The following is a 70,602-nucleotide window of genomic DNA, read 5'->3' as shown; positions in this document are numbered from 1 at the left end:
TTGTGTGAGGTTGAACGTATTCGCATTATTAAACAACTTATTCTCTTAGTAATTCTCATAGAATAACACTGTCCACACGTCCATACAATAGTTGTCCATATATATATATATATATATATATATATATATATATATATATATATATATATATATATATATATAACCAATTCGTTTTTTGGTCATAACTTTTTTTTCTTTGAAAAATAACTCTGAAAAAACCAAAGCTCTTAAATGTTAGTTATCTACAAAATAAGCATAATCACAAAAATTTGAAAAAAAATATATATTTTTATTTTTTTATTTTTATAAAATACTCAGAAAAAAAATTCTCCAAACATCATAAAAATTTAAAGGACACTTCTACTCAATATACTAGTGACTTTGTAAAAAGAATTTTTCAAAAATAAGTTTTTGAAGTATTTATTTTTAATTTTAAGAAATATTAATTTAAAAAATATATATTGAACATAATATGATCCAAAATGTGATGATTCAAAATATTTATAATTCAAAAAAAACTTTTGATTCAACTTTTTTATGATTTTTAATTTGTTATAATCTAAAAATATTTAGACTCAAATATTTTATAATCCTTAATTATATCTTTTATGATTCAAAATTAAATGATTCAAAATATATAATGATCTATAATTTTTTTTGAACAAAAACTATATCTAATTGAGTATGTTATTGATTCAATATCATATGATTCAAAAATAATTTGATTCAAAATACTACGATTCAAAATAAGTTGATTCAAAATTTTATGAAAAAAAATATGATTTAAAAAAGTATGAACGGAAAATATTATAGATAGCACAAAAGAAAGTCAAACGAAAAAAACGAAAAAAATACTAGTACCTTCAAGTATGTAATAAAGATACTAAAAAACGAAAAAAAAATAACTTTTAAAAAAAACAAAAAAAATTAAAGAAAAACAAAAAAAAAATTAAAAACATCAAAACCAAGCATATATCTATTTATTTATTATTAATATTTTTTGAATTTTTTAGCAAAAAATAAAAATTTAAATAATAAACGAAAATAAATAATAAAACTCACTTAAATGACGTTTCATAAACGTTCGTCACGCGTGACTATGTCGTCGAGTATGTATTAGTTACCACGGATGTGGATCGAATGCGAACGCACCACGGCAAAGTATTTGGGTTTGACGTTTATGCCTTGACGAAATGGATGGTTGAAAATTGTCATCACAGTCCTCCCCATTTTTTGAGTTCTCACCGGAACCGGATATATATATATATATATATATATATATATATATATATATATATATATATATATATATATATATATATATCACGGAAAAGATTTGGTATTTATATTATTTTTTACAAAAGGGAGTTCATCATTCACAACATTTTCTTTTCATACAAAACAATTCATGTTTTATAGAGGCGTACACAACAATTCATGTTTTGTAGAGGTGTACAATACAAATTTCTAAAACATAATTGTTGTGTACGGGAAAAAATTATTGTGTATAAATTATTTTCCTTTACAAAAATATTATAAATTTGATGTAAAATAAATTATGTAAAAGGTATTGTTAAGAGTTGAAAATAGTTTTGCTTTTTAGTACGTTAGATTGATTCCACATATGTTATTATGTGTATAGGATTGAACATGGTAACAAAACTATAATCATTATTGTCTTGGATCATACACTCTCCTAGTCTGCTACACGTTTAATAAAAAGTATACTTTGTAAATTGTTTAACATTGTTACTTTTTTTTTCTTATTTTTGTTATTTAACTGATATACATTATAATTGGTTTAATATTGTTGTATTAAACAAAAATATTATAAAAGTCAAACTCCATTTTTTAACCAAAATGCCTCATAGCCCTGCTGCTTACTTTCATACCGAAGCATCCTTGAAGTAAATTTTCAGCAGCCACCCCATGTTCATGTAGGAATACCTAAACTAAAAGTCACACAAACTCGTTGACCAGATGTAAAATTTTCCTTTGACCACTATTCAAGCAAAACTGCTTAAGTAACATTTAAGTTAGGCTCAAACTCACTACCTCACCTTTTTCCAATTACCAAAAACACCCTACCCAAACCCAGCAAACTTTCTCCTCCTTTACATACCCCAAGGGCAAAATAGTCAATTCACATCTCCACCTTCCTTCAAGGACGCAAAAAGTCCATCTAGTTGACTCATTATCACGAAACCCACTTCAAAAGAGTCTTTATATCTCATCAACTTTTTAACAAGTTTTATTATCATGAATCGAGTTTTTTCAAAATGGCAAAATCAGGAAAGGGTCGGAGATTCATTGTTTCATCTATCATCTTCATTGCGTTTCTTTGCACTATTGCTTCCATAAATGAACTCAGATTTGACCATTTATTACGGTTTAGCCGATGTGCTCTACAATTGGAGGACACTCTACCCACAAACGCTTCATCAGAAGAAATCCGTGTCCTTCTCGGAATCCTAACCCTACCGGACAACTACCACCGCCGCCACTTCCTCCGCCTCATCTACGCCACCCAACGGGTGGTCGTCGGAGCAAAAGTCGACGTCAAATTCGTCTTTTGCAACCTCACAAAAGAAGACCAAAAGGTTCTAATAGCCCTTGAAATAATGCAATACAACGACATCATAATCTTGAATTGCAAAGAGAATATGAACAATGGGAAGAGTTATACTTACTTCTCGAGTCTGCCCGATATGCTTAAAGAAGATCCGGGTAGTTCGGGCAGCTCGGGAAGCTCTGGCAGTTCGGGTGGGACCTACCCGCCGTATCATTATGTGATGAAGGGTGATGACGATGCTTATTTCCGCCTCGGGCAGCTTGTGGAGTCGTTGAGAGTGTTACCAAGGGAGGATTTGTATTATGGATATACGATCCCATGTAATCAAATGAATCCGTATGGACATTATATGTCTGGAATGGGATATCTGATATCCTGGGACATAGTGGAGTGGCTCAGGGTATCAGATATCCCAAAGATGCATCTAGAAGGGCCGGAAGATAAAGTTTTTGGAGATTGGATGGAAAAAGGTAAAAAGGGAAAGAATCGACATAATGCAAAGTGGTCAATGTATAATTATCCCGAGCCACCCACACAATGTACGCATGAATTATGGCCCGACACGGTTGCGGTGCACCTTTTGAAGACACAAGAGAAGTGGATTCGGACATTGAAGTACTTCAATGCTACCCAAGATCTTAAACCTTCTAAATTGTACCATATGGATTAGGTCATGATCATTTCTAATTGATACCTTAACCATTTTTGTTTCATTTTTTTAATCGGATTTGTAAACAATAAAGAGTTGATTCTTGGTTAATTGATAACTATTAAGAAGAAAATGTGGATTTAGTCATTTAGATAGTTTTTAACGATTTTATCCATTATATATAGTTAGTATAGATAGTTGATATAATAGATGTGATCATGTTCTTTTTTTTCCTTCTAACAGATTCATCCCTTCCAATGATATATTTAATGTGACAATTACTTCAGTTCCAAAACATTTATCTGAATACTTAAAACAGAGTTCAAATCCAATTTAAACTAACCAACTTAAAATTCGTTTTGGATCAATTTTTACAATTCTGCTTTTTAGAGCCGAAACGTTTTAAAAAATATGACTTAAATGTTAATCAACTATCAAAAAATATATAGAATTCGTGTTTCTTGAGCCCGATTGTAAAAACTATTTTCAATTTTCCTGAAAAAAAAATCATAAAAAATGAGTGGTGTTTTCATTTTCGGTTGAAAATTTTAAAAAAACATGTTTGAATGTGTATTTTCTATCATTTTTTATTTTCCAATTTTCATATATCAAATAACACAATATTTAAATATCACCTGCTAATTCAATAATTCGATGATAGTTGTGGGGTGGGTGTAGGTGTGTAGGATTTATATTTTTAGAAAATAAAAATTAGAAATGAAAAAAATATGAGAAACAACAATTATCACTTTTCAAGTTAAGATTAGAAAACGCTCTTTCCTTACAAACTTTTTGGAAAAAATATTAAACCAAACATGTTATTTAACTTTTCAATTTTCATTAAAAAAATTCTCTAAATTAATTGCATTACATTTTTCAATTAGCAAAAAACAGAAGTAAACATCAGTAAACAAGATGCAATCACAACAAAGAAACACCAATTATAGTTCACATTCAAAAAACATTATTCAATTCTTGAAAACTCTCCTCACAAGAATATCTCAATATCAAAATTTAACTCATCTATCACCAAAAGTGATCGAAATTCATCTTCTTCTATGCAGTATGCACAGTTAAATCTCAGTACAAAGACCTAACAGATCAGATATTCAAAAACCTAGTTTCTACACAGTTGTCACCAAAAATCTCACCACATGCTAAAGCATTTTCATGAGAAAATGGATTGAATTCAAGAGATATTACCTGAAAACTATTTGGTAGATTCTTCATTAGATGATGTTATCTTTTTGGTCGATGCAGCAGAGCTTGTTGTTGGCTCTCTTTCTTGACGAAGGATACGAAGTTTTTCTTGAAGAGCTTTGACTCTGTCTTCAGTATTACGAAGCTTTCTGTATCTATATGCTACCCAGAGACCAAATCCACCATAGACGATAAGATAGGAACTCCATACATAAGGATAAGCTTCAGCGTTCTCTTTAGCTTTACGATACTGTTCATATACCATCCCTGTAAAGCCGCTTGAAACGCCGGTGTTTGCTACCAGATTGTCATTTCCCTTTTCCGGTTGATTTTCATCGACTTTTTGCTCACTTGCCATTTGTTTCGTGTTCGAACTGAAAGTAAAATTAGAAATCGAACTGATTATCAAGTTTTCTGGAATGAGTTTGGATCAGATTTGACAATTAACATCTTAGAAGATCAAAGAACAACAGATAAACGGATCCAGAACGAATATGCGTGTAAACTTGTGATTATAATCGATTACTAAGACAAATCAGATCCAAAGCTATCGAAAAGATCTTATTCAATGAAGTATCTGTTTGAGTCATGAAAGGAGAAATTAAGGAAATTACATTTGGGGATCTGCATAAACCCTAAAACCCTAGAAGAAATAATTGGCACAAAAAGAGATTTTCGTAGATTGAAGAAAAGCTATGTGGGAAACCTTACCTGTGATTCAGTGCGACTCGAAGAGCGAAAACTAATGGCAGAAGTGAAGAATAGAAATGGAGGTGAGATTGGTGGCTATTGAAGCATGGAGGTGGTGGCGAGTGGCGACCGGGAATATGGTTCAACGCCGTTAATGAGATTCGATGCGTTTAGCTACCGAACTTTAGGATTATTTCTAACTGAGCCACATTTGTATTCGCTTTCATATTTTGGCCACTGACTTTGTTTTGATCGATTATTGTGAAAAAGAACAAGTTGGTGAGTCTACAAGACTATACGGTATGGGCTCGTTGAGAGGCGTTAGAGCCGACATGGCTCACCCTCAACAGCGTGGTAACAGGCAAAAATACCACTCTCATCCATTATTTTCTCATTCGTTGCCATCTAAACGAGTCATAACACACATCTTTTTTTCAATTGGAAACCGTTGAACGGTCAAATTTTGAATAAAAAAAATTTCATATTAATTTTTGCCTATATATACTATATTTAAATATCATTTTTACTACATCATTCTTCTATTTATCTCAATATATTCAAAAATCAGTTCATTTTCCAACTACGGAGCAAAACTCAAACACCTCTCCACCAAACACAACCACATTTGTTCCTATGCGTTTCGCGCAATATGAGAGCTATATGAACCTCTTCAACATTCAAAACTCACAATAAATACCATTTCAAAAAAATTTATTTTAACCCCACCTCTCCTCAATGCAATTTCCTACATCGCCCTACATGCAACACAACTCAAACCTACAATAAAACATTTTCAATACTTTTGCTTTCATGCCACAAACAACCACCCAACCACCACCCACACAATCATCGCAAGATATGGTTTTCGAAACGCAACCAAAAGGTAATCATAGAGGTAGAGGGAAAGGGACAAAGAAATGGAAAACTATCGTGGAAAGTGAAGAACCTACACTATGGTGGACACCGAAAGAAGAGTACAATTTGGTGATCGCGTGGTGCGGGAGCTCCAAAAATGAATGCCAAGGAAATGACACGAGGAAAGTTGGTTTTTAGGAAGTCATGCTCGGAAAATTTCACACATTTATGAAGAAACCTCTGTATCGCAATATCGATATGCGTAGTAGCAAGTGGACTCCAATCAGTCTAGGTGCACCAGGTTTAATGGGATCTACAACAAGTTTGTTTCGCAAAAGCAAAGTGGTGCGAAAAATTTTTTTTTGAACGGCAGCTAACAAATATATTAAAACAAAACTAGCAAGACGCTAGAAGTACAAATCATTAAGACTGGGAAGGATTTTGAAGCCACAAACTCCAATTAATTCTAGCCTTAGAGTCACGAGACGAGAACCAACGAAACGAAATATCAACAATGGAATAAAAAATCCTATCTTTTGTAGGCTTATTACTACTAAACAAAATACCATTACGGAACGTCCAAAGCACCCAAATGACCACAGAAAATACCGAGTCAACAATCGCCCGTTGTTATCTAACATTAGGCCTCGCATCAATCCAATCCATCATTATCTAACAATAGGCCTTGCTTCTTCCTGCTTCCCTCCGATCTACTTCAATCCCTCTGCGGATGAACCAGAATAGAAAAAGAAGTTAACGAAATAAGTAGATGAAGAACGAAACCAAAAACAACCTGAAAATTTAAGATGGCAAAGATACAAATCCGAACACTTTGTCTAGATTGCGATTATGAAGACGATCAATGAAATCGATGGTGATTAGGTAGAGAAGCTGTGAAAGTAAGATAATGACGGTGAGAAGCATTAAGAAGAAAGAAATAGAAGGGATATCAACAACTAAGAAGCTAAGCAGAATCCGATTATCAGCTAAAACAAGGGGCCAACGGATGAAGAGTACGCAATTGGCTCGGGTACAGTTCATAAGCCACTCCTATATTGTAATGCCCGTGTTTCTAGCCTAGGCTTAATATTGATGTGATAGTCTAGGTTAACCTTTGTAACTCATTTTGAAGAAATGAAAAGGAATTATGTGAATATTATGTGAATTATGTGTTTTATGCTTAATTATTAGGGTTTAATTAATTAAGAATAAAAATGAGCGTCGAAAATAAATATTAGATAAAGTCGATATCTATTAAGAAACTTGTAGTGGACATGACAAGGATTACGGATATATAAAGAATACCGAAATCCGAGTTATAACGAAGAAGTTATGACCTGTCGAAGTTTCACGACAAAACCGGCACGGTGCCGAATGTCGTAAAAAGTGAGTTTTTGATAAACTACTTTTTAGCCTTAGTGATCTAAACGAAACTCGTAGTGTTCGTTAAACCGAGAGTAGGTATAAAAAGAACACCCAAATCTAACTTCGTATGAGGAAGTTATGATTTTTCGAAGTTTCAGCTTAGCAGTAGACAGCTAAAAACTCGAATTTTAGATCGAGTGATTTTTAGCCAACACGACCTAAACAAGAATCGAAGGTCTCGTCAATAGTAGCACAATGGTAAAAAGACAGACGAAAACGGACGTCGGATGAAGAAGTTATGAATTTTTAACGGATTTCCTGTCCCGGTCTATTAAAAATAATAATATAAAAATTAAATTCAAAATTAGCCGACGAAGTCTAAATGAAAGTTGTAGAGCGTAATTTTACCTACGCGTGCATATAAAGAACGTCAAAAACGGAGCTCATATGCGAAAGTTATGGATTTTAGAAGTTTTGGCACGAAAATCGAGAAAATTTGTCAAAACCGAGGAATCTCGCATACGTGGACTTCGGCCATGTATCCTTGCCTCGCATCCGACGGGTGTCCAAAATTCTGTTGAGTCATCCGAAGCGGTCCAGTGAGAATCTGACACGTGTCCTCTTCCTCGTGTCTGAGCCTTCGCATGATGCCACGAACCCACCCTACCTCGGACTAGACCTCGGTCCAATCAGGAGGCGACACCGAGGCCCTCGCATGCGCAACCATGTGCGAGCCACCTGCGAGCCTTCAGATCTGCTGACGCGTGGAGGCTTCTCAGCCATTGGATCAGCAGCTTCGGACCCCTATAAATAGAGGGCTTGCGAGCCTTCTCGGATACATTTGGGAATTTGCCACTTTTAGCCCCTTTCTTCATATTTTCTTCATATTAACATCCCCCAAAGCCCCGGTATCGATTATAACCCCCGGAATACGCCACGAAGAGCCCGAGAAGCCCGAAAAATTTATCTTTTCGGTTTCGAAGCCGACCCTCGCAGAGCCCGGTTTCTGAATAAAACTCTCGGTTTTATTAGAAACGAACGTTTTAGGAAACGAATTGCTGCCCGATTATCATCAAAACATGTGAGTGTATAGTCACCTTCATCTTACACATAGATATGAAGTATTTACCTTAAAATACGTGCTATGTGTAAATATATTAATTGTTTATTTGAGGTGACTGTTGAGTTGATGTTTTATACAAGTTTTAAACTGTATATGTATTTTTATCTACAAACATGTTGGGTAAAACATGGGTAGATAGTTGGTGTGTAATGAAATAAAGTGATGAGAGGCCTCGATGTGATTTGTGATCCACTCATCTAGCGGAGTTTGGATGACGACCACGGACTTTCTAGACAGTCCAGTGGAAACGCTAGCAGGCCCGCAACCTGTAGGTGTTAATGAACTTGGGCGTTCATTCGTTGTACTCCAATCCCCCTCATGGTCGCTTTTAGGACATGTATGGCTGAGGAAACCCCTTAGCAGTAGTGTCCATCCCGATGATATTATTTAGGCTAGGTCCCTTGGGATAAGTGTTTAGGGACCTAATTAAATTTTGGGTTTTTTAATACTCACTGATATATTATTATTCTAGTTATACACATATGATTTGACGAGTCAGTTGTTGCTTTTTTATATTAGATATTATTTTGTTAGAAACTAGTCGTTTTAATCCTTTCACTAAAGTAATGTGTAATATTTTGATAGTATTTGACATACTGTAAGGTAATGTGAAATATTATAAAATTATGTGTCATATTATTATTTTAGACATTCTGGTTTTATTGGAAACAACTTGCTTCTAACGTTTTTGTTATATAATATGTAATATATGATTTTAGATAGTCTGTTTTTTGTTGAAAACAATTTAGTTTGAATATCTTTTGTGAAGTATTGTGATAGTACTTGATTAACAATTAAGTAATGTGAAATATTCTGAAATTATTTTTCATATTCTTAAAGTATGTGTCATATTTTAAAATTACGTTCATATTCTGATTTTAGAATATGTAATATTCTAAAATTAAAAATTAATGTTACAAGAATATTGTTAGTTTAATGATTAATGTGTTGTTTATTAAGGTATAATTTCCATATTATAGTTGAATTCTAAATATATTACATTAATTTTGTTTATTCAAATGAATTGAATAAAATAACAAGATCAAAAGACAACGGAGTGGATGAAACTAAAACAAAGAATCTCAATGATTAGAAAAACACCGATAATTTGAAAACCATAAAACTCGATCGCTTGGTTATCTTGTTAGATAAAGGGATGGATATGAATCTCAAAAGGGTCTTACAAAGTTATAGTCAGATAACACTGCACCAAAAACCATAAAAATATAAATTACATGTTTGTGACATATAAAATCTATTACATATTCATTAATTTCGACACTTATAGTTGAAAACTTATAGCTTTAAATATTAAAGTTCCTGTCAAGTTGAGCTTCATCAGCTTCAACTATCTGCAACCATAAATGAAATAATTGTTAGAATCGAGTATATATACAATCAAATATTTGAAAATGAAAGCTATAAGTGACCATACATCAAAATAATGTATTATGTAATGTAATTGATCATACAAGATACAATGTAAACATTGACAAAAAATACTCTAAATCTAATAATCTTTCTTAGTACATACCGTTATTGCACATTAATAAGAATAATCAACATTGCTAACCAGGGCCGGCTCAACCAATTTGGGGGCTCAAAGTGACCCAAAAATTTGGGGCCCTTTGATATTTAGTATAGTTAATATTATTAATATTTAGTATAGTTAATGTTATAATCCTTCTCCTTTATCCGGGCTTGAGACCGACAATAATAAATTAAAAAGTTTATAAATGACGGAACATGAACACTATAACCAAAGGGGCCGGAATCAAAATTATATTTAAAGCTATATAAACAGGTTTAATAACATTTAAATCAAATTTAAAACGCCTCAATTAACCATTCCTATGAACAAGTTTAATAATTAGATTATATCTTTACACAATTTTCCAGGTGTATCATATAACATCGTTTTTACAATTTCATTATACAACTTGTTAAATTAATACAGTTTCTAGGATATATTTTGAATAGATTGAACATAGTTAATTAGAATAAAAAGGAAAACATACTAAACATGCTAAATTTTTAAATATTAAACACATAAAGGATAAAAGTAAAAAGTGACGACAAGCATATATTATTGTGCAGTGTGCACCATCAATCCATCAAGGAAATAATATCATATCTTTTCTTAAAATTTCTGATTTCTTTACACAAACACTATCCGACTGTAATAAAAAAGATACAAAATGGAAAAAAAGAAGTCTAGTGTAAACTTACAACTAATCAAGACTACAGAGGTGTAATGGAGAGGCCATAGTCCAACTGTGACGGAAGCAGGAGCCGTTTTTCTGTTTCTTTTATATCTTGATGGACGAAAGGTATTTAATTTTGGTAGAATATCTTATCTCCTTTGAATTAGGTTATTTAGGTATTTTGAAATTCTTGTTTTTATTTTGGTGGAGTCCCGTTCTTTTAAGTTTTTGTGATAGATGTCTTTCTCTTTGGGATTAACTCAATGTATAAACATGGTGGAGATTTTCAAGATAGTGAAAAAACAACACATGTTAACATATATTACCGTTTATGGAGAAGGCTTCAATGGAGAAGGAAGAAGACGAACAACAGATGGAACTTGGAAGGAGCCTTGTGCCGTGAATCAAAAGAAGAAGAAGAAGTATTTCAACAGTAGTTCACACTTCACAAAATCCGTATGCAGAATTGAAGAATGGAGAGGAAGAAGATCTAGCGTCGGTTTTTTTTGGTGTTGCGATTAGTTTAGGCACCTTAGCCGATTAGGGAATAGGGATATACATGGACCCCTTGGTTTGTGGGCCCTCTAGATGTGGGGGCCCTAAGCCCTAACTTTGTTTCAATCAACATAAGGCCGGCCCTGTTGCTAACAGAGACATCCAACCTTTTGTGTTTGATGGAAAAAAGATTTAAAAAAACTATAATAATGATCATATTCTAAAAACATATGATGTATACCATACACCTGAATTTACATATGGTAAATTTAAGAGCATCTAGTCTTTTCTTTAGCACAATCTTTTTTTGCAACTTAACAAGAGCATATTCAAACAAAACTATACTAAAAAGACATCTCCAATATTTTTATTTTCAACAAAAAAAACATGTTTTAACAAAACTTTGGTAAATATAATAAGAGTAGTAGTTAACATTACATTGTTTTACACCAATTGTGACTCATATTTTAAGAACTATACTCCTATTCTTAAAGAAGACTTTAGTCGTGGGAAAGAGAAATGATACATCAGACACTTTGTTCATTCAGGATTTTCATCAAACACATAGAATGCATGTATAGTTTAAGAGAATTTGCTCAAGAACAGTAACTGCTTTGTACATATATTAGTAGTTTTACAGAAAAATCGTTAAATGATCTCAATTGATGATCGATTTTTGATGAAGTTTATGAAAAATATCAAAGATTGTAACAGCTGAAATTGATGTCAATTAAAAGAAAACATCAAACCTTGAAACTCTGTAGAAAACGATATCAAATTGTTGATGAAGACAAGAATTTCTGAACATAAAGTGAAGTAATGATGAATTTTTTAAATCTTTGTCAAATCCATGTTGATTCGTGAATCTTAAAGTTGCAGAAGAAGATATGAAGTTATCATCGATTTTGAAATCTTCATGTAAAAGAGCTGAATTTATGATCAATTTGCTAAAATCTTCATGTAAAAGAGTTGAATTTATGATCGATTTGCTAGAAATTTCATCTTGATTGATTCCAAACTTATCATTAGATAAAATTGAGATTCTGTTTCATCAGATTGTTACAAATTGATGCTTGATTGTTGAAATCAATATCTATTTTTTATATGAAATGTGAATGAATCTAAATCTTGTTCTGTGAAAGATGTAATTCTCAATCTAGGGCTTCTATAAAACGAACAAGAATCTTATATGCTTATACATCTTGTCAGCATAATAAAAAAAATTGAACAGTGACTAAACAACCCCTGATACTCTAATTAAGCCCCTTAATCAAAACTAATCAACACTAATCACGTTTTATTGAGAACCATTAGATCAGTTTTAATCAAGAGCTGAAAATTGGTCCCATTGTCTCATAAAATAATCATGGACTCAAATGAACCTCTATATATATATATATATATATATATATATATATATATATATATATATATATATATATATACTAGGCGAACGTCCGCACATTGCGCAGAAACACCTATATAGTTGAAGTTTTTACAAATATATGTTTTTTTAAATATAGCAATAACGTTGTTGTGAAATTTGATATAATAATTCGTATACTAATTGATATAATATATTGATTATTTTGAATTATATGATAATATATAGATCTATTATAACTGCATAATCTCAATCGTTTAAACGACTTCTATCCGCGAGTTACACATGAATAAAATTAAATATAATATATGGTTTAATGTTATTTATAGTTGCTGTTATTGTTAATTAATTTTTTAAAATTTATTTGCTTAATGTTTTACTTTCTATCATTATAATTATTTACAACATCAAACATTGTTTTTTGATTTTAAAGATAACAATTTAATCATTTATATAGAGTTGTTCTTAACTATTTTTATTGTAAGTTATTTTAAGCTACTTATTTGAAAACTTTTAACGATTATAAAAATATATTTAGGAAATAGTTTAGTTAAATTGAGATTACAGTTTAGTTTTTTGCATTTATCACTACAATTTATCACTTTTAACTATTTATAAAATATTCTTCGGTTTTTTAAGTGGAACTGAAATTTATATTTAAGTTGACATTATAATGTTATATTTAAATTAACAATTTAAGTATTTTGTCCATACTGTTCAAAAGTTGTAGCTTTAAACTGATAATGGTTTACATATAACAACATATTAAATCTAATAAATTAAGTATAATTTGTTAAAAGTTAAAGCCATAACTTTATAAGTAGAATTAAAGATATTATTTTAAAACTGAAATTTAGTATATATATGATTACACTTTAGGTTTGATATTTATTTAACCTTATTAACCAACTTATAATCATTATTAGAAAGACATTACAATTAATCACTTTTAACTATTTATAAAATATTCTTTGGGTTGTTTAAGTTCAACTTAAATTTATATTCAAGTTGACGCTGTAATGTTATATTCAAATTAATAATTTAAATATTTTATGCAAATTGTTCCAAAATTGTATCTTTAAAATGATAATGATTTACATCCAACAATATATTAAACTAATAAATTAAATATAATATGTTAAAAGTTAAAAAAACATAACTTTATAAGTAGAAGTAAAGATATTATTTTAATATTGAAATTTAGTTTATATATGATTACACTTTAGGTTTGATATTTATTTAACCTTATTAACCAACTTATAATTATTATTAGAAAGAAATTGAAAAGTAATGAGAGTTTCAAATGAATGTAGCTGAGAATTTCATGTATAAAATCAAATCATGTGATATATGTGTTTGTAAAGATAACAAGAGTATCATCAAAAGGGAGTTTAAATGAAAAACCGCACAAGTGGCATTCAGAATTATTTAAGATAATTGTAGCTTAGACCTTGTTCCAATACGGAATCAACATGTTATAGAGATAATTCGAATAATTGGAGGGTATTTCTGTCATTTTCTTTAATTTATCAAGTCAAATCCATGTTGGTTGTAGGTTGCATGATTTAGGATCATTTGTTACTTTTCCCCTCTTCCTTCTATTTTTAGAAACTAGGTTTAGGTGTCGTTTTAAGATATGTAATTTTCGTTTTAGACAGAGAATAAGATGTGAAGATTCCCCCTTTTTTCTTTCTCTTGTTGTAGTGGGTTTGTTGACAGAGGGCTGGTTCTAGCACTTTATATTAAAGAAACCATGTTCGCAGGTTGGTCCGTTGATAGAAAACTAAAAAGTAATTTAATTAATAGAAATAAGATAAATGCAAATTTATGAAAGTTAACGAAGTTGTAAGAGATGATAGATTGCAAATCATGAAGCATAAATAAAGGGATAAAAGGATAACTTGGAGTATAACACATTATTTATGAATGATGCAAGTTTCTAAAAACCGAGGGGCTAAATATGTAATTTCTAAAAACTAATTTAATAAAAGAAATTGAAAGTTTAGGTAGATTATAAAGCATGAATCATAAATGAGGGTATAAAAGTTTAAGTTGGAGTATAATCTATATTAATGCATACAACGTTATTTATGAAGGGTAGTAAAAAGTTTGCCAAACGTTGGAATCGAACCCGTGTTTAATTAAAAAGGATGAAACATTTCACCCAACCACCCCAAATGGCTTTTATAAATAACGTTGTATGCATTAAGGCGAAAATATCGACCAAGATTTGCTGAGATATACGCTTCGAAAACAAAAAAGATGGTCATACTACGCTTCACTATCCACTGTTATGCAAAAGCAAGTACACAACATTGGCCATAAAGACGAGAGCCTTTATGCAAGCTCAAGGTGTGTGAGATGTTGACCCTAAAAATTCTTGAGAAGTTGTTGAAGTCTGGAAAGATAAGATAACACTCATTGCTATCTACCACGGATTACCGAAAGATATGTTGTTGTCAATTGCATAGAAGAAAACGACAAATGATGCAAACATTGAAGGACGTATGTTGATCAGGACTACAAAGGTGCAGACATTGAAGGACGAATTTGAAGTGTTAAACATGAAGGACAGAAGGAGACAAAAACGATAAAATTATATGATGAGCAACATACGAGCCTTATGTGACAAGGTTGAAGAGACGTAAGTCGTCAAGAAAATACTTAGAGCTGTCCCAACCAAATTTCTACAAATTGCTTCAACGATCGACAATTTGGAGATCTGGAAATTATGATTGTAGAAGAAATCGTTTGGATATTAAAGACTCGTAAAGAAAGATTCAAGCAACACAACAATAATATGGAGCAACAGTTCATGCTCACGCATGAAGAATGTCTTGAAAGGTCAAAGCAAAGAGTTGAAGACTCGTGAGAGCTTGCAAGAGTCTAACTTGGTTCAAGCACATGAAGACAAAAAACCTACATTGCTATAAGGAAATCAATCGGTGTGTATTGGTGTGAAGAATTTGGTATCATTCAGATTAAGGGGAAGAATGTCAAGATAATTTGAATAGTTAAAGGGTATTTTCATCATTTTTATTGATCAGGTCAAAGTCATGTTGGTTGTACGTTGCACGAGTTTAGGAACATTTGTTACTTTCCGCTGTTTTCTTGGCTAGGTCTCTTTTATAAACTAGGTTTAGGTATCTTTTTGGAAATATTTAATTTCCATTTTAAGCAGAGAATAAGATGTGAAGATTTTCCCGTCTTCTTGCCCCCTTTTTTGTTTTCCTTCATCACACAACGAAGTGCTACTTTACTTTTTGCTATACTCTTCATGCTGCCTGTGTGTTTATTCAAAGAGGGTTGGTTCCAACACATGCTATACTAGCTATTGGGCAGCAAACGCATTCCTATTTTTATTTTTTAATTTTTAATTATTATTATTATTTTTTAAACAAAATCTAAAAAAATTATATATATATGACACGGACGGAAATTTTAACTCATTTTATTTATTTTTTTGAGTAATTTAGATTTCGGTCCCATGGTATACCACTTTTGCTTGGATATAGTACAAAGGTTTTGTAATTTGTTTCGTCATGCATTTTATCGCTAATCTTTTTCAAAATAATAAAAGTTCACACTACAACGTCAAAATAAACTATTTTAAATATTGCAAATGTTAAAGTGAGGGTGACTATTAGCTCCTTTAGTAAGAGACGTTAGGGTTTGCTTGTTGCTATATTTTGGTATCAACATTCAAATATAACAAAATAATACTGCTAAATGCAAGACATAGTAATGAGTTTTCATTTAGTTGTTTACAATAGCATCCTACTTTCATTCTTTATTACAATATTGTATTTTAATTTTTATCTCACTAGGACATTGTACTTTAAAAATCTATCAAGTATTATATTTTTAATTTTTTTCTTCATAGGACACTGTAGTTTGAAAATTTACTTTGTAATTGGATGATTAGATAATGTATGTATCCGATGTTGATTTTGATTCCATTTTGTTTAAATTCTAAAGTGGTTTTAAGGTACAAGTTCATATTCTAGAATCAATTTCACAATAAATCAAAAAAATAGCAACTTACAAACTCAAAAAGATTCCTAATGGCTAATTTTTATTCTATTCTAATCTCATCAATGAAATGTATAAGATAATTAATTAAGATCAAGGTTTAACTATCATTGACAATGACATGTTTAAATTACTCTCCGACAAAAAAAGAAAATAAAGAAAAGAGGGATAAACCATTAAATTAGCAACATGCTTTCATTTATTATCTATTCTAGCATCTATTTTTCTTTTGATAAAAATGAAAAAAATTCAAACCTTTTATTCTTATCGGTTTTATTATGGTAGGATTTCTGCAGAGCCACTGCCGCCTATTATTTCCATCAACATTCTTTATTTCTTTGTGTAAAATTGGGATCAAGTTCATCATTTGGAAGGTTCAAATTTCTTGGCTAATTTTTTGGGATGTGATCGATGGTTACATAAAATTAAGATTGATTAAGATAATCAGAACCTAAAACATAGAAGTGTTAATGATCAGGAAAACAAATAAACAGATGAATATAAGGGTGCTACATGTCTAAAAAAGTACTACTATTTTATTAGAGAGGATAGATATAGATTCGTGCTTCTATTTTTCTTATTAAGAGTACATTAATGACATCAAGAAATAAACCCAATTATAATACAACTATAACAAGATTTAATGCCAAAGAAAAATGAAAATTTCCAAACCTTTCATGCTTATAGGTTTCATTTCGATAAGGATTTCTTCAACTTTGCTAAAAACTGGGAAATTAAAAAAAAAATTAATTTTTACCGGAGATCAAGTCAATATGACATCAAGAAATAAACCCAATCATAGTAGAATTAACATGACTAAATGTCAAGTAAAAAAATCCAAACCTTTTATTTTTATAGATTTCGTTATCGTTGGATTTCTCCTGATTTCTCCTCTTTTCCAAAACCGTTGTTGCCATTATTCTCATCCACATTCTTTATTTGTGGTGTAAATTGGAATCAAATTCATCATTTGAAAATTCAAGCCATCTTTATTGCTAAATCTCCAACATAAATGCATAATGTGACATGTGGATGTTGTCATTAAAGAATGTGGAAAACCAAATTATAATATAAAAGTAAGAAAGAGTGTCTATCATTTAGGTGCTGTTTGTTTTTTTATAAAAACCTCTTCAAACCACTTATTGCTGCGCGGCGCAGCACACGCGCATCACTTTCCCTCTCGCAGCAGTTTGTTTTTTGGAAGACTTCAGACTACAAAACCTCTGCGCGTGTGCTGCGTGGCGCAGCACTTGACTTGCCTCTTCTAACCTCTTCAGCTTTCATTTTTTCCAAGTGTTTTTTTAAGAATTTTTGTATAACTTTTTTTTTAAACTTTTTTTTAAGCTTTGATTTTCTTAAATTTTTATTTACGGGTGTGATACAATTTATTTTTATAGTTTCCACGATTTTTTTTAACTTGATTTTTTTAATTTTTTTACCGTTTTATTAATAATATTTTCAATTTCAGTTGCATCTTTTTTAACGTGCGTAATTTTTTACGAACTTTGTAGATATCGTTTGCAATACTTTCTTAGTTTTTTTATTATTTCCTTTTTTAATGTTTTTTAAAATTAGTTTTTTTTCTAGAATAAAACTATTAGCTTCTTTTACATTTTTTTAAGTTTTTTTTTTAAAAAAAGTTTTATATTTTTGCTTTTTTACATGTTCTTTTTATTATTATTTCAATGTTTTAAGACTAGAATTATTAAATTTCGGTGTTGAGAACTATTTTCAGTTTACAAAATTAGTTTATTTAAATTTCAGTTTACTGCAGCAGTCTGCAGATGTTAAAAAACAAACATGCTTCTTATTATAGGCTGCAGCCGTTTGTTCCACCTCTTCTGCTACAGAGGATTGCAGAGGTGGTCCGCAGACTTCATGAATTTTCGCTTCGAAAAAACAAACAGCACCTTAGTTACTAACCTCCAAAAATAACTTCTTTATTGTTGCCATCAAATGAAAATAGTGAAGAAACCGATAAATTAAGGTGAAACTGATAATTTTTCTGGTGTGTTAACTACAACTATGCTCTTCCTGTAACTTTTTTGTTAAATCATCTCATGATTAAACATTATAACATTCAATATTACTAGTAAAAATGTATATATTTTCTGCATACCAAATAATATGTCATCAAATGACCCAACGGATTTGTTGCCTATAAAGCTATACTACCTAAATAAATTGGTAAATTACTAATATTTTCTGTGCCACCTCATTTCCTTTCGCTATTTAAAACCTAAAAAGGATCAGATTTCACTTCTTTTAATTTTTTTAAAGTTAAATTAAAATACTATAATGTAATAAATAAACGAAATTAATAGTAAAAGAAATCTTAACAAACACAAAGTTAATAAAAATAAAACTAATACATGAGAATAATTAAAACCACGTTATACTATTTTTTCCCATTAATGATCCTTTTAACACGCTCTCACTTTCACCGACAAATTCTTTCTATGGGGTATTTCACTCCACCAACACCACCTTTCACTTTCACTGCCACGTCATGCCTAGAGCATCACAATTCCATTCAACTCATGGAGAGTTGAATAAAATGCCAAATAGGAAAGAAAATCAGTTCAAAAAAAAAATAGGAGAGAAAATCGGTTAAAAAAAAAAATAGGAGAGAGAATGTATTTTTCAACTCAAATTTTAAAAAGTCAACAAAATTGCACTAGAAATTCATTGAACCCTTCAATGAAGATTGAACCTTATACTCTCTCTTCAATATTATAATCAAATTTAATCTATTCAACCCTTATTGCACTCTCATTGTAGATGCCTTAAGTATTTAGAGTTCCCTATTTTCTGTATGGATTAACAATGCATACGTTAATCATATACTACATAATGTGGATTTACTTTAGCTAAAATTTCCTTCACGGTCTCGGGAAGCACAAATGTGACAAATCCAAACAGTTATTTTGATGATACAAAATCCTCGCATCTTGAACCCGTCCAACATGCTTCAAAACATTAAAATTTTTATTCTTGAAAATATGATAATCAAAATCACACATTCACATCAATTTACGAATTACGATTTAACTATAAAGTAATTTGAAACATCTTCTTAAAAAGTACTATCATCTAGAAATGTCAATTATATTTTCAGTGAGCTTGAATTTGTATTCTTGAACCCGGTACAATCAATCACTCGACAAAGACCAAATTTGTGAAATTGTCTCGCATCATCAATGTGGTGTTTTTAAATATATAAGTCATGGGGCGTGTTTGACACGGAGCTTTTGGAAGCGTTTGGGAGCTTCTAGCTTTTAGCTTTTGACAAAACGCTCTAGTTTAAACAAAAAGCTTCGTTTGTCAGTACGATCGTTTAACTTTTAGTTTAAACAAAACGCTCCAAATCTAAAAGCTATTTCATGTAGCGTTTAACAAAACGCTACTGAGCTTTTGAAATCAATTTCCATAATTACCCTTAAAAATATATTTATATATTTATTTATTTTTAATCAATTGTCCTTTTATGTAATTTTATATATTTCAAAAGCTACCAGCTACTTTTACCAAACACTCATATAACAAATAAAAGCTACAGCTTCCCGCTACCAGCTACCAGCTACCCGCTACCAGCTAACCGCTACCCGCTTCCAGCTAACAGCTATTTTTGCCAAACACGCCCATGGTGTTTTTAAATAGAAAAAGTCTTATATATGTAGCATATAAACCCAAACATAACCCAACTTCATCCACAAACACAAACAGGTATACATTTTTTTCCTTACCCTTTCTCTTCTATATATATGCATTTCAACGAAAAATCCAACATGAAAACCCAGAAAACATTAAAGGAACAAATAATAGCTTACAGTTACAGCATATTCATATTTATGTTGTTGCTTTTTTCCAGATACAAAGGAAATCCAACATACAAAACTATAACTCTATAAGGTGAAGAATAATAAAAAAAGTGTAGTTTTTGCATAATAACGAGCAGCTTTTTGAGAATGGATAATGTATTTATGTAAAAACAAATATATTTACACCACTACAACTATGCACCATAGCCTTCAATTCCTATGTCATCTTCAATCAATAAAAAAGTAAAAAAAAAAACTAAAATCAATAAAACGAACATTCTTCTATCTTCCGGCTCAAGAAACCATCAACGTCTTCATCTACATGATAAAACTGAGGTGGTGTGTAATCGAAGAACTTCACGCTTGCCACCTTACTGCAGAAGTAATCATCAACAACTTCAGTTATCGGCGGTGGTAGAGGGTCGAGAATAGCTCTGATCTTCATGTCTTTACCAACCCAATCATATTCTTCCATAACGTAATTAAGATCTTCATCGGATGCAACTTGCACTAATAAGTAAAAATCGTCCATAGGCAACTTACACCTCAGGTTCATAGAAGGTCCACATACGTCCCACATCTTCACGATCAATTCTGTGTAAGTGATACTCTGATCCACAGTCATGATCTTGTTTGTGCCACCAATGTATTTGAGTTTGCCATCATTTGGACACACCTTGAACGTGCCACCATAACTATAATGGAATTTTATCTTCTTGCTGGAATCGGAAGGCACAGCCATGGCTAATTAAAGGTATTAACAATCAGGAAATGTTAATTAAGCAATCTGATGAACAAGAAGCAGAACGTACCACTACTAGAAAAAGGTTAATAGAGTACGGTTGAAATTATGAATATAGTACGTACATAGCAGACGTATTAGTAGAGGGGTGTATTAGATTACATGCATAATAAAGTACGGCTATTTAATCGTATTACATGTATCCTATACCATCCCATACAATCATCTAGTACGTCATATATACACATCTAATACACCAATAAATAACCGTACTTGATGTCTCAAGTATCATCTAATACGCCTTATATACACATCTAATACACCAATATACAACCGTACTTGATGTCTCACATCCCCATTCCTTCCAGCCCATTCTGGCTTTGCATTCCAGCCTTATTCTAGCCTTTCCAGCCCATTCTGGCTTTGCATTCCAGCCTTATTAATCAGCCAATTCCACTCCATGGATGCTGCGGAACACATGGATCACCATTCCAACTGAAACAAACTCAACTGTTAAATTTGATAGATATTCTTTGGAATGGTCTCTAATCAATGTCACACTTCTTTTTTTCTTTTCTGGACGATCCATTGTATGCCTACAAAAGCATAAACACTCATATAATTAATTCTAAGAGTCTCAAACACACAAAAAAAAAACAAAACAAAAAAAACAAAATTTTATATAAAATCGAAGATACCCAAGGTAAGTTTATGTTCTTTTCAAAGCAAATTCAATGCTTTATGTACTCTTGATTCATATATTAACTCAAATAATGTTTGTTAATATGTATATCAAATGCTAGTTAATATGTATACCTTGCTTCAAGATGTTTCGTTTTGGGTTTACCAACACTTCTTTTTCTGGTTTTTCTTTCTACCATACGGATCCTCCTACTCTTGGTTGTTTGCACTAGTACCTCATCCATATGTAATGGTAAATTTCTGATGTATAACCTCAGACCTGTTGATAAGAAAATAAGCATAAAAATGATCACAGAAAATGACGAGGGTAATGATATGTTAAAGATTATGACTTAATCCAACTAATGAGAAGATTATGACACTTTTTTTTATATATGAAATGAGAAGCAACTCTGATGTTCTGTATAATGTTTGTATAGAATGTTTTGGTAATTCAAGAATCCATGAAAGAATCTTGAAAAAGATGCATCACCTAATCTTTCCATATACAACATCCAAAACATAAAAAAATCATACCAAAAAAGTGTGATATAGTCATTTCATTTAGGATAGAGACCTTGATGGTTATATAACATAAAAATAAGGACCAAAATTATATTTGATGCAATTTATAATCAAATACAGCAATAAACAATTACATTTGATGGAAAAAAAAGAAATATGATGCAATTTATATTCAGCCCTTATTGATGGGTACTGCAAGAACGGTCAAATAAAGGAGGCGTTTTCACTTCATAATGAGATGGTTCAAATGTGTTTAACTCCAAATGTTGTAACTTATACTTCATTGGTTGATGGTTTATGCAAACAAGTGAAATCTACAAGGGTATGTTGGGAAAAGGAGTTTCCCCAAATACCAACACATATGATGTTCTAATAAGAGGACACCGCAAAGCAAGGAATATGAAGGAGGCATGGTTTTTGTATAAAGAAATGGTGGAGAAGGGATATGATCTCACAGTAAATGGTTATAATGCTCTCATCAAGGGGTTCATTAAAAGGAAAAGATATTTGGACGCAAAAAGTATGTTTGATGAAATGGAAAAAAAATTCCAAAAATACCCTTTGGACTTTTCTACAGTCAAAATCAAAAGCATGATATCGATATGATACAAGTTAAGCTTTCAACATGCATCCTCGTATAATGTAGAATTCCATTCAGGTGAAAAAGCACTTGTTTTCAAGAATATAAATAGTTCACTTGCAGCATGGAGAGGCATAAGCACGTTTGTAACAGAACTAGCAGTGATAACAGATTGATTATACCCATCCGTGGACCCCACTGACCTCCCACCTTCTGAGAAAAGATCACCAAACAAAGGTGTTCTAAAACACAATGCTGTTGCAGAAAATTGTGTGAACTAAGTGGAGAAACGCCTCCAGTAGCAACAATACAAGGCTTTCGATACTGAACTCAGTAGAAACATTGTTTGTGGCAAACTCGTATCTACTTGCAAACAAACTAGACAACACGTTGATAAATGATGCAAAAGATCCCAACAGCTTAGCATAATATTCAACATATCAAGGAGACAAGGAATATGAAGGAAACAAAATAGAGTCAATGATGTTTACAAACTATATGAATGGATGCTAATGCCACTCCAAAGATGTACAAAATAGAGTTGATGATGCTTTCTAGGGTTATCAACCATCAATATGAAGTAATATGTCGTACACAAAGAAGACATTGTCATAAACAAAACATTAATCAACTACACCGAAAGGCCGATCGTACCTGTAAACAATGTGAAAGAAGGAGGAGGCGGAAGCAGCTGTAGGCCGGAGTAGGAGACTTCGTATGTGTCGTCGACCGGAGACCGGCGGTGGAGGCGTCGTCGGCCGAAGGCGGAGGCGTCGTTGGCCAGAGGCGGAGGCGTCGTTGGCAGAAGGCTTCATCGTTCTCGTGATAAGCAAACAAGTATAAGCAAAAGTGAAGAATTGCAATTTTGACTTTTGGGTCAATTTTGTTAAGTTTGCAAATTCTTTTTACCCTTTTTTTCTTTTGTATTAGTATATCTTTTTTTTTCTTCAAGGAGCTCAAATGGTCTCCTTATTTTTACGGAAATTCTATTCCAGACAATAAAAACCCATAACTTTTATTTCGAGTGTATAATTATTTTGTTTTTTCATGTTTATTGTGATTTTTTTTCTATAATAGTTTAGTAATTAATTTAAACTTAAGAAACCCCCAACAAAATATTCTTAGTTTTCTATATAACTTTAAACATAACCATGTTTATAATTTCTCATTATTATTATTCGCAAGAAAACATGTCTAATTCTCAAGTATCTTCATGAACCATGACATGGACTCAAAATTTAATGGGCTTGATTATTGCAAGAAAAGATGTCCAATTCTGATGTAGCATAAGCAAGCAAATTGATTACCAAAAAGGCAAAAAAAGCTACCGATTCATTGGCTGATAATGTTGTCATGTTGTGACATAATTTTATGATATTTGCATACGTGATATGTATTTGTATCATTTACTCGAAGCAATTTTGTGTGTTTTGTTGGCGTAATTCAGGAAAAAGCCCACAGGGGCATTTTAGGAAAATTGCTTTTATTATGTTTGTTTCCCGGTTTTAGAGTATGACTTAAACTCTTTTTTCTTTTATTATAAATATGCTACATTATCACCAGTAAAATCAAAGTTTTTTCAGCAATAAAAGTTTTCTTTTCCACCAAGCAAAATCAAAAAATCTCATTTTTCTCTTCCCCTGTTATCACCAGTTGCTTGCTGTGTAGTTTTCTTTCCTTCTTTCCTTCCTGTTCTGTTTTGTTTTCTGTTCTTAGGCAACAAGGTTGCAGCAAGGTATCAGGTAGATACCTTACATGTCTAGTCTTTTGATTTACAAGTAGCTGGTTGACAGAATGACACACCAATCTAAGCAATTTAAGAAGCTTGGCTTGTAAAGTTTCTTTATAGTGGGGCCAACATATGAATATATCTTGTAATCAATTCATGCCCTATTATATTTAGCCATGTGTGACTTACTAACATTGTTAACTTAGCTACATAATTACAGATCCAAGAAAATGATGCATAAAGTATTGATAATAATATATTTAGTTTCTGCAATAGTCACTGAAGAATTAATGCATTGGTATGGACATACTGCATGAAACTATGAATGCCAAAAGATAATGCCTCATAATTTTTTCTTTTTCAATGGTCTACATATTTGTTCTTGAATTTCATATTGAAGACCATTTATGATTCTTGCTATCAATTCTCAGATGATAATGGTATGTCCTCATACATGACACTGCTCAATGGATCCTGAAAGCAAGAATTTTGGAAGAGGTAATCTTGAAGATCAAATACTTTCTTTTTTTCCACTTCCTATTCAGTTAAAACAATGTCAATAAAGGCCAAGAAGACATTGATACTATAATCACTACAACAAAAAATTCACAATAATGGAACAATTGTGAAACTTTGTTACTAATTAATAAAATTGTTTGTTACTTTATTACACAGGTAACTATCTGCATTGTGATGTGTTGGTAATCTAGGACCAAGGGAGCTCACTAACATCACAATCTGAAATTTCAGCTCATGTCAAGATTTATTTTTTTGGAGGATGGAATGGAAAAGGTAATGGAATGAGTTATTCCATTCCATTTCTTCCCTGATTCCATCATTACCAAAGACTGATTCCATCGAATTGCTATCACTATTTCGTTCTTTTTTATCATTCTCTTGTAATCTGTGTGTTTTCGTTCATTAATCCCAGAAGAATTGTTATCCCAGCAGTTTGTGGTGTTATTTTTATCTTGAGGGAATTTGAGTTCACAACAGTGTCACATAATTCACATTAATCTTGATGCAAAATACAACATGCAAAAGTTGTAATAAATGTTGATCTGTATCCAAATTCCACCATCAGTAGTAACCAACATGACCAAAAGTAAAATGACTATATCCAAACAACATTTATTTGTATGAACGATCTGGTATGTAATGACATATTTACCCCTGATTAAGTAACAAATGGTGATGTTGAACTACTCCATGACTCAAAATTCTATCAAAATTACTATAGACTGTTGATCCGGAATCCTCAAAGGAAGATATGCCAAAATGACCATATTGTCCTTTTTAATTCTCTAATCCTTCTTTGATGTACCTGAAAGAAAGTGAGCAAACCAAACCATGAATGAAAGGGCATTTTGGTCATTTGATCAACACTCAACTCAAGACATTTTTAATGAATCCATTAGTGGCATTACACTAGGAAAGTTTGATATTGGATAAACTGGCCAACAATGAGCTGACTTCTACAAGTTTTCACATGTCAATGGGGGCAAGAATTAAAAAAGGGAATGTGGTCTCTGTGAGTAAGAAGTTGATATATTGAAATTGATTAGTATGAACTTAGTACTCAAGGACTGTCAAGTAGTATTTGTCATTCCAATGTTCATGTTAATTACAATTGATTTTAACAAGAGGGTGTTTGAATTTTAAGATTCCAAGGTCATCTGGTTAAAATTAAACAATAAGTTTTCAAAATAGAGATCCTACCATTTGATTTTGCATCTCGATCACAGACGCTCCCTTATCCATCGTGAAACAGTTGTAGTTCCTTTGTATTTCTGCCTGTGTTTGTCTGTTGCAAAAACAGAAATCAAAGCTCTTGCCGTATGATGATGATGGTCCGGTGGTGGGTTGGTTGAATTATTGGAGGTGCGAGGCCAGGCTGGCCGGTGATGATGGTGTTGCGACAGGGGAGATAGAGATGAAGTACCGATTAGTGGTGTAGAGATGGAGGAAGGGTGGTGTTAAGGTGTTCGGTTGGGAGGAGAAGTGTGGGAGGAGGAAGCTGAGTACTTGTTCAGCGTATTCAATTTAGGTATTGAGCCGTACTTTATTTCAAAATGGGGCGTATTTTATTTAGGTATTTGATCTTGTTTCTAGTACAACTCATTAACCGTATTAGATGTTGTAATTGGGCGTATTATATTTATTTAGTCCTTTCTAATACGGTTTTTATTTACAACCGTATTACATGTGGGTATACTGTATAGCCTGTTTTCCAGTAGTGTACGTATATATATTTGTTGTACAAGTTTCCTTATTCTGATAGGAAAACTTTTCTTAAATCCTGATAGGTATCAACTATCGAGTGCTCCTCAAAATATGATTATAGACCGTTTGAAAATTAATGGGAGACATAGCCTTAGATTTCTCCAGAATTTGGCTTTTATCTTATACTTTGTATATAGTTATTTGTATAAAATTCAGTCTGTTATTATCTTAATTTTTAATCTTTATCGTTTATACTTATAATCTATAATAATTTCTAAAGAATATATTATTAAGTATCCGTAAATGTGTACGAAACTTTATGAACAAGAAATAATCTATTAGTAATTACAATGTATTTTACTATTTTATTTATTTAGTTTTTCAAAATTCTAAGTGACTTAATTTTAAACTTTTTTTAAATAAGTAATAATGTCTTTTTTCAAAAAAAGTTGAGAGACTTATTTGATAATTAATAAACATGTATTGTGTGGTTACATGTTTTTTTCTTAGTTCTTAATTATTCTAATATATTAAGTATTTTTAGTTTGGTTAATTAATTATCATTAAAATGCTTTGTTAGTGTTTAAGTATAAAATATAAGAGTATATATTGGCAAATTGTTTTAATTATGAAAAACACAAGAATTGAGATACTATTATATGAAATTATTTTTTAATAAATAACAGACGTGAATCATAAAGATTGTCCATTATTTAGATTGGAAAAAATATAATTACATATATTATAGGGTTGATGATGAATATGTAACTTTTGGCTATTTAGATACTAGCTAGGATCCAAATTCGATGACATATACATGTAACCGGGTAAAAATCTCTATAATATATAACCTAGCTTCCTAAGATATTTGACCATAACACTCTCGATGAGTATTGTCTAATAAGTTTGTGTTTTTTTTTTTTTTTTTTTTTTTCTGGAAACCATCTATAAAATGTTTACAAAAAGATCGAGGAAGGTTATTAAATTTTGTTGCCAGCCCCATGTAACATCTATTTTTTGAAGCTAGAAGTTTTGGACATTTTGATAAAAATAAAAAGTTTTTATTTTAAAATAAAATAAATTGAACCGAAATAAATAAATACATGGAAGTAAGTGATTTTGATTAATAACCCTCATAAACATTATTGCTAAGTCAAAAATAAATTACGATAGAGTTTGAGCGTCAAAAGAAAACTATTAGGCACTACAAGAACTTGAGTTTCAGCTACGGATTTAGAGAGAGATTTATTCTCTAGCAAATTTTAGGATTATAGGGAGAAAATTACGACGGATCTACGATGGTTTAAACAATTATTTTATTTATTCAACATATAGCATATTAGAGAGGGTTTAGTGAGGGATCAGCTACGGATCTCGCAAGTATTTATCGACACACCCTTATTCCTCGGCAATCGGTCGAAAACGAAAGCATTTGGCGAGGGTTAACGAGGGATAAAAAAATTGTCGACTTTTTCCCATTCGGTACGTCTTTAGGTAGAGAACGCCGACGGAGGGTACGCGCGTTAAGTTTTTTTTATCGACGATCTCTCGTTGAAATTGGTGCAATCCAATTCCAATTTCACGAAGTTTGTGTAAGTTTCATTCCCTCCCAAATCTGTTTTATCACTCCAACTGAACACACATGACTCTGGAGTTGCAGCATAACCTAATCTCTCCCTCCTTGTTCAAATAGATGATGACACCACTCACCATTGCAGCTTCCAATTCCGGCAACCTCCACATTTTTAAAGTCTAAAATTATTCTTTGTTAACTTCCGATTAATGTAAATCTCTTGATTTTGTTTGCTTTAGTCGCGTATTAGGTTAGATTTGGTTCAGTTTCACAATATATTACATTTGGGTTTAATGTCTCCATTTTTCCTTTTTTCAATCATCATTCTTCTTATATCTCAACATTATATGCACGAATCACCTTGAAGCTTTCTGGTTATTGTCTATCATAGCCATATGAAATGCCTTCTTTATTAACAAGTTAATTTCTGGTCTGCCATCGATTGCATCATGTAATTAATTGTAACGTCCGTGTTTCGGGGCTAAGCATTAGTAGATGATGTAATAGTCTAGGTCAACTATTGTAACTCTTTTGAAGCAATAAAGATGAATTATTTGAGTATTACGTGAATTATGTGAATTTATGTGCTTTATACTTAATTATAAAGATATAATAAAAATAAGCGTCAAAATTAAAGTGAGAGATAAACCCGATATCTTTACATAAAGTTTTAGTGGTCGAAACAAGGATTCCGGATATATAAAGAACGCCGAAATCCGAGTTATAACGAAGAAGTTATGACCCGTCGAAGTTTCGCGACGGAACCGGCACGACACCGGGAAGCGTAAATAGTGAATTTACGATACAAGACTTTTGGGCCTTAGTAATCTAAATGAAAGTTGTAGTATACGTTAAACCGAGAACATACAAAAAAGAACGCCCAAATCTGACTTCGTATGAGGAAGTTATGATTTTTCTAAGATTCGGCTTAGCAGTGCACGGCTCGAAACTCGAATTTTAGTTCGAGCGGTTTTGGCCTACACGACCTAAATGAGAGTTGAAGATCTCATTAATAGGAACTCAACAGTAAAAAGACAGACTAAAACGGAGTCTGTATGTAGAAGTTATGAATTTTACGTAGTCATTTAACAGTATAATCTTCTCATACAGTTAAATTTAAAATCGGTAGAGAATTAGCCGACGGAGTCAAAAGGAAAGTTGTAGATCTTATTTTTACCTACGCGTGGATATAAAGAACGTCGAAAACGGAGCTCGTATGCGAAAGTTATGAATTTTTGAAAATCGGCTGATTTCCACCCTGTGTGCGATGCCACATGTCAGCGCCAGGCTGTAGCCAGCTGGCTCACGACGTGAGCACCCTTTCTCACAATGTGAATCGGCCCAGACAGCCTATAAATAGAGGCGTAAATCACCCCAAAACACACACCTTTCATCCCCTTTCTCTCCCATTACCCCCAAAACCTCTCTTCCATTCCCTAGTACTTCCTAAGTGCTAGAAGCGAGTCCTGGAGAGCCCGAAGGCTCCAAGAAAAAGAGTTTTTCGGTTTGAAACTCTGCCCGCGCGGAGCCCGGTTTTCAAGCAAACTTCCTGGTTTCGTCAAAGAAGATTATTTTTAGAAGCGAGGTGCTGTCCAAATCACTCTGTATCACGTGAGTGTATAGTCACTTTCATCTTACACATAGATATGAAGTATTGTATATAAATTATGTGCTATGTGGATATATATGTTATCTGTTTACCTGAGATGTTTGCTGGATGAAAGATCTATACTTCTTTCTTTCAGATCTGAAACTTTTTCCTTCAGATCTACACTTTTTCATCTCAGATCTAAACTTTTTCTTCATATCTAAACTGTATGCTTTGAGATCTATGTTGGATGAAAGATCTGAACTTATTTCTTTCAGATCTACACTTTATCTTTCAGATCTAACACTTTTCTTTCAGATCTGAGACTTTTTCTTTCAGATCTACACTTTCTCACCTTAGATCTAAGCTTTTTCTTTAGATCTAAACTGTGTACTTTGAGATCTATGAATGAACTGAACTTCTTTCCTTCGGATCTGAACTTTTTCTTCAGATCTAGACCGTATATATATTTTATGCTTTGAAAGTCATGTTGGATGAAAGATGTAAACATTATTTTTCATATCTAGACCGTATAAATATTTTATGCTTTGAAAGTATGTTGGATGAAAGATGTAAGCTTTGTTTTACAGATCTGGACCATGTATGTATTTTGTATCTACAAATATGTTGGGTAGAACAATGGGTAGATGAAATAGATGATGTGTGTTAAAATGATGAGAGGCCTCGATGTTTACGATGTTTAAGATGATCCAGTCGTCTAGCGGAGTATAGATGACGACCACAGACTTTTCTAGACAGTCCAGTGGAACGCTAGCAGGCTCGCAACCTGTAGGTGTTTTTGAAGATGTACTCCATCCCCCCATGGTTGCCTTACGGACACATATGGCAGAGGAATCCCCTTAGCAGTAGTGTCCATCCCGATGAAACTCCTTAGGATAGGTCCCTTATAATAGATGTTTTAGGGACGTAAAGTGAGGATAACGGGAACGAGTAATCGGGTTAGCAATTTGATGAAAATAAATAATGAACTTATTACTGTGGGTTGAAAACCCTATATGCTCACCAGGCTCCCCAGCCCGACCCACTCAGTTTCTTGTATTACAGGTAGTGGAAAAAGCATAGTTGGATGATTTGACGAGAGATTACGGATTTGAGGCCAGATAGTGTTTTGTGGCCTAAGGTGTTTATTTCTTTTTAGTTTATGCTTATGGTCTGTGTCGATGATTGACATCCCGAGTTTTTGCAATGTAATGGAAATACATTTCTTTAAGAAATGCTTTGATAAAATTTATATCATATTTTGTTTTTGGAACAAATTCCGCAATACTTTTCTTAAGAAGTTACTCTGATTTTTATTTAAAAAGCATAAACAAAATCGGTCTTTTCTGACCGTAAAAATGGGGATGTCACATTAATGCCTGTAAATAGTATGCATTCTCCCAAATGTATATGCCAACATCACTTTAATAAAGTAAAAAGTTTTAGTATGTTTGCAACTATGTATGATTAGACACTTAGAATTAGAACTTGATTTAGGGTTTGATTGGTTGTTTGGAATGGAATGATAGAGGAATGAGATGGATTTCCTTACCTCAGACTTTATCTCATTTGCTCCTAGGGCAACCTCATTCAATATTGAGCTACTTTGATTCCTCATGCTCTTCTGTAGTTGACTTCAAAGCTTGACTATTTGCACCAAGATCCTCTTGAATCCTTGCTATTGAATCATAACTATTAGAAGTTGAAATTGGCAACTTACCCTCTTGTCTAGAAATAACATCTTGAGGTTCCAAAATGGATCAGTTTCAATTCCCTTCTCACCATTGTCAACGGGTGGACTTAAAATCTCAGAATCTTTAACATTTTGAACTACAACTTGTTCTATCGTTTCACCACCATATATATATAACACTAACTTTTCAGGTTCTTAATGGACAATTGGGAGTGGATTTGTGTTAAGATCATTATTATGTTCCTTGGTAACAGTTTATCAAAGTAGCCAGTCTAGTAAGCCGTTATACCAGTAACACCTAAAGTTATACTTCCTATAAACACTGTGGACAAATTGCCCCCAGAGTTTGGTGGATTTTCTATTGAACCTTATTCCAAATAACATCACTTTGACCTTATTCATTGGTTAGTATCCAAATCAGCTACAAGAGTCAAGAGCACTGTATTCTTACCTTAGTCATTTGGCAATTAGCATAGAGTAATATTGGAAATCTAGTACCTAGAGAATCATGTATGAGTTGGTCTGTCTTGTTAAGTACAATAAGATCCGTATGTATTTTGTGAAATAAATGATGTGGTTTTATAACTTTTGTTAGCATTTCTTGTGCATGTGACAAATTATGCTTTTATGTTTCTCTTACTTCTATAGTTTAGCTTACTTTACACCTTGAACATCAGATTCCTTATCATACCTAGATGTTCACTGGACACAATTGTTTGATCTTAGTCTATTACTTGTTTATGTGCCTCTATGTAGTTTTTTTTGTTCATGAGACTCATACTATAAAGAACTCCATGCAAATGGAGCATACAAATAGAAAGATGATGTTGTATAGCACCGAATGCATTTATTGGCAAAAAAAAGGTTTTGGTCATAACTTTGTGCCTTCCGAATCAAACCCCTCAAGAAAAATTAGTATATTGTTTTCTACAAATCGTTAGGATCAGGAGATATACAGTCAATGCGTTTTTATATGATATATAGTTATACCCATCAATCTCCGAGTCGGTATTTATAGAACCGACACTTATCATCATTGTTGATCACATGTTTCTGTCACAACAACCGGTGCTTTAAGTAAAAATAATACAACCCGTTTTCTTTAAAAAAATCGAGCCTTAAAAGGGTAATACACGAATAACAGGAGGATCATTGAATCTGTTTTTCAACAACCGGGTTCTTTTGTAGCTTAATGAATCTTGGCATCTTTTGAACCTATTCCTTATCTGCAACACCAAAGAAATTAATTAGGAGATTTAAAGGTTAAACCTTATCAAACAGTAAAAACCAGATAAAACTATCGATCAAGCTAACTTTTAAGATTATCACTAAATAGCAAATAAGATTATCAGATGAAAACCTCTTTCTGAAAAAAAAAAATAACAATAATAACAAACAAGATTATCCCGTTAGACAAATCATGAAACAAAATCTATATTTTTTAACTTCATCAAATAATGTTAACATATTTAGAGGATAATTTCCATTACTTTAGGGGATTGGTTAGTTTATTGCTATATATTATAGTTATTCCACCATGAACCCGTACAGAAGATCAGAGGACGAGAAGAAACTAGAATCTGTTTGGTATGTATCTGTTACTTTTAATAGTATTACACTTCATCTGCAATTCCACTACATTAAAGATGACATATGTTGACATAGATTTAATTGTTAATTTATAACAGGTAGAAAATCAAGACAAACCACATAAACGAGAAGGGGATTGTAAGCTACAACACAAGTATTCTTATTCCTTAGTTATTGGTATATATCTCTAATTGTAGTGTTTATCAACGGACATCTAGAAGCTGGGGCGTTTGATTTTTCAGTGACATATGAAGATTATTATCGTTTGTTGAAAAAACAAACAACTGATTTGTCCATCATAACAACTTGGCAGATGTAAGTGCATTCAAATTTTACTATTATTTGTTTCCATGATATTTTCTTTGTAGGCTTCTTATAAGATACTTGATTGTAATTTTTTTGTAATATTGTTTGTAGCCTTCTACACTTAATGGTTCGGAAACGTATGGAAAAGTGTGCTTTCCTAAACCCGTATAAGATTCTTGGGAAAGCCTGTTAGGAAACTCTGATTGATGTCGTCAATTATCTCGTTGATGCGATGCAACTTCATCATGGAAAATCGTTTCTTATCGCACCATACCTGCAAAAGTATCATACGTTGCTATCTATATTATTAGTTATTTGTTTTTTTTTTTGTTTTTTTATACTAAAATTTTAAAACATTACTAGTACGCATTGGGTCCTCTTGGTGATTTGCCCTTCAAATCATATTGTATACATTTTGGATTCTCTGATGAAGTCTATGAAAAATCATGTGATGATGATTCCTTCAAATCATATTGTATACATTACTAGTACGCATTGGGTAGCCTTCTACATATTGTATATCGACCAAGATTTGCGGAGATATATGCTTCGAAAACGAAAAAGATGGTCATACTACACTTCACTATGCACTGTTAACCAAAAGCAATTCCACAACGTTGGCCATAAAGACGAGAGCCTTTATGCAAGCCCAAGGTGTGTGTGATGTTGTTGACCCTAAGAATTCTCGAGAAGTTGTTGATGTCTGGAAAGATAAGATAACACTCACCGCTATCTACCACGGATTACCGAAAGATATAATGTTGTCAATTGCATAAAAGAAAACGAAAAATGATGCTAGGGAGCCTCCCAAGACGAGGGAACCCAGGAAACGTATGTTGATCAGGACTACAATGGTGCAAACATTGAAGGACGAATTTGAAGTGTTAAGCATGAAGGACACATAAACAATAAACCATTGTATGATGAGCAACATACGAGCTTTAGGTGACAAGGTTGAAGAGGCGTAAGTCGTCAAGAAAATACTTAGAGCTGTCCCAACCAAATTTCTACAAATTGCTTCAACGATCGACAATTTGGAGATCTGGAAACTATGATTGTAGAAGAAGTCGTTGGAATATTAAACACTCATAAGTAAAAATTCAAGCAACACAACGATAATATGAGCAACAGTTCATGCTCGCGCATGAAGAATGGCTTGAAAGGTCAAAGCAAAGAGTTGAAGACTCGAGATAGCTTGCAAGTGTCTAACATCGTTCACGCATATGAAGACAAAGAACCTACATGGTGTGAAAAATTCGGTGTGTATTGGTGTGAAAAATTGGGTATCATTGAGATTAAGGGGAAGAATGTAGAGATAATCATAATAGTTAAAAGGCATTATCATCATATTTGTTGATCAGGTCAAAGTCATGTTGGTTGTAGGTTGCACGAGTTTAGGACCATTTGTTACTTTCCCTGATTTCTTGGCTCGTTCTCTTTTATAAACTAGGTTTAGGTGGCGTTTTGCAAATATGTAATTTCCATTTTAAGTAGAGAATAAGATTGTGTAGATTTCCCCATCTTCTTGTCCCCTATTTTTGTTCTCCTTCTCGCAGATCATGCAACAAAGTGCCACATTACTTTGTTGTTATAGTCTTCATGCTGCATTCGGTTTATTCAAAGAGGCTGGTTCCAACACATGCTACACTAGCTATTGAGCAGCAAAAGCATTCCTATGTTTTTTTAACAAAATCTAAAAAATATTGATAGTATATCACAAGACAAGGACGAAAAATTGAAATCTTTTTATTTATATTTTTGAATAATTTAGATTTCCGTCCCCATGGTATACAACTTTTGTTTGGATATGGTACAAAGGTTTTGTAATTTGTTTCGTCATGCATTTTATCCCTAATCGGTCTTAAAATAATAGAAATTCACACTACAACTTCAAAATATACTATTTAAATATTGCAAATATTAAAGTGACGGTGACTATTAATTCCTTTAGTAGGACTGTAGGAGACGTTAGGGTTTGCTTGTTGCTATATTTTGGTATCAAATTTCAAATATAACTAAAAAATACGGCTAATGCAATAAATAGTAATGAGTTTTCATTTATTTGTTAACCATAGTATCATACTTTCATTCGTTATTACAATATTGTATTTTCATTTTTATCTCGTTAAGACATTGTAGTTTAAAAATCGGGAAATCTCTAATAAAGTCCAAATATTTTAGGTCAATTTACGGTTTAATCCCAAATTAAATTTTGTTTAAAAAAAAGACCGAATACCAACTAAAACGTCGGATTAGCCCTCTGTGGTCGGTTTCGCAGATTTAGCCAGTATTCCGGTTTTTTTCGTTAATTCGTCAAAATATTGGGACTTTTTTGTTAATTCAGCTAAAACTTCGTAATAACCTTTTTATCAATATATTAAAATGGTTTGTTTTTCAATGAATGTATTTTTTTCATCTCTTTTTATATGATGTTATATATTCAGTTTTAAAGTCATGAAATTTAGAAAAAGTATCTATACAATGCAAAAAACTATCCAACTATATTAATTTGTCTAAAAAAACTTTACTGGAAGATAGAGTGCTCAATGATTGCAAAATGAAATTCATACAAAATTATTGTATATTTTTTTATTTTAAGATTAGTCTAACTATTGGGATAACCACAAAACATATGTAATAATATTAATCAGGTATACTTAAATCTATGGCGTAACATTTCTTGTTAATACTCATTTTTTATTGAATCATGCACTTCAACATGCTCATGTTAAACTTGTACCTCAATTTGCCAAAGACAGTAGCAACATCTTGGTAGCAGCTAGTCTTGCCTTGGTTAGACCACAAAACACAGATTCACTTGAACTTTGATACCCTCATTTCACACATGCACACACATGTTCTAGATCAGAAACTTTTATGCGTGTGTGCGCACATAAAAAGGAAAGATAGTGATCTATCTGAGGGGTGTGTATATATATCCCTTATCGCATCCTTCTCAATTCTGCAATAGATAGAAAGAAACAAAGGGAGAAAGAGGGCATATGGATTAAGGTTTTAAACAAGCAATAGAATGAAGAAGAAAATGAGTATACCTAATTAGTATTATTACGTATGTTTTGTGGTTATCCCAGTACTTAGACCAATGTTGAAATCAAAAGAAAATATACAATAATTTTGTATGAATTTCAGCTTGCAATCATAGAGCACTCTATCTTCGGTAAAACTTTTCAGACAAATTTATGAAGTTTGTTAGTTTTTTGGATTATATAGATACTTTTTTTCTAAATTTCGTGACTTTAAAACTAAATATATAACGTTGTATAAAAAGAAATGAAAAAAATACATTCATTGAAAAAACAAATCATTTTTAATATATTGATGAAAGGGTTATTCCGAAGTTTTAGTCAAATTAACGAAAAAGTCCTAATATTTTGACGAATAAACAAAAAAAGCCGGAATAGCGACTAAATCCGCGAAACCGGTATTTTGTTCTTTTATGTAAATAAAATTTAATTTGGGATTAAACCATAAATTGCCTAAAATATTATGACTTTATTGAAGATTTCCCTTAAAAATCTATAATATTATAGTATTATATTTTTAGTTTTTTATTTATTTATTTTTGGTACGAAGCGTTGTAGTTTGAAAACTTACTTTATAATTGGATGATTAGATAATGTATGTATCCCATGTTGATTTTGATTCGATTTGTTTAAATTCTAAAGTGGTTTTAAGGTACAAGTTCATATTCTAGAATCAATTTCACAATAAATAAATAAAATAGCAACTTACAAATTCAAAAGGATTCCTAATGGCTAGTTTTTTTTCCTATTCTAATCTAATCAATGAAATGTATAAGATAACTAAGATCAAGGCTTAACTATCATTCAGATGTTTAAATTACTCTCTGACCAAAAAAGTAAATAAAGAAAACAGGGATAAAGCCATAAATTGGCAACATACTTTCATTTATCGTCTATTATAGCATCTATTTTTCTTTTGAAATATTGTGCAGAGCCTGAGTCAAAATGACTTTAAGAAATAATCGCAATTATAGTGCAATTATAACCGGATTTAAAACTAAAGTAAAATGAATAAGTCCAACTTTTCATACTTATATGTTTCATTTTTATAAGGATTTCTTCAACTTTTCAACAAACTTGGAATTTATATATACTATGATAAATAGTGACCGGATTTAATATGACATCAAGAAATAAACTCAGTTATTGTATAATTATAACATGATTTAATCTTAAATAAAAATGAAAAAAAAAATTCAAAGCTTTTATTCTTATCGGTTTTTCATTATGGTAGGATTTCTCCTGTTTACCAGAGCCACTGCCGCCCATTATTTCCATCAACATTCTTTATATCTGTGTGTAAAATTGGGATCAAGTTCATTATTTGGAAGATTCAAATTTCTTGGCTGATTTTTTGGGATGTGATCGATGCTTACATAAAAGATTGATTAAGATAATCAGAACCTAAAACATAGAAGGGCGCCACATGTCTAAAAAAATACTCTTTTTTATTAGAGAGTATAGATTCGTGCATCTATTTTTCTTATTAAGAGTACATTAATGACATCAAGAAATAAACCCAGTTATACACTACAAGAAATACAACCATTAATGGCGACATGAACCTTTATATGTCGCCGCTAAAGGTCCATGTCGCCGCTAAAGGGCCATGACACGGATCCGCACTTTCACGTTCTAGTAAACTAGAACCGTTCGATCGTGTTTCTAATCCAACGGCTGGGGTACTTGTGGAATGCACAAAAGCAATACCGGCGATAAAAGTCGCCGCTAAAGACCTAAACACTGTCGCAGCTAAATGTCGAATAAATGACGTGGCAATAATTGCCTCCGAAGTGTCGCCACTATTGATAGAAGTCGCCGCTAAAGCCCCAATCGTTGCCGGTAAAGGTGTCGCCGCTAAAGGTCGACGCAGTTAACCCAAAAAAATCGACGTCTTTTCCTTTTCTCTTTTGTTCGCTTCCATCGCTGCTGCTGCATTTTTTTCTTTGTATCTTCTTCGTCGATTCGTCGATTCGCAAGCATCGTTGTTAGGTAAAACCGAGATTAAGGGTTTTTGGCCACATAGAAGAAGATACCGGCCGACAAGTAGAGATAGACCAGTGAGGACGAATTTCCGATGACTGAGAAAAAATTTCCGCCGACAATAGATATTTCCAACTTAGTTTCCTTTCCCTTTTCTCTTGTAACATCGATTGTTAGCTTATTTTAGTGATTAATTGCAAAAAAATTGTCAATTTCAGTTTTTGATTGAGTTTCCCGACCACCACCGGCGACTACCACCGCCACTATAATGTTTCTTTGATTTCCGCCACCATAAGTTCTAGTTACTTCTATTTATTGTGAAATTTGAGTTTAATTGCAAAATATGTGTAGTTGTATAAATTATGTGAAAATTGGCATATGTGTGTATATTTGATATATGTATGTGAATCTATGTAAGTTTGGTGTATATATGTCAATGTATGTGTGTTTGGTGTATATGTGGTATATGAATGTGAAATATGTGCATTTGCTATAAGAAAGTATGTGTATTTGGTACAAGTAAGATGTTATTATGTATGTATGTGAATGTATGTGTGTTTGGTGTATATGTGGTATATGAATGTGAAATTTGTGTATTTGGTATAAGTAGGATGTTATTATCTATATATGTGAAAGTATTTGTATTTGGTATAAGTATGATGTTATTATGTGTGTATGTGAATGTATGTGTATTTGGTGTATATTTAATTTGGTAATTTTTGTTTGTGGTGATTATTTTCTAAAAGCTTTGGTAATTAGTTTTTTGTCCCAAGTACAACAAATAGCAATGTACTTTGGTTTTTTGTCTTAGTTTAAAAATAACAATGTACTTTGGCATCAATAAATGCATGTTGATTTGGTAATTTTGGCTTGTGGTGATTATTTGCTAAAAGCTTCGTAATTGGGGTTTTGTCCCAAGTGCAAGAAATAACAATGTACTTTGGTTTTTTGCCTTAGTTTAAAAATAGCAATGTACTTTGGCATTGATAAATGCATGTTGATTTGGTAATTGTGTTTTTGCCCCAAGTGCAAGAAATAGCAATGTACTTTTGATATATCTTGTATTTAAGTGCAAGAAATAGGAATGTAGTTTGGTAGTTTTTGTTTATGTCTGATAATTTAACTTATAAGTTTATATATGTTGTTATTTATTATGTAGTTGGAAAATCTTCGGGCACTGCTCAACGACCCGGCATATAGGGAGGAGCTTTACGCATTTTTTCAATCGGAGAATAATCAAGGAGGAAACGATGGGAACGGAGATGGTGGTTTGTCGGATAATTAATTTGTGTGTTGTATGTTACACATGTCGTCACACTTTGCTACTTGTTAGAATTGTAAAACATTGGTTGTTTATTTTGGTATGAAATTAATTATAACAGTATTTGGTATCTAATCGGATGTTGTTATGTAATTTTTTTTCTGTATTTAATGTCGTTATGTATCGGTTTTTTATACTCAAAATCGTTGATTAAAAAAATGAAAAAAAGTTATCACCGGCGACTCTATTACCGGCAACATCATCATTAGCGGCGACACAAAGTATTACCGGCGACATGAGTATTAACGGAGACAATTATCATTAGCGGCGACGTTTTGATCAATAGCGATAGAGCAGTAGCGGCGACTTATTACCGGCAACGTGTCACCGCTATTACAATTACCAGCGACATTGTTACTCTTTACCAGCGACTTGTGTCGCCACTGATTGCCTTTTTTTCTTGTAGTGATAATACAACTATAACAAGATTTAATGCCAAAGTAAAATGAAAATGTCCAAATCCTTCATGCTTATAGGTTTCATTTCGATAAGGATTTCTTCAACTTTGCTACAAACTGGGAAATTAAAGAAAAATTTACAGGAGATCAAGTCAACATGACATCAAGAAATAAATATATGACTTAATGTCAAGTAAAAAAAAGTATAAAAAAAATCCAAACCTTTTATTTTTATAGATTTCGTTGTCGTAGGATTTCTCCTGATTTCTCCTTTTTCCAGAGCCATTTTTGCCATTATTCTCATCCACATTCTTTATTTGTGGTGTAAATTGGGATCAAATCATCATTTGAAAATTCAAGCCATTAATTTATTGCTAAATCTCCAACATGATGTGGCATCAATGTTGTCATTAATAAGAATGTGGAAAACCAAATTATAGTCATATAAAAGTAAGAAAGAGTGTCTATGATTTAATTATGGGAAAATGACGCATATAACCATTGAAATTTTTAGGGTTTACCTTTTAGTCACTAAACTTATTTAGTGGCTTTATAAGGGAATCAATTGTGTTGCAACCTAGCAATTTAGTCCCCTTCACTTGTTATACCAGGTCACCTTGCCACATCGTCCGAATTTGACACATCATCGATGACATGGCGCCATTGTATTTAAGTCTTGTAGCCAAACGACGTCGTTTAGGAATGTGAAACTTAAGTTGCACGTTCACACTGTTCACCCGCCTCCGTATAAATTGTTAAGCTTGTGCCCTAAAATGGCACAATTCATAACCTGGTTACCCCGACTGCACCATAGACTTCGATACCAAACGCAGAAACAATGCCTTCACGATCATCTCAAGATCACAGTTGGTCACCCAACTACAATCAGCACATGGCTAAAAATGTGTCGAATGGAGTCACAAATGAAGACTTGGCGATCAATGTACTGCAGACACAGTTAGAAGTGTCGCTTGTGAGGAAGAGATTGCAAACGACCTTCGTGAACTACGACGCAACCTCACTAGAGAGATGGACTCCCTAAATCATGAAGTCGATGATGTTAGGGAATGTCAACTCGATCTATCTAACATGGTTGCTGATTTGAAGAATAATTTCTGTTCATTTCAAGCGTCATATGTCAACTCTGTTTTCAGAAAAAAGAAGTCGAAGAAAGTGAAATGGGTCTTTGGGGTTTTTGTGGTTACTGTTGTTGGGGTTTTAACCTACAGGTTTTATAAGTGACAGAAGCATAGTAGGTTAAACATTTCAATCCTGGGTTTCTATTTTGTTTAGATGTGCATCTTGTATTTTGTGCTTATTAGTAATAGGTTTTTGTGGTTGTCTTTTGGTTTCTGGTTGTAGTATTTGGTGGTTTTGTGATCATGATGTGTAGATGATCAATATTTTGATGTAAGGCAGGTGATGGTTCTCGTATGTAGTTACGTAGTGGTGGAAATCCTGTTATAAGTTGTTCAATATATGTAAAGATGCAGAAACCCATGAATGAAATATTGATTATGTTAACTTGTTCCTGTTATAAAAGGATTACTCTTATAAATGTACATTTGCATGTGTAGTGAAGAAGTAGTCATTTTTTATGCTGATTTTGTTCTTGGGACCACATGAAAAAGTCAAACGTTTAATACCAGATTTGTTTGTGGGGACATGGGACAAAAGAGAAGATGCAGACACCCAGATTTGTCGTTGCCTATACCCAGACATGTAAAACAATGAAAAGTGTTTTTTTGTTGTATTTGTGATTGATGGGAAGAAATGAAATTGCCCTAATTGGTTAAGTCCAATAATAAATGTATGACTAAAATACCCCCTACTGGGTTTGGTGACATAATAAACATTGACTGAAATACCCCTACTGGGTTAATTCACATAATATAAATTGCCTCTAATACCCCTGATCGGTTTATTAAAATAAAAAAAAGACATAAATACCCCTAGTTCCTTAACAAATTAAAATGACAGAAAGACCCCTAAACTAACTTCTTCAAATGACCAAAATACTCCCACTATAATAAATACATGAAATACCATACACATATTGATTTAACTTATTGAAATGACCAAAATACCCCTACCTGAATTCTAGCATGAAATACCCATACGCCTACTGCTTAAACTGTTTGAAATGACCAAAATACCCCTACCTGAATACTAGCATGAAATACCCATACGCCTACTGCTTAAACTGTTTGAAATGACCAAAATACCCCTACCTGAATACTAGCATGAAATACCCATACGCCTACTGCTTAAACTGTTTGAAATGACCAATATACCCCTACTTTGATAGTAACATGAAGCACCCAAACACATTGTATTAACTGAGTCAAATAACCAAAATACCCCTACTTTAATAAAAACGTGCCATACCATAAATTTTATAATTAAACAAAGCATCCAAATATCAATTGTGAAGATACTTATAATATACATCCAAATGGCAAACAAAAATTTGGTTGTTCAATCCACATAACAAAAACACAATTACAAGTGTAATTAATCTAACTCCATTGGCGATCCAACACTACTACCTTCACCTGCAACTCTTTTAGCAAGCTTCAGTTTAAGAATTCTCTCTGACTTCTTCCTCCTCTTTAGTTGACACGTAGTTTTCACTTGCCTAACAACTTTATTAACCCTCACCTCTTGCTCAGATTCGTTTACCCTCATTACTTCATCATTTTGTGGCTCAACTGCATCACCCATCACAACATCTTCTCCACCCTCTTGCATATTCACTAATTCTTGTGTTTGCCTGATTTTTTGTTTCTTTGTCAGATTAGTATTAGGTGGCCTTTGCATTTGTGTGCAAGTGGCATCCCGGTTAGATGTATATGTCATCGAATTTGGATCCTTTCAAACAGTGTGTCTTCCGGACCTTTCAGAAGCATCCCTTATTCTTTTGACTGTTGGCCCTGACATTCTTCTTTTTAAAGGAGGCAATGAAGGTGTAAAGGTTGTTGAAGGCCACATGTTCATCCCATTCATACGACTAATAGACTTTTTGTAAGTGTTTTGGTAAAAGGCTGCCAGGTACAAAGGGTCTACATATGGCCCATCAGGTGTTACGTTTAAAAACGCTAATGTAGCTATTGAATGAACACAACCATACCCATTTAGTTGCCATAACCTACAACTGCATTCCTTTTTTGTGACATCGACAATCTACGACTCATCCAGTTTCCTTGTTTCAAACTTCATACTCTCACAAGACACAACCTGCCAATGCCTACATAGAGTAATGCAAAATTTAGAGTTGACAGTGGTAAGTAATGTATGAAAAAAGTGTACATACCTTTGCTCATTTTGTAGAATATTCAATCTTGTTCTGATGTTTGGACAAACAGAATAACGATTCCATCCTTGACCTATGAGTTTCATACTTACCATCCTTTGCATTACATATATACGAATGTCCTCCAACATGCTGATAATAGGTTTCTTCCTAGCATCCAAAATCACTTCTTTATTGTTGCCATCAAATGAAAATAGTGAAGAAACCGATAAATTACGGTGAAAATGATGATTTTTCTGGTGTGTTAACTACAAACCATCGATCAATCTTCTGACCTAGAAATCGATCGTGTGACACATTCACAACAATTTACCTAAAATAATTTGAAACATCTTCTTAAAATGTACTATCACCTGGAAATGTCAAGTATATTTTCAGTGAGCTTGAATTTGTATTCTTGAACCCGGTAAATCAATCGCTTGACACACACCAAATTTGTGATATTGTCTCGCATCATCAATGTGGTGTTTTTAAGCATATAAACCCAAGCATAACCTAACTTCATCCACAAACACAAACTGATATACATTTTTTTCCTTACCCTTTCCCTTCTATATCTATCCATTTCAAGGAAAAATCCAACATGAAAACCAAGAAAACATTAAAAAAACAAATAATAGCTTATAATTACATCATATTCATATTTTTGTTTTTTCTTTTTTTCGGATACAAAGGAAATCCAACATACAAAACTATAACTCTATAAGGTGAAGAATAAAATAAAAAAAATGGTAGTTTTTGCATAATAACGAGAGTACCTTTGAGAATGGATAATGTATTTATGTAAAAACAAATATATTTACACCACTCTAACTAGTACAACATAGCCTTCAATTCCTACGTCATCTGTTGGTTCATGCTACCACAAAACACACACACGAAACTCACGTAATGTATGAAGACATGAAGAATAAAGCTTTTTCTAAAGTGATAAATTAAATGAGCAGCATCTGAAAAGTAAAGACCAAAACTCACTGTTTATTCATGGGGAAAGGAGGCTATATATAGCCTTACAAAATTACCAACGTGGAAACACAAAAGAAAGAATAAAATACTTAGTCTATCCTAAAACACAAGTAAGTGGGTGACTTCTTCTAATACCCAACGTGTACAACTCCAACAACTCTACCGTACACTTTGTGAATTAGTCAAATCCACTGCCCACTCTTCTTTATTAAACCTTTAACTAAAATAAATTAAATCATAACATCTAAAAACACAAATATTAATTTAATTGCAGCCATGCATGTAAAATTGTGACTACCAAACCGATTAATAAACCAACAATCACCCCCTTAATCGGTTTGTTTTTTTCTCACTAGATCACAGCAATGCCGGCTCCTCCTCAATTAGATTTACCTCTTGTTTTTCCCACTTAGGACATTCATTGTTGTAGTGATCAAATTCACGACATTTGTAACATCTAACGTGGCTTTTATCCCGTTGGAAACGTTCACTCCCATCCCGACTTTTTCCGGACCCACGACCTCTTCCCCAGCCTCGTCCAAAGCCACCCCGATTGGAACCTCCATTGCCACAATGCCTATAAACTTGTGATCTTTCTTCACTAGTCAACAATAAACCACCTTGAATGTCCTCGGTTTTCTCTGTTCATTTTAAACGCTCCTCATACGCCTTCAACCTTCCCACGGCTTCATCGAATAACATTGAATCCAACTCGAAGCATTGCTCTATTGAAGCCACAAGTTTAAGAAACGACTTGGGCATCGAGTCTAATAACCGTTTCACCAAATCTACCTCTTCAAGCTCGTAGCCAAGGCTTCTTGCCTTTGAGGCTAAACCGGCCAACTTGGTCGCAAAATCATCAACCGTTTCACTCCCCTTCAAACGCAAGCGTTCGAGTTCCCTCTTCAAGGTTGCTAGCCGATCCATTCTCACCCGATCCACACCCAAATACCGTGTCTTCAAACCATCCCACACTTGTTTTGGATCGGTGTAACTCGCCATTTGCAATACCATGTCTTCGGGTATTGCTTGAAACAAGAAAGCAAGAGCTTGTTTCTTCTTCTTTGGATCCGATTCTTCACCCACCGCTCTTGCTTCAATGGTCTCCCATATGTCATGTGCATCCATAATGGCCTTTACTTTGATTGCCCATACCGGATAATTAATAGGGGTCAAAACCGGAATCTGATATGACATTGAACCACCATCTTTTACTGCCAACGCCATTTTTCCTTCCTTGTGATAGCCCAAACCTTTTCCGATCAAACTTGTTCCAAGATGCCTTTTCCAACGCTCAAGAAAACCAAGCTCCTGCTTTTACTGTTTTCTTTTACTTGCAAACAAACCAAACCACAACCACTTGTTCTGATTTTTCCAGCTTGTCTTCTATGCTTCTGGTTAGGCTCTTTCTAACATGGAACAAGTTGATCAAGGAAGGAGGCTGCACTTTTTCCGCCTGCTACAAGAAACGATTTACACCCCCTTCAACGAACCTGAGTGCTCTGATACCAAATGTTGGTTCAGGCTCCCACAAAAGACACACACGAAACTCACGTAATGTATAAAGACAGGAAGAATAAAGCTTTTTATAATATGATAAATTAAATGAGCAGCATCTGAAAAGTAAAGACCAAAACTCACTGTTTATTCATGGGGAAAGGAGGCTATATTTAGCCTCACAAAATTACCAACGTGGAAACACAAAAGAAAGAATAAAATACTTAGTCTATCCTAAAAAACAAGTAAGTGGGTGACTTCTTCTAATACCCAACGTGTACAACTCCAACAACTCTAACAGACACTTTGTGAATCAGTCAAATCCACTGCCCACTCTTCTTTATTAAACCTTTAACTAAAGTAAATTAAATCATAACATCTAAAACCACAAATATTAATTTAATTGCAGCCATGCATGTAAAATTGTGACTACCAAACCGATTAATAAACCAACAATCACCCCTTAATCGGTTTGTTTTTTTTTATCACTAGATCACAGCAATGCCGACTCTTCCTCAATTAGATTTACCTCTTGTTTTTCCCACTTAGGACATTCATTGTTGTAGTGATCAAATTCACGACATTTGTAACATCTAACGTGGCTTTTATCCCGTTGGAAACGTTCACTCCCATCCCGACTTTTTCCGGACCCACGACCTCTTCCCCGGCCTCGTCCAAAGCCACCCCGATTGGAACCTCCATTGCCACAATGCCTATAAACTTGTGATCTTTCTTCACTAGTCAACAATAAACCACCTTGAATGTCCTCGGTTTTCTCTGTTCATTTTAAACGCTCCTCATACGCCTTCAACCTTCCCACGGCTTCATCGAATAACATTGAATCCAACTCGAAGCATTGCTCTATTGAAGCCACAATTTTAAGAAACGACTTGGGCATCGAGTCTAATAACTGTTTCACCAAATCTACCTCTTCAAGCTCGTAGCCAAGGCTTCTTGCCTTTGAGGCTAAACCGGTCAACTTGGTCGCAAAATCATCAACCGTTTCACTCCCCTTCAAACGCAAGCGTTCGAGTTCCCTCTTCAAGGTTGCTAGCCGAGCCATTCTCACCCGATCCACACCCAAATACCGTGTCTTCAAACCATCCCACACTTGTTTTGGATCGGTGTAACTCGCCATTTGCAATACCATGTCTTCGGGTATTGCTTGAAACAAGAAAGCAAGAGCTTGTTTCTTCTTCTTTGGATCCGATTCTTCACCCAACGCTCTTGCTTCAATGGTCTCCCATATGTCATGTGCATTCATAATGGACTTTACTTTGATTGCCCATACCGGATAATTAATAGGGGTCAAAACCGGAATCTGATATGACATTGAACCACCATCTTTTACTGCCAATGCCATTTTTCCTTCCTTGTGATAGCCCCAACCTTTTCCGATCAAACTTGTTCTAAGATGCCTTTCCAACGCTCAAGAAAACCAAGCTCCTGCTTTTACTGTTTTCTTTTACTTGCAAACAAACCAAACCACAACCACTTGTTCTGATTTTTCCAGCTTGTCTTCTATGCTTCTGGTTAGGCTCTTTCTAACATGGAACAAGTTGATCAAGGAAGGAGGCTGCACTTTTTCGACATGCTACAAGAAACGATTTACACCCCCTTCAATGAACCTGAGTGCTCTGATACCAAATGTTGGTTCAGGCTCCCACAAAATACACACACGAAACTCACTTAATGTATAAAGACAGGAAGAATAAAGCTTTTTATAATATGATAAATTAAATGAGCCACATCTGAAAAGTAAAGACCAAAACTCACTGTTTATTCATGGGGAAAGGAGGCTATATTTAGCCTCACAAAATTACCAACGTGGAAACACAAAAGAAAGAATAAAATACTTAGTCTATCCTAAAAAACAAGTAAGTGGGTGACTTCTTCTAATACCCAACGTGTACAACTCCAACAACTCTAACAGACACTTTGTGAATCAGTCAAATCCACTGCCCACTCTTCTTTATTAAACCTTTAACTAAAGTAAATTAAATCATAACATCTAAAACCACAAATATTAATTTAATTGCAGCCATGCATGTAAAATTGTGACTACCAAACCGATTAATAAACCAACAATCACCCCTTAATCGGTTTGTTTTTTTTATCACTAGATCACAGCAATGCCGACTCTTCCTCAATTAGATTTACCTCTTGTTTTTCCCACTTAGGACATTCATTGTTGTAGTGATCAAATTCACGACATTTGTAACATCTAACGTGGCTTTTATCCCGTTGGAAACGTTCACTCCCATCCCGACTTTTTCCGGACCCACGACCTCTTCCCCGGCCTCGTCCAAAGCCACCCCGATTGGAACCTCCATTGCCACAATGCCTACAAACTTGTGATCTTTCTTCACTAGTCAACAATAAACCACCTTGAATGTCCTCGGTTTTCTCCGATCCTTTTAAACGCTCCTCATACGCCTTCAACCTTCCCACGACTTCATCGAATAACATTGAATCCAACACGAAGCATTGCTCTATTGAAGCCATAAATTGAAGAAACGACTTGGGCATCGAGTCTAATAACCGTTTCACCAAATCCACCTCTTCAAGCTCGTAGCCAAGGCTTCTTGCCTTTGAGGCTAAACCGGTCAACTTGGTCGAAAAATCATCAACCGTTTCACTATCCTTCATACGCAAGCTTTCGAGTTCCCTCTTCAAGGTTGCTAGCCGAGCCATTCTCACCCGATCCACACCCAAATACCGTGTCTTCAAACCATCCCACACTTGTTTTGGATCGGTGTAACTCGCCATTTGCAACACCATGTCTTTGGGTATTGCTTGAAACAAGAAAGCAAGAGCTTGTTTCTTCTTCTTTAGATCCGATTCTTCACCCAACGCCCTTGCTTCAATGGTCTCCCATATGCCATGTGCATCCATAATGGACTTTACTTTGATTGCCCATACCGAATAATTGGTTGGGGTCAAAACCGGAATCTGCTATGACATTGAACCACCATCTTTTACTGCCAACGCCATTTTTCCTTCCTTGTGACAGCCCCAACCTTTTCTGATCAAACTTGTTCCAAGATGCCTTTTCCACCGCTCAAGAAAACCAAGCTCCTGCCTTTACCGTTTTCTTTTACTTGCAAACAAACCAAACCAAAACCACTTGTTCTGATTTTTCCAGCTTGTCTTCTATGCTTCTGGTTAGGCTCTCTCTAACATGGAACTAGTTGATCAAGGATGGAGGCTGCACTTTTTCGGCCTGCTACAAGAAACGATTTACACCCCCTTCAACGAACCTGAGTGCTCTGATACCAAATGTTGGTTCAGGCTCGCACAAAATACACACACGAAACTCAGGTAATGTATGAAGACAGGAAGAATAAAGCTTTTTATAATGTGATAAATTAAATGAGCAGCATCTGAAAAGTAAAGACCAAAACTCATTGTTTATTCATGGGGGAAAGGAGACTATATATAGCCTCACAAAATTACCAACGTGGAAACACAAAAGAAAGAATAAAATACTTAGTCTATCCTAAAAAACAAGTAAGTGGGTGACTTCTTCTAATACCCAACGTGTACAACTCCAACAACTCTAACGTACACTTTGTGAATCAGTCAAATCCACTGTCCACTCTTCTTTATTAAACCTTTAACTAAAGTAAATTAAATCATAACATCTAAAACCACAAATATTAATTTAATTGCAGCCATGCATGTAAAATTGTGACTACCAAAATTGTGACTACGAAACCGATTAATAAACCAACATCATCTTCAATCAATAAAAAAGTCAAATTAAAAAAAAAAAACAATATCAATAAAACGAACATTCTTCTATCTTCCGGCTCAAGAAACCATCAACGGCTTGGTCTATATGATAAAACTGAGATGGTGTATAATCGAAGAACTTCATGCTTGCCACCTTACTGCGGAAGTAATCATCAACAACTTCAGTTATCGGCGGTGGTAGAGGGTCGAGAATAGCTCTGATCTTCATGTCTTTACCAACCCGCTCATATTCTTCCATAACATAATTAAGATCTTTATCGGATGTAACTTGCACTAATAAGTAAAAATCGTCCCTAGGCAACTTACACCTCAGGTTCATAGAAGGTCCACATATGTCCCACATCTTCACTATGAGTTCTGTGTAAGTGATAGTTTGATCCACAGTCATGATCTTGTTTATGCCACCAATGTATTTGAGTTTGCCATCATTTGGACACACCTTGAACGTGCCGCCATAACTATGATGGAACTTTATCTTCTTGCTAGAACCGGAAGGCGCAGCCATAGCTAGTTAAGGATATGGTAACAACCAGGAATTGTTAATTAAGCAATCTGATGAACAAGAAGCAGAACGTACGTATATATATTTGTTGTACAAGTTTCCTTATTCTGATAGGAAAACTTTACTTACATCCTTCATGATAGGTATCAACTATCGAGTGCTCCTGAAAATATGATTACAACGGTTTGAAAATTAATGGGAGTGGTTTTTATTTTATACTTTCCTTGTTTATAGTTATTTGTATCAAATTCTAGTTAGTCTGGTATTATCTTAATTTTTAATCTTTATCGTTTATACTTATAATCTATAATAACTCTCTAAATTAAGAATATATTGTTAAGTATCGGAAAATGTGTACGAAACTTTAAGAACAAGATAAATCTATTAGTAATTACAATGTATTTCTACTATTTTATTTATTTTGTTTTTCAAAATTCTTAGTGACTTAATTTTAAACCTTTTTAAATAAGTAATAATGTCTTTTTTTTTAAAAAAGTTGAGACTTATTTGATAATTAATAAACATGTATTGTGTGGTTACATGTTTTTTTCTTAGTTCTTAATTATTGTAATTTATTAACTATTTTTAGTTTGGTTAATTATCATTAAAAAGTTTTGTTAGAGTTTAAGTATAAAATATAAACATATTGACAAATTGTTTTAATTATGAAAAACACAAGAATTGAGATAGCATTATATGAAATTAATTTTTAATAAATAATAGACGTGAATCATAAAGATTGTCCATTGGAAAAAATATAATTACATATATTATAGGGTTGATGATGAATATGTAATTTTTTGCTATTTAAATACCAGGATCCAAATTCGATGACATATACATCTAACCGGGTAAAAATCTCTCTGGGTCAATATATAACCTGGCTACCAAGATATTTGACCATAACACTCTTAAGTATTGTCTAATAAGTTTTTCTGGGTCTTTATAAAACCATCTCCAAAATGTTTACTACAAAGACCGAGGAAGCTTATTAAATTTGTTGCCAGCCCCAGGCATGTAACATCTATTTTTTTGGGCTAGAAGTTTTAGGCATTTTGGTAAAAATAAAAAGTTTCTTTATTTTAAAATAAAATAAATTGAATTTAAATAAATAAATAGATGGAAGTAAGTAATTTTGATTAATAACCATCATAAACATTATTGCTAAGTAAAAAATAAGTTATGATAGAGTTTGGGTCTCAAAAGAAAACTATTAGGGTTTAGGGACCAAAAGCGACAAGTTGGAGAAATTTTTGTTTGACCCAAGGGTGTGACCAAATGAGCATCTAGGATCGATTTTGTATGAGTTAAGATATGGAAGGAGCTTTCTTGAGCTAATGTAAGTTTAGGTGAGCTTTGGGGCAATTTCTGAAATGGATTTTGATTGAGGGACCAAATATGTTAATTTGTAGATTTGTAACACCGTAAATTTTCAAAACAAATTTATCTTTTTAAATCACATAATTCTCATAATGTATTTCACAAAATCTCTTTTATTAAGTTTACAACTCAAAACTTCATAATTGCTCGGTTAAAATCCAGGATCCTCAAAACATAACTCTTCCTGTGGTGTGTACAATCAAGCCGGTGCCGTCCCGCGATCCTGAGAAACCTGAGACACAATACACATAACACGGTAAGCACGAAGCTTAGTGAGTTCCCCAAAATACCACATACAACAATTCGCCACTCGAGGCTATACTCTGTAAGACCCTCCGGTCTATATGTCTCAGCGGGACCCTCCAGTCCCGTAGCTCGTTGGACCCTCTGGTCCGGTCTAGCTCGTTGGACCCTCCGGTCCAGTCTGATTGAGAACCCTCTAGCATCATAGTTCGTTGGACCCTCCGGTACGGTCTAAGCAACAAATAATATAGCATACTATACATATCGCACAATCATGCATAACTCAAGCAAGCACATAAGACCCTCTAGTCACACACAGTTACCACTCTAGGTAAAGTATAGTGAGAAAACTCACCTCGACTAGCAGGTAACCGACAAGCACTCAGAAATCTTGGACTAGCCTCCGCCTAACACATAAGACAAGCATTTCAATTATTACCACTTTATTACCCATTTACTCCTTAAGTCCTCTTTTCCCCTTTCTTACCCTCGGGATGGGTAAAAGTCTATTTTACCCCTCCTTGGCCCTTCCTGCCTCTTATTGACCCACCCAGGAAGTCAACAGAAAACTAGACTGAGTCAACAATCAAGGTTGACCTGACTCGCCGAGTGCACACCTGTGACTCGCCGAGTCCACTCGTATTCTCCACGTTCATCCTAGGGTTCACTCAGCTCCCTGAGTTGACTCCCAACTCGATGAGTTAACACTGGGTCCAGGCTACTAGATCACACCCGCTACGACTCGTCGAGTCATCCCATGTACTCGGCGAGTTGGCTCCATCGGATTTCTCATTCAACCACCTGAGGTCAGATCTGTAACTCTAACTCATAGATCTGACCTCCTAATACCCAAAAGTCACATAAAGGTTCGACCTTGATATCCATGCATAGCATATTTTGCTCTATATGCCATTTAGACTCCATTAAAGCTTCCTGACTTCAAAACCTCATGTTTGCACAACAATGGCTTCCTACTTTCTGACTCTGTGGATCATACAAGATCCAGACCTATGGCATACCTAGAAGAGGGGGGTTTGATGCACCCAAAACCCCACCAAAAGTGATATGAGCCCTAATTTCTCATACTCAAAGGATCTATTCAATAAAACAGGAAAGGTAAGGGCTTCATACCTTGATCTGAAGCTAAAGATGGGGATGAAATAGATCCACAAGCTCTCTTCTTGATCCTTGCAACACCCTTGATCTTCTCCCCAAGGAATGACCTCCAATGAGTCCCTTTCCCTCTCTTGCTCACCAATGACTCTAGGGTTTCTCTCAAGTGACGAATGATACTGATGGGGGGGTGTCAAGGAGGCTATAAGTGCCTTTAAATAGGCCTAGGCCCGGGAGAATTAGGTTTTCTGCCAACAGCGCTGACTCGGCGAGTCATCTCTCCGACTCGTCGAGTCCATTCATTAACCACGTCGCCAAGTCACGACCCTACTCGACGAGTTGAGGCACCAACTCGTCGAGTCCCTCCAAAATCCTTGAATTAAATACTCAAGACAGTATACCTGGTAAACCGGATGTTACAAGATTTTAGGGGAAGCACCCCACAACCCTGGAAAGCGCGTCACGCCTTCGTTGCAAAACTAATCCGCTTTAGCGTTGTTGGCTGTCTTTTCTCACTCATATTTCACCCACTTTCTTCTCCATTCTAACCCAACCTTTTTTCCACCTCCATAATCGATTTTCCCCTTTAATCCATGGTGTTTTGGTGATTGGAATTGCTTGTTGAATCTCTACTCAAATCTTTCCAAGAAATTGCATCAAAGCTAGTTCTTCATCCTATTTTTCCCCAAATTCATAATTAGGGTTTTATGAAATTTCAAATCCGAAATTTATACTTCATTTATGTTGTGTATATGAGATTAATGATGTAGTTTCTTGCCTTAATCCATCTCCAAGCTCCAATCAACAAAAGTGACAAGTTGGAGAAATTTTTGTTTGACCCAAGGGTGTGACCAAATGAGCATCTAGGATCGATTTTGTATGAGTTAAGATATGGAAGGAGCTTTCTTGAGCTAATGTAAGTTTAGGTGAGCTTTGGGGCAATTTCTGAAATGAATTTTGATTGAGGGACCAAATATGTCAATTTGTAGATTTTAGGGGAAGCGCCCCACAACCCTGGAAAGCGCGTCACGCCTTCGTTGCAAAACTAATCCGCTTTAGCGTTGTTGGCTGTCTTTTCTCACTCATATTTCACCCACTTTCTTCTCCATTCTAACCCAACCTTTTTCCACCTCCATAATCGATTTTCCCCTTTAATCCATGGTGTTTTGGTGATTGGAATTGCTTGATGAATCTCTACTCAAATCTTTCCAAGAAATTGCATCAAAGGTAGTTCTTCATCCTATTTTTCCCCAAATTCATAATTAGGGTTTTATGAAATTTCAAATCCGAAATTTATACTTCATTTATGTTGTGTATATGAGATTAATGATGTTGTTTCTTCCCTTAATCCATCTCCAAGCTCCAATCAACAAATGGTTGTGAGATTTGTGAGATTGGAGTTGTTTTGATGAGTTTTCTTAGCCATCAATGATGAAATATGAGTTTATGCTTTAATTGGGTGATTATTGTGAAATTGTTGATGTAGTTCAACTCCTTGATCAATCTATAAAACTCCATCTAACAAATAGTTGAGAGTTTGTGAGTTTGAATGTGATTTGGTGGGTTTTTAAAATCCTAGATCTACAAATCTGAATTTAAAGCTTGAAGCAATGATATGAGCTTGAGTTTATGGTTAGATGGTACATTTTCTTCAATCAATGATTCAATTATCAACCTTTTGGCTTATGGTGAGATTCCATGATGTTTGAATCAAATTCTAGTTCCAATGATGGTAATTTGGGTATTTTCCTTTCTGACATTCATTGATTCAAACTATTGATTCCGAGCAATGATATGAGTTTGGATTTGTGATTAGATTGCTTATGTCCGTTCAAATCCGTAATCCATTTGTTATTCATGACTAATAGTGAGATTTCTAGTGTTTATTCCAAATTTAGATTTCATGTGATGATTTGGGTATTTTCAAGCCCTAACTGTTTTAGATCATGCTTTATGGTTTCAAACAATGATTTTGAGTATGATATTATGCTTAGATCAAGTATTTTCATTCTAATATATAACCCATTGGCAATCTTTGTCTCATCGTGAGATTATAAAATGTTGAATAAAACTTTACTTTATTTTGGGAAATTTAACTTTTTTGATTATGGAACTATGTTCCAAGCTTGAAATCCCACATGGAACGTAACCTCTTGTCTGGTTTTGGTATTCAAGCGTTCTTTGTGGAATCATAAAGTAATATGATTATTTGATGTCATAATTAATGTTCAAATGAATTGTAAATGTTCCTTGAAATTTTGAGTTTTTGGTATTAAGCTATATTTCAAGTTTAAAGCTTTCACACATTTTTCTCATAAAAATGGTTTTGACATGTGTTGGTATATGTAGAATCAAGTCATCTGGTCTTGTGAATAATTTCATTCATTTTTGGAAATTTAGTTCTCATTGAATGTGATTTTTATAAAACCTAGATGTTTAATGTTAATCTAAGAAGATGAGCCATTGGTGATCCTTCTTATGTTCTTTTGAAGTGTTATAAACTATTTTGATGTCATTGAGTCATTTGAATTGTTTTGGAGTGTTATTGGAAGTTGGTTGGCTAAATGAGATACAAAGCCCAAAATCATGTTTGTTCTATTTTTATGATTGTGATTTTTTGTGTTGATTCTAGATCACTACTTTGGTCCCTTTTGGCATCCTAAATTCACCTTAGATCATTTTTAGAGTATTTTGAGCTTAAAATGTTAAGTTGACCCATATAAAGGTATATTGGTCATTTGACACCTTGTAATGATATTAGGTGGTTGATTTGGGAAGTTTGGAGCTTGAAGTGACATAGTTTAAGTGAATAAGGAGCTTGGTGTTGCAAGCTTAGGACTTAAGGTGAGTACACTTGCATTGGACCACTTGTCCCCAAAATAAGTATCTTACTTGTGTTCCCCCCCCCCCTTTTGTTATGTTATACATATGTATTTTATTTGAAAATATATGTTTCATTTTCTCGTAATGATAGTTTATTATTTGGGGATGTCCTTTTGAGTTAAGGACAAGTTTTGGGAAATTGATTTACTTATGGGGAGGGGGGGGGTTAACCATACTCTTTACAATTGCCCTTATGGTTTTTATTATGAAATATCAGGGAGTACACATCCCGATTGTTGACTTTGGTGTTTTAGAATCTGTTTAACAGATATTTGACTGCTAGTTGCCTGTATGGGGATTATTTGTGCATTCATGAAATATTATTTTCAGAAATGTTTGATTGATATAAACCTAAAATGCTTATTTTGAGAAAAATAGATTTTTGGCATCCTACTTGTTGCATACATGCATATCATGCTAGGATGGGTGTGACTTTTTGGTCCTGCGTACCCAATTAGACAACTGTTGTTGCTTGTTGTTTGTTATGAGTAGATTTCTAGATAATCCTCACGTACACGGCTAGAGGCTCGCTACCCCTCATGTGTCCTAGGTTTGATGAACCCTAGTGCCTAGTTTGTTGTGGGTATAAGGGAGACTCGGCAATTTCATCAGTCGTGCGTTCTTCACACCCGACAATCATTATTTTGTTGTCGGATGTGAGTACAAAAGTTGGTTGTCTGTCATGACTATTTTGCATGTAACGATTTTTGTGAGTTGGACTTTGAGACAGACATGAGTTGGGATAGTTACATGCATTGCTTTAGGCATTGGGATTAGAGTAAATTATAGAAATGGTCCCTGTGGTTTGGTTGAATTCTCAGTTTTGGTCCCTAAGTTTAAAATTTGATAGGTTACATCCTTATGGTTTGTGAAAATTGCACTGTTGGTCATTGGTTCATATAAAAAGACGAAATTACGCTTTTTTTTTGTTTTTCTTTTAACAATTTATTATTATTATTATTATTATTATTATTATTGTTATTATATATTTGTTTTTTATCTTTATTTTAATAGAAAATAATATAGATTATTTATAAAATTATTTTTATTTTTTAAATAAATTATCTAAATGATATAAAATCATATGAATATTATTATTATTTATTTTTTTGCTTTATTTATTTATCTTTGTTTTTGTTGTTTAAAAATCTTTTAATATTTTTAACGTTTTATTTAAATATATTTTTTAATATTCTTTTGACGTTTTGTTCGTCAAATATAATTATTTAATGTTGTTTTTATTTGTTTTTTGTTTACATCTTTCACTTATATGTAATGTTGTAAACGAAGTGAACATTCGACGAACTGTTCGTAAACTGTTCAGCGAGAAGTTCGTTTATGTTTGTTTATTTAATAAATGAATGTACATGAACAAAAGTTATCGTTCGTTTAGTTAAACGAGAACATGAACAATAGTCTTGTTCGTTCATTTATGTTCGTGAACGTTTGTTTATGATGTTCGTTTACTTTCATTTATGTTCATTTGTATAATTTTTTTATATTCATTTATGTTAATTTTTTTTATTATATTACTATATTATATGTTCATATATGTTCAGTTGTGTTTGTTTATCTTTGTTCGTTTAGTATGTTCACGAACATAAACGAGCGAACATGAACAAGATAATTTGTTAAACGAACGAACATGAACAAGAAAATATCGTTCGTTTATCCGTTCATGTTCATCTCGTTTGTTCATTTAATTTAGCCGAACGAATGACACGAACACAAATGGATAAACGAACAAAGTTTTCTTGTTCATGTTCATTCACTTAACAAATTATCTTGTTCATGTTCGTTCGTTTGTGTTCGTGAAGATACTAAACGAACATAAACGAACAAAGATAAACAAACACAATTTAACATATATGAACATAAACGAACATATAATATTGTAATATAATAATAAAAAATTAAACACAAATGAATATAAACAAATTAAATGAACGTAAACGAACATTATAAACGAATGTTCTCGAACATAAATGAACGAACGAGACCATTGTTCATGTTCGTTCGTTTAACTAAACGAACGATAATTTTTGTTCATGTCCGTTCATTTATTAAATAAACAAACATAAATGAACTTCTCGCCGAACAGTTTACGAACGGTTCACCGTTCGTTTACAGCCCTACATATAAGTGAATGATGTAAACACAAACACATAAAAACAACATTAAATAATTATCTTGGACGAACAAAACGTCAAAAAAAAAACATTGAAAAACATATTTCAATAAAACGTTAAAAATATTAAAATTTAAACAACAAAAACAAAGATAAACAAATAAAGAAAAAAATAAATAATAATAATAATAATCATATGATTTTATATAATTTAGATAATTGATTTAGAAAATAAAAACAGTTTTATAAATAATCTATATTATTTTCTATTAAAATAAAGATAATATATATATATATATATATATATATATATATATATATATATATATATATATATATATGGAAATGTGCCAAGTTTTGTACACTTGTTTATTTATCGGATTATCATATTCGAGTGCTTTGTAACACGTATGAGTATTATTTTGATATATATGATATTGTTATGGATTTTGGTTATTGATAAGCTTTTGCTTGAGGTAGATCTCCCTCGTATTGTTTATTCACTTGTGAAGTTTTTTGGGATTTATCATAAATGACAATGTACTTTGACTAGTATAATATTTTGCGCCCAAGTTGACTTTTGATGTTGATTTTGTTGATTTGAGATGGTACAGGTTTGTACATTGTTGTATGAACCACAATGTTCATTCATACACCGTCCATAATGTCTAACCCTAGGATCATACTCACTAGGCTCCTCATAGCCTAACCCACTCGTTGTTAAATTGTTGTAGGTTACTAGATATTGTCAGAAGCTTAAGAGACTTTTAATATTTGGATATTTAAAAGGCCTTTGGTTTATATTGTTCTCTTAAACCTTTGTCTTGATATCTGTTGTAGCACTCTCGCATGAATTGTTGTATTAAACCACTAGATGTTTTTTATAAATTTTTAATTGTGACTGTTATTCACACTTGAACTTTGTGAAGTATTTGCATTAAACTTTGGAAACCATTTTTGCTTCAACTAAAATTCTGAAATTATTTTGAAAGATTTTATTAAAGGCTAATTTAAATAGGCCTATGTGAGGGGTTTTACAACGCAAACATCGTTCATCAAAGACAATAATATCCTTAATGTGTCAATTATTGTCAACAAGGTGATCTCATGGATAAAAAAGCACAAAACAAATGAATTTTGAGAAGGCATTTGATTGTCTAAACTGGAATACCTCTATTCCAATCGAGAAGGAGTTTGGTTCAACGTTGCATTGTTGGATAAAGGAATGTATATCTTTTGCTCGTGCAATGGTGATCATCAATGATTCAATCAAAAAATAATTCCCATTGGAGAAGGGTGTATGACGAGGCCACACCATATCCCATTTCCTTTTCATTCTAGCTGTGAAGGTTTAAACATCACATTGTACTAAGAAAAAAGGAAATACCATTTTTTGAGGCACAAAATTACCAAACAATGTTTCGGAACTCACTCAACTTCATTACGCAGATGACGTCATATTTTGGCACTTGGTCAAGGAGAGGGCAAAGAACTTAATTAGAATACTAAATTGTTTTAAACTTGCATAAGGGCACAAAGTTAACATGAGTAAAACCCCCAAATTTTAGTTTTGGAATACATGACTTGAAAATTGGCATGATTACACGATGAATCACCTGCTCCATTGGTGAATTACCATTCACATACCTAAGACTTCCGATATGGGCTTCGATGGCCAGAATAAATCAATGGAACTATTATCGACATGCATAGAGCCAAACTCACTAAACGGAACGCTTCAACATTTTCATTCGGAGACCGTCTTAGACTTTTGAGAAAACATTTTTGTCTAAATTGGGAATAACCCAACTTAGTTATGACCGAGATGGATTTTGGTTCAAAATGGTGTTGCTGGATAAAGGTATGTTTATCTTTTGGTTATGTATCTAGGAAAATAATATCCTTAAAGAAGGGGAAGGAAAGACACGGGAGGGGAAAGAAAGGGAAGGATATGGAAGGAAAAAGAGGAAAGGATGGATCTGTTATTGAGTTTAAGGGAATTAAAAGGAATTTTAATGTCAAATGAAAATTTTACCCCTAAAGTAAATTGCCAACTATATAAGGCCAATGGTAAAAGAAATATTTTTCTTTCCTTCCCAATCCGCCCTTTTATGAGCAGATAGAGTTGTTGGGGTGCAAAGTTATGCATGAAGGACTTTGTAATGGTTTGACTCTTGTAGACCCACTTGCATGTGGTAGTGATGCCTTGTGACATGAGAGATAGATAGAGAGACAGAGAGAGAGAGAGATAGAGAGAGATGTAAACACCTCTATATATAGTGGGTTGCATACCACTTGTAGAGGTGTGCATGAGAGATGTAGTTCATAGTGACTAGTGAGTGAGATATTTACGAAGTTATGGACTAGTTCCTTTTTTTGTACTCATTTACTATGATCAAATACATCTTTTAGCACCTAAATCACCGTGTTCTTTGTGTTCATTTAATTCTGCATGCCAAATCAAATGCTCATAATTCAAATCAATTGCAATCAGAGCGGTTCTTCGAAGATCTAAGCGATTTTTGAAAAACGGTTCTCAGTTTGGCTACATTCAACACAACTGGAACGATTATGGTGAGTCTCTCAATGATCTCACAAAATATCTTTGATTCGTGCTTAGGTTCTTGAATATTTGATCATTTTGACACATTGGATCAATTTATTTTTTGAAAAATCCAGTTGTTATGATCCAATATTTTTTCATTGATCAAGCCCGATCCAATCCTATTCTTTTGTTTGATTCGATTCTCAAATTGCTAATGGTCATTTGAATCAAGTTTTGGCCCAAATATTATCCATTATTGTTCATGTTTGTTTTTAAGCCCAAAAATCTAATTTTTGAATCCTTTATTACTCACGAATGAATTGGGCCCAAATGTCATTCGGATACTATTCATCAGTTTTGAGCCCATACACTTTCTTTTGATCCGATAATAACGTGATGTAAGCCCAATGATTCATTAAATCTACCTAACTCCATATTTTCTTGTGTTCATCATCAAACTCGGTCGTACTTTCTGAAGTGCATCTCTCGAATGCTAATCTTAGTGTTCTTGAGTTTCGCTTTTAGTTTTCGTTTCAACAACTTTTGAAAATCGATTGGTATTGTTTGATAATCTGGAGTTGTAAATCAATTTCATAAGATTTGTTCTATTCCAATTCAAGTTTGTTCAAATTGAAGTTGATAAATCATCAATTGTTTCTTTGATTTGGATGAATATGGTCAAGAACACTTGAATGTGATGAAGAATAGTGTAAAAAATAGGTTTTGATCTAAAAATTGATGTTAGATTCATCAATTTCATGTTTATTGACCTTTGATTTCGAAAAGTCAAACTCAAAAAAAAAATCAAACTCGAATTTCAAGTGTTGAATCAATGAATTGGAGGTTGAAATTGGAAGATACAAGTTGTATTTGGGTTGTGGATGTCAAAATCAAGCTTGATTTGGGGTTTAATTTCAAATTTTTCTTGGGTTGGAGTTCTTGGTGTCGAACACAATTAATACGCTTTTGTTTGACTCTTGAATTTTAATTTCGAAATTGGATGTTTTGTGGTCAATGTTGATGTCGAATGAAGGTGATTTGGTGTTGAGAAGAGTAGATTTCGACTTGTGATGTCAATTTTGATGTGGAATTAGTTTTGGTATCGAACATCTTTGACTATAGATGGCTTGATAATGAAGGTTTGATATCGAGTCGTTGATTTTGTAAGTGGTTAGATATCAATTTTGATAACGAAGGTTTGGATGTCGAAATCAGATTCGACGTGTGGACTTGGAAACAACTTGGAAACGAAATGGTTTTGAGTTTGATGTCGAATGTTCGCTTTTGGGGTCAGTCATATTTTTTGAATAAAACCGATTTCGATGTGTAGGATTGACTGGGAAGGATTAATAACGAAGGTGTAAGTTCGTGGTTAACAAAACAATGTTGTCAAGATCTAAAAGTATGGAATAGGGACTGAATGGATTAAGTGCTTAACCGTTGTGGGTGGCCAACAGGCGAGTACGCTGGGCGTACTTACCCAAGGACGTGTACGCTGAGCGTACGAGCTGAGTACGCCCTGCGTACTCAGCAGGTGGGCTTCGTTTTTGGGAAATTTGGTTTTGGGCCATATGTGGACCTTAGGAGTTTAGGGCCTTGTTGGGCCATCAGAATTCTATTTTTGCGATGATGTTATTGGACTCTTTGGTTGAAGGCCCACGAAAGGACTTGCCCCCAATTTGTAAAATTGGGCCATAACTGGGCTTTGGGTGACCATTTTGGAATTGGGCCTTTTAGTGTAGTCGGTTTGGGCCTTGGTCTTGGAGCAAGATAGGTAAAGGGTAAATTGGTATTTTTACCCTAATTTAGACTGATGGTTATGGATTGGAATCCAATTATTAATTGGATGTTATTGGTATTGATAGCGCAGGGATTTATCGGACCAGCAGCTAGAGATTTATCTATGTGATTCAACAGACTGAGGTGAGTTTCCTCACCATGTTTAGCGGGTCAAAGGCACCAATACCGACCCATGGTTTTTTTGTTAGGATGCTAGATGTCTGCGTGACTCTTGCATGTGTATGTGCTTTGTATGCTTACTGGGCGGGGCTCAATGGTTTTTCTGTCTGCTATTACCTTTATGATACTTGTATGTTTGTATGTTGGACGCGGCCCGTTATGTGAGTTAGGGCGAGGCCCATTATAATCAGTGGGCGGTGCTCGTTATACGAGTTAGGGCGGGGCCCGTTATACTCATTGGGCGGGGCCCATTACATGTTGATATGTATGGCATGTGGTATTTGAGGGAAATTCACTAAGGTTGATGCTTATGGTTTTCAGTTTATGTTTCAGGTACTTCTGGTGGAAATGGGAAGAGCTCGGGGTGATTTGAGTGCACACACTATATTATTCCACATTTTCATGATTACTCTGATATGTGATGATGTATTGATATATTTTGTTCCACCTTGGATTTACAATGATGTTTGGGATAATGTTTTATTAAAATAAAAATGAAAATTTTTTTGGGTCTTATTTTTGGGTCGTTTCATTATAAGTATGTATTATCTAAGTGTGGTACATTTGTTGGGTTTGGATAATATTTTAATGGTATGTTTAATTTAAATGTAAATGTCAAGGTTATAGATTCTAAATATATGGCGTGTTCTAGTATTGATGATTCTTCTTTATGGTATGCTCATTTAGGACATGTACATTATAAAGGAATGATTGAAATGTCTAAAAATGGATTAATACCACCTTTTGACATTCACATAAAGAAATCTAAAAGTTGCATGCTAACTAAGATTACTAGACAACCTTTTCCTAATGTTAATAGGAATTCTGTTATGCTTTAACTAATTCATAGTGATCTATGTGATTTGCTTTCAACTCCATCATTAGGTAATAAGAAATACATAATTACTTTTATAGATGATTATTCTAGGTTTTTTATGTATATTTATTACATTCTGTGGATGAGGCCCTTGATAAATTTAAAGTTTATAAAACTGAAGTTGAATTACAATAAAATGATGTAATCAAAAGACTTCGCATTGATAGAGGTGGAGAGTATTATGATCCTAATTATTTCTGATTAGTTGGAATTATATATGAAATAACTGCTCCATATTCTCCTCAACAAAATGGAATTTTTGAAAGGAGGAATAGAATTCTAAGGTGTTGTTTGGTTCGCAGAATGTTTCTGAAGAAATTGTAATTGGAATTGGAAAATGAATATGTCAGGAATTTAAATCCAATTCCACATCCGGTTCGGTTGGTAGGAAATGGAATTAAAATTAATTCCAGATTCAGTTTGGTTCGTAGGAAATGAAATTGGAATTTATGTAAAATGATAGAATTACCCTGTTTGTCTGTTTTGCTTAATTTTACTTTATGTTCTAACTTATATGTAAAGATACATTATATAAGTTATAAAAATAGTAAAATATTGGCAGCGGCGGAGGTGATGGTGGCGGTGGTGGTGGTAATTATGGTGGTGATGACAGTAGTAGTGGTGGTGGTGGCGATATTGGAGGTTGTGGTGGTGATGGCGACGGTTATGGTGGTGGCGGCGGCAAAGACGATGGTAGTGATGGTGGGTGATGACGGTGGTGGTGGAGGTAGTGGGTTTTGGCGGCAACAACGATGGTGGTGGTGGTGATGGCGGAGGTAGTGGTGGTGACGGTGGTGGTAGTGGTGGGTGATGATAGTGGTGATGGTGACGACGGTGGTAGTGGTGGTGGCGATAGTGGTGGTGTTGGCGTTGGCTATGGTGATGGGTGATGGTAGTGGTGGTGGCGGTGGCGATAGTGGTGGTGGTGGTGGCAGTAGTGGTGGGTGATATTAGTGGTGGTGGTGACGGGTGATGGTGGTGGCGGTAGTGGTATTGGCGGTAGTGGTGGTGGTAGCGGGTGATGGTGGTGAAGGCGGTGGATGTTAGTGGCGGGTGGTGGATGTGGTGGTTGGTACAGCGGAGGTGGTGGTGGTAGCGATGGTGGTGGCAGTGTTGGTGATGAAAGTGGTTATTGGTGGTCGGTAGTAGTAGTGGTGGGTGTTAGTTTTTTTTTGATAAGTAAAGGGGGTTATTTTTGTAAACTACCACTTTCCTTGATGAGAAGATATGTTTTCCATCCAACTTTGGAAGGAATTCACTTTCGTCCATATGGTGGAAAATTTATTTCATATAGGAATCCCTTTCCCCCTCTAAGTCCAATTAAACGCATGGATTCGAGGAAATTGGAATCATTTTCCCTCGAATTCCATTCATTTCCTACCAACCAAACGCGCACTAATGGAAATCGTGAATTCTTTGTTGTCATATTTAGGTTTGAGTGAAGGATTCAATGGAGAAGCTATGATATTTGTTATCTTCTTAATAGAGTTCCAAACAAAAGGAAAAAGATAACTCCGTATAAACTTTGGTACAAAAAGAAACCAAACTTAGGATACCCTAACGTTTGGGGTTGTTGGACTGTTGTAAGGATGATTGAACCAAAAATGAAGACTTTGGGTGAAAGAGGTATTGATTTTATCTTTATTGGATATGATGAGCATTCCAAGGCTTATACATTTTATGTTATATAACCTAATGCTTATTTTCAGTTAACACTGTTATAGAATCAATAGATGCAATATTTGATGAAAATCGATTTTCATCCATACCTACACCAAAATACATGGTTCCTAGTTCCAGTGGAACTACCAAAGAAGTTGTACCTAATTCAAATGAATCATATGAGCTCAGAAGAAGCAAAAGACAAAGAAAAGCTAAATCATTTGGTAATGATTTCCATCTTTATTTGGTTTAGGGTTCTAGAGATGAGATTGCATGTCAATATTCATATTGATTTATCATTGAAGAAGATCCTAAAACATATGATTATACAATGAGATCTAAAGATGTTGCTTTCTGGAAAGAAGCAATAAATGATGAGATGGACTCTATCATGGGAAATAATAATTGGGTGTTATCTAATCTTCCTCTTGGATGTAAACCTTTTGATTGCAAGTGGATATTCAAAAGGAAGATGAAAGTTGATGCATCAATTGACAAGTTTAAAGATGGAATGGTTATTCAAGGTTTTTTAGACGAAGACCTGGAATTGATTACTTTCATACATATGCTCTGGTTGCTTGTATATCTACTATTAAATTGTTGATTGCCTTAGCAGTAGTTCATAATCTGGCCATTCGCCAAATGGATGTTAAAAGAGCATTCTTGAATGGTGATTTAAAGGAAGAGGTATACATGAAACAAACTGAAGGTTTTATTATTCCTGGAAATGAATATAAGGTGTGCCAGTTGGTTACATCGTTGTATGGGCGAAAACAAGAACCAAAACCGTGACATCAAAAGTTTGATGATGTTGTCTTGTCACATGGTTTCAAGTTGAATCAATCATACAAGTGTGTATATGGAAAATTAGATGAGTTTGGTAAAGGAATGATCATATGCTTATATATAGATGATATTTTGAATTTGGTATTGATCAAAAGTCAAGTTGACATGACCAAAGAGTTTTTATCATCTAAGTTCTCCATGAAGGGTATGAGGGAGAAAGAAGTGATTCTTGAAATAAGAATCAAACGTGAACATCAAGGAATCTTCCATAGTCTCATTACATTAAGAAAGTACTTAAGAATTTCAGTTATTTAGATTGTTCTCCTACGAGTACTCCTTTTGATCCAAGTATGAAACTTATGCCAAATACCGGTGAAGTACTTTCCCAACTTGAATATTCAAAGGTCATTGGGTGTTTGATGTATGTTATGACCAGCATAAGGCCTGATATTGAATTAGTTGTAGGAAAGCTAATTAGGCTTACTATCAATCTTACTACTCATCATTAGGAAGCAGTAAGGAGGGTGCTGAGGTATCTTAAGAAAACTATGGAATATGATTTGATTTATGTAGGGATTCCATATGTTATAGAAGGATATTCAGATCCTAGTTGGATTACAAATATATAGTTCCACTCTTCTACAAGTGGTTGAGTGTGTCTTATTGGTGGAGGTGACATTTCGTAGGCTTTTATGAAACAAACATGCATCACAAATTCAAATATGGAATCTGAATTTGTAGCCCTTGTAGCTGCTCGAAAAGAAGCATAATGGTTAAAGAATTTGATCTATGAAATCCTTAGTGACCAAATCCTATATCACTTATTTCAATACATTTTTATAGTGTTTCCATCTTGGCAAAATCATATAGTCAAGTGTATAATGGAAAGTCAAGACACTTCGGTGTTAGGCATAGTATGGTACGTGAGCTCATTGTTCATGGTATCATTTGTGTAGAATTTGTTCGGTCTTAACAAAATTTAGCTGATCACTTGACAAAGGGGTTAGGTAGAGACTTGGTGAGAATTTGTTATAGGGATGGGTTTAAGGCCCACTTAATATCTCTATGTGTGAGATACCTAATTCCCTTCTAATACAATGTTAGAAGTTGAATGGAATGCGGAAAGCTTACTTATGGAGATTGGAACACATTTATGTTATTACATCCTAAGGTATGTGCTTATAACATGTAGAGTTAAAGTATTTTGAAAATTGAATTAACATGTGCATGATATAGAAGGACCACCTATGTGAGTGTGAAGTGTTTCCACTTCAGAAAGCTTGGGCTAGGCTTTTTATGCACTCATGAATGGATAGGACAAATGGTTGTAATAGTGTCAAGTATGAAACATTAGATATTATGTTTAACTTATGTGTATAGAATCTGAAGTTACTCAAATGAGTTGAAGGGTTTAATCCTTAGGACACCCTAATTCTTGAGTATTTTAAATATGTGTTATACTAATATGAAAATTCAATCTTCAAGATATTTTCATTTATGCATGAGTTTGTTTTTGTGTTTTCTTTTAGTTAATTAAGGATCACACTAAAATGGGTGGGAGAGTTCGTGATTTTAGTATTATCAATTTTTTTAGTGTAGTTGTTATTAATATTGAGATATGTTGAGTTCTATTTACTCACCAAGACTAGAGGTGTGAGGTGCACATTTGGAGTGATAAATGTGAACTCGAGAAGATGGGGGTCCAGGGGCAACGCCCTGGGTACGGGGTTCCAATATTGAATCTAACAATTTTCCTTTCATTCCCTTAAAAAAATACGTAAGAAAATGTTTTCCTTCCTAATCCCTTCCTTTAACTCCTTTCCCATTCAACAAAAAGGTTGATAAACAAGGTGAAAAGAAACACAGTTAAGACTAATTGACACTGTATTTGAGACTAATATTCAGTCATTGTAAAATAAATAAAGTTAGGGATTGAATTGACATTGTATCTAAGTCTAATATTAAATCATTGAAAATATTTTTAGGGACAGAATGGTATGTTTTCAAACACTGATATCTATAATGATGTTATCAAGTACTGATATGATTTAAAATTGCTCTTGAAAGGAAAAATATTAGAGATTGAATAAGATAGTATCAGAAACTTCAGTCTCTAAAAGATAATATCTATATGACTTAAAATGGGGATATGAAGGACGGGTATAGGATATAGAATGAGAGAGTATTAAATATTGATATTTAATCCTTAAAAGATAGTATTAGGGACTTATATGACACAAATTTGGGGATTCAAAGAAAATACATTTGAGACTGAATGTGAGAGTATCAAAGATATATATGTTGTCTCTAATACTTACAAGTATTATTAGGGACTAATTTTTAGTCCTAGATACATAAACAAACAATATCTAAGACTACATATTTGGGACTATATAGGTACTAGATAAATCAATCCATGATGTTTGCAAAAGATGATTTTCTCAATTTTAATACGCCCTTTTTCTTATAGTGAATAACAAAATGACAAGAGAAAACACAAAATGATTTTTCATATTATAATATAGCACTATACATAATTATGATTAAAGTTTTTTTATGCATGAATAAATTTTATTACAAAAATAGATAGCGAGAAACTACACCATGATATGCATCCTTTATTCGGGATATTAAACCACTTAAACAAGTTAATAATGGAACATATCCTAATTCTAATCTATGTCCAGTTGTATGGTTATGGCTTCATATTTTAGCCAAGTTGTTCGCTTTCTCCTTATTTCGGTGTTGAATACACAATCATTTCAATAGTTCCATAAGATCTACATAAGTTTAAGAAGAACCGTCATGATGCCATAGTGGATCATATGAGAAATTCCTGAAGTTGTATCCACATTAAAGGGAGCTATTATTCATACATTCAGTTTATTTATTCAACCCCTTTTATTATTATTTGTTTGGTGGAAAGTTAAAAAGTAACATTGTTTTCAGTACCATATTTACATACAACAGTAGTTAAAGGGCGTTCAGCGCCAATAAATTCGTGTATAAATACTATAATCATTAGAAAATTGATTTGATTTATCTGCATTCAAATCCCATCAGATAAACGCGTTCAATTGTTTTATTATTATTATTATTATTATTATTATTATTGTTTTACATCCTTTAACATAGATAAAAGTTTCAAAACACAACCTTATATTTTTTACTTTCATTTTAAATTCTAATAACTTTTTATTTACTTGAAATATAAAGATAAAAATATATGGTCATCTTTTAGCTTTTATTTATTATTATCTATGAAAATATTAATTTAATTTATTATAAAATTTAAATCCAAAATGTTTAGAAATCTTAAAAAAACTATTCCGTAATGAAAATCTTTTAAATATTTAAAATAGTATCAACTAAAATCTCAAGTCACCGTATATTTTTGAAATAATATTAATTAAAATGTTAATGATCGATCAAATAATATCGAGGGTTTGAGCATAAAGAAGTTATCGGGAATGAGGAGTATGACAAAATGAGAGGGAACGACCGTAATGAAAACGATTCAATCAGTTTACGTCATCGTTACTATAATACCTCTGTGATTTTTTTAATGTTTCATGTTTGCATGTTCCTTTTCATTTATTTACAAAATCGTCACCTTGTTAAATTAAGGTTTATAATTTTGTTCCTACGTTCTCAAATTGATACATGATATTAAATTATTAATAGTTTTATAATATGAATATTCTAGAAATGAAAGTAAAAATACCTTCATCGTTGGCGGCAAGAAAGTATGGACTTAAAAAACAAAAACGGAGTTCTTTGATGACACAATAATTAAATAGTAACATATCGATTCTAAACTACAAATAAAATTAAATCATAGGTCCCGACTAAAAAAATAGAAACCAAACATAGGGATAATACAATTTACACCAAAACAATTTTATAAATAATATTAAAAACTGTTATATTAGGTCACACGATTATAATGAATACAAAATATATAGCTCCCATTAACTCCAACTATACGGAGGTTCGTTAAAAAAGCATATAGTTTTTTACCTAAATATACAAAAGTACGAGTAATAATATATATATATATATATATATATATATATATATATATATATATATTTACAATTGTTGGTTAACTAAATAATATTTTATTAATATTATCTTACAAATAAAAATCAATAAAATAAAAAATCTTAATTTAATAACTTTTATATATATATATATATATATATATATATATATATATATATATATATATATATATATATCATACTTTATAGAATTAAAAATATAAAAAATATTTTAGTAAATAGATTTATAAATATTTATGTATCTTTTAAGAAATATATATAAATAAGTTATCTATAATTAAACCAAATAAAAAAATATTTTAATAAATAGGTTTATAAATATTAACTAGTTATATATTAAACAACTATTAATAATAACTACGTAATCATAATTTAATTATTAAAATAATTAAAAGTAGTAATGATTAGTAAAAAAGTAAAATGATTAGTAAAAACAATGATTGGAAAAATGATTAGAGGGTAGAGATAAGTGGAGATGAGATAGGAATAAACGAAGCCACATTAAAAAGTTGTTATCACCGATCTCACTTGTTTTACCATGAAGCAATAAATGAGTAGATGA

The 70,602-nt window shown here is 33.2% G+C and overlaps 5 protein-coding genes and 2 long non-coding RNA genes across 7 annotated transcripts; 1 reads left to right on the top strand and 6 right to left on the bottom strand.

Annotated features, from left to right (window-relative positions):
• The first annotated feature begins 2,264 nt into the window (after positions 1-2,264).
• On the top strand, positions 2,265-3,338 carry LOC145116434 (beta-1,3-galactosyltransferase pvg3-like). The gene has a single exon (XM_079052781.1). It carries the CDS (start codon positions 2,280-2,282, stop codon positions 3,240-3,242), a length of 963 nt encoding a protein of 320 aa, XP_078908907.1. The 5' UTR covers positions 2,265-2,279; the 3' UTR covers positions 3,243-3,338.
• An 804-nt stretch (positions 3,339-4,142) lies between these two features.
• On the bottom strand, positions 4,143-5,309 carry LOC145115771 (uncharacterized). Its single transcript, XM_079052133.1, has 2 exons — positions 5,133-5,309; positions 4,143-4,795 (listed from the first exon to the last, which is right to left on the bottom strand). The coding sequence occupies exon 2, from the start codon at positions 4,777-4,779 to the stop codon at positions 4,432-4,434; it is 348 nt and encodes a 115-aa protein (XP_078908259.1). The 5' UTR covers positions 4,780-4,795; positions 5,133-5,309; the 3' UTR covers positions 4,143-4,431.
• A 15,275-nt stretch (positions 5,310-20,584) lies between these two features.
• Positions 20,585-21,132, bottom strand: LOC145112707 (RAF-like serine/threonine-protein kinase PRAF). Its single transcript, XM_079048843.1, has 2 exons — positions 20,667-21,132; positions 20,585-20,616 (listed from the first exon to the last, which is right to left on the bottom strand). The coding sequence occupies exons 1-2, from the start codon at positions 21,130-21,132 to the stop codon at positions 20,585-20,587; spliced, it is 498 nt and encodes a 165-aa protein (XP_078904969.1).
• Positions 21,133-21,232: 100 nt separating this feature from the next.
• LOC145117480 (uncharacterized) lies at positions 21,233-23,735 on the bottom strand. Its single transcript, XR_013712683.1, has 3 exons — positions 23,573-23,735; positions 21,949-22,093; positions 21,233-21,728 (listed from the first exon to the last, which is right to left on the bottom strand). It is a non-coding gene; the product is annotated as an uncharacterized LOC145117480 (long non-coding RNA).
• A 1,956-nt stretch (positions 23,736-25,691) lies between these two features.
• Positions 25,692-26,713, bottom strand: LOC145116588 (uncharacterized). The gene is made up of 2 exons (XR_013712199.1): positions 26,367-26,713; positions 25,692-25,971 (listed from the first exon to the last, which is right to left on the bottom strand). It is a non-coding gene; the product is annotated as an uncharacterized LOC145116588 (long non-coding RNA).
• A 21,553-nt stretch (positions 26,714-48,266) lies between these two features.
• On the bottom strand, positions 48,267-49,037 carry LOC145112706 (uncharacterized). The gene has a single exon (XM_079048842.1). It carries the CDS (start codon positions 49,035-49,037, stop codon positions 48,267-48,269), a length of 771 nt encoding a protein of 256 aa, XP_078904968.1.
• Positions 49,038-49,923: 886 nt separating this feature from the next.
• On the bottom strand, positions 49,924-50,403 carry LOC145112705 (RAF-like serine/threonine-protein kinase 24). The gene has a single exon (XM_079048841.1). It carries the CDS (start codon positions 50,401-50,403, stop codon positions 49,924-49,926), a length of 480 nt encoding a protein of 159 aa, XP_078904967.1.
• Positions 50,404-70,602: the final 20,199 nt, after the last annotated feature.

This window comes from Lactuca virosa, chromosome 5 (assembly GCF_052849685.1).
Source record: "Lactuca virosa cultivar CGN04683 chromosome 5, Lactuca_virosa_CGN04683_v6, whole genome shotgun sequence".
Taxonomy (NCBI): Eukaryota; Viridiplantae; Streptophyta; class Magnoliopsida; order Asterales; family Asteraceae; genus Lactuca; species Lactuca virosa.
Note: the sequence above shows the minus strand (reverse complement) of the source record. Positions and strands in the feature narration are given on the sequence as shown.

Excerpts from the sequence above, each read along its gene's own strand:
- LOC145116434 (XM_079052781.1), top strand. The coding sequence starts at position 2,280 with ATGGCAAAATCAGGAAAGGGTCGGAGATTCATTGTTTCATCTATCATC.
- LOC145115771 (XM_079052133.1), bottom strand. The coding sequence starts at position 4,779 with ATGGCAAGTGAGCAAAAAGTCGATGAAAATCAACCGGAAAAGGGAAAT.
- LOC145112706 (XM_079048842.1), bottom strand. The coding sequence starts at position 49,037 with ATGGATGCACATGGCATATGGGAGACCATTGAAGCAAGGGCGTTGGGT.
- LOC145112707 (XM_079048843.1), bottom strand. The coding sequence starts at position 21,132 with ATGGCTGTGCCTTCCGATTCCAGCAAGAAGATAAAATTCCATTATAGT. Across the intron at positions 20,617-20,666 it reads GAGCCGGAAGATAGAAGAAT|ATGACATAGGAATTGAAGGC; the intron begins GTTCGTTTTATT and ends TATTGATTGAAG.
- LOC145112705 (XM_079048841.1), bottom strand. The coding sequence starts at position 50,403 with ATGGCTGCGCCTTCCGGTTCTAGCAAGAAGATAAAGTTCCATCATAGT.